Source organism: Microtus pennsylvanicus, chromosome 8 (assembly GCF_037038515.1).
Source record: "Microtus pennsylvanicus isolate mMicPen1 chromosome 8, mMicPen1.hap1, whole genome shotgun sequence".
Taxonomy (NCBI): Eukaryota; Metazoa; Chordata; class Mammalia; order Rodentia; family Cricetidae; genus Microtus; species Microtus pennsylvanicus.
In genome coordinates this window covers 107629639-107701727 of record NC_134586.1, presented here as the reverse complement: position 1 = coordinate 107701727, position 72089 = coordinate 107629639, and the positions used below count along the sequence as shown (strand labels likewise).

The window sequence follows — 72089 nt, the reverse complement described above, 5'->3', positions numbered from 1 at the left end:
TTACTGCCTTTCAGAGAGGCAGTTGCAATGAAGTACAAAGACAAGTCATTTCCTATAGAGAATCCCTATCTATCTTCATACACATCCACTCACTGCTCAAAAAAATAATAAAAACAGACTCATTTTGCTTTTCAAAAATGTATCATTCCCTGATTCCTCTATTCTTTGCAGTACATTTTCAGTTTCTTAGTAAAAGACTTGAGAAAATGTAACACTATCATCAAGGCAGTGATTTTATGAAAATGAAATAATCCTCTTGATATCTAATTCTTGATATATAATTCTGAACTAAATATAACACCTAAAGTGTCTGAAACTTGAGTGGCACAGTATGATTTCTACTATTAGATGCTTCAATGAGATGACTACTTGTCATCTTTTAGAGAAATTTATGTGATATTACACTATAAATTGAAGCCTGATGAACTTCATGTTGTGAACTTTTGTTCATTTTTCTACTTACTACATTCTCTTTTTATTCAAAAGCTAATTTATTTAATTAGTTATTGAATATTTTTGCTGTTTTTGACTTTTTTTCAATGTATCAATATATGTTACAGTGTTAAACTAAATGATAAAAATCTCATAGTTCAGAATTTTCATGTACTATTATTTTTATCTCACATTCTTTTCACATAGTGATATGATAAACATTGAAATATTCACCATGATAATCTGTTTAAACACAGGTGGTATTTTAGAGAATTTAAACAAGTTTTCTCTGAAACAATTATTTATTCATTTTACAAATACAAATTGTTTTCTAGTATATTTAGATCTGAATTTTAAGGAAACAAAAGTAAATTGTGGATTGGTCAATCTGTATATTCAAGCTATAAATACTCAGTTTTCACTTAGCCTCTGATTGAGGTTGTATTTTATTTTAAATCGAATTTATTATTAAAAATATAGCAAATATTTGATTAGGATTACATTCACAGTGATCCACAATAAAATTGCCCTTTCAAATTTGCCTCTTGCATCACTGCTTTTGTCATCCGATTAAAATTAGCATGGCAGAAAATGCCAAGATTCATCTTATTGATTTCATAAATATCATAAACACATCATTTATTTAGTTTTTGACCAGTTGTTGTCTTATAACTACCAATGTATTATTCTAAAACACTGGTTATAATGAGACTACATTGCACTATTTCAGATTCAAATAAAATCAATATTTAAATTAGAGGCAATTATTATATCACACTATAAGAATCTACATTAAAATGTTTATTTTTATTTTTTAACAAAAATTAAGAATTCTATCTAATTTAAACTTTATCATTTACAGAACATATGGGGAACTGCTCACATAAATCAAAAAAATTAAAAGACAGGATGAGCAGTTATGATATATATAGCTGTTAGACTTCATATGCCTCTCAAACTGGTCATCATTTGCCTTAATTCCAGAAGTATAACCACATGCAAAATATTTCTTTCCACATTACTATTGTTCAGATCTTGTTTATTCATCAATTTCTGGTACTATTTCATAGCAGATATTCTTGCTATACTGGTTTTATAAGCTATTTTACTACCTTTTCTATGACATTTCTAAGTCATAAATATAGAAAACGCAATGTAGATGTATCCTTGTGGGATGGTTTCCAGAGGACACATGTTCTCTCTCATCTGAAGTTCTTAGCACCAATCTTCAGATATGAGTGTACAATGTGAAGTAAATAAAAATCCCAGGAAGGTAGAAACAGATTGTGGGAGGAGATACTGAAAAAAAATAATAGGACACAGGTGATATAAAGAGGAAAATGGAAAAGCACAGAAGGGACTCCAGTGGGGGAAGTTGTGTAGAATTCAAGATGAAAGGAGATGAAGGAAAGAGAGACAAATAACACAAAAATTATTTGATAAAGCCTCAAGAAATCACATTGTTTTATAATAAAATTGTATAGAGCACACACACACACACACACACACACACATATATTTGTAAAACAAATACATACATATTTGGAAGTTATGTCATTAAAGCTGACAATGCTCCCTAAAAGAACCATTATTACAAAGCATTAGAAATCTCCTTTAGAACGTGTAGTAGAAGTAAGTCCAAAAACAATAGAGGCTAGGGGTTTTTTCCCTTGGTTGTCTCTTAGGTTGAAGTTAAATTGCCTTTGTTGAAGGTTCTGAACCCTTGGGTCATGTGACTGGAATTATTTGAGATGGATCTAGCCAGAAAGCTGTCTAGTTTCCATAGCATGAGAAAATATCATGTAATCATCCAAGCAGGGAAGCTATTAGTAGGCTTACTCTGTGGTGACATCAGTGAACCACAGTAATGTCCAGAATTGCAAGCAAACCATAATGATTTTGTAAATGATACTCACATGTTGATCATAACCAGAATTTTTCTAACTGGACTCAAAGACTCACTCAACAAGAGTGAAACCATGCATGACAGTAGAAATGTAGCCAACTTTCCAGTACTAGTAACATCAAGGATTTTAAAAAATAATATAATATTATGATTTTTCTAGACCAATACAATCCATAACAAAATTTTAAATGTTAGTGCCCTTCATTAAAGAACCTCCTCTTTATAGCAAATGAGCTAATGGAGACTGTCATAGAGCCATACTGTTTTGGGTGTATCTTGTTTTGTCAAAGCACAATTTTGTATCGATGGCCATTTGAGTTAAACAGCAAGCAGCCATGCAACTTATGATCATGGGTAAAGTAGTCAGCAGAAATGTGCCAGATGAGCTTTGAAGAGACAGACCCCGAAGAATATGTGTCTTAATGCTATTATTGAACATAGCTCTGCTTATTGCTTTCATAGTTACAGTCCCTCATCATCTACAAACTGTATGAAAACTTTCAGGGGACACCTAGGTCCTCCCTGGGCAGTATTACTGGTACTTACAATAATAATGATTGAATTTTTCCCAGCATTACTTCTGGAGGAGAGTAATGATTCAATCACCACCCTTAGAAAGAATTGTATGATTCAGATTATTAGTAAAGTTAGGTGAATATGTTTTTGTCAATGGCTTTGATGTAGACAATTTGGGGGAACAATTTAAATTTACAAAAGGCACAATTTGATAGTTGAGCAAGTGACCCTTTGAGATCAGGGACCAAAAACATTTGCAGGTTGACTATTGCTGGCTGACATACCTTTCTTACTAATATGGGTTAGTGATCAAAGGTTATGATTAATTCCCTATATACATTTCTGCCTTCAGTTTTCTGATATGACTTAATAAAAAACTGTTGATGCATTGATATGTATTCTGAGGCTAAAAGTAGAAACGATTGATTGCTTTTTATATATAAAATTTAGATTTGTGATTCTTTTAAGATTTTTATAACATTATCTTTTAAGATAAGTAATAATATGATTGATCATTTCTTTGTAACTATGTAAGCACCCTATAGGTAAAAAAAAAAATATGACTGAGAAAAATACTTTGCTAATCTGTAACAAGTTGCTTAGACATAAATGACTGTGGGTACTTGGGAAAAATTTGTTTCTCACCTGCAATAGGTAAAATGTTTAATCATTTAAGAGAATTGGGGAATATGGTATATTTTACTTATATCCATTGTAATTATTCAGTTGAAAAATAAAATATGACCACATTGTAATTTTATATTGTTTGAAATATTTTTCTGGGAAATAAGGAAAAATTGAAGGAAACATGAAAAAGGAAACATTAGGAAAAGAGGTAAGGGAACAACTAAAGATAGCTCCGGATGTGTTCAATATGTGTGTGTGTGTGTGTGTGTGTGTGTGTGTGTGTGTGTGTGTGTGTGTGTGTATTTGAATGTGTTTTTCTCTCCTTGGGTGACCCCAGGAAAAAAAAAAAGCTTTGTCCTATTCACTGACCTCAGAGAATAAGTTTTACTTCCACAGATAAAAATGTCAATTGTGTGATAAACCACCTACTCCACACCTCCCCCTCAGTTTTTGACATGTTGAGAACTGACCTTTCAGCAGCAATTTACCAACAAAATCTGGGTGTGAAACATTAAAATTCTCAATGTTTTCTTTATAAGAAAATAATGGCATTAATTAATGGAGTCCTATACAATGATTGTAAGCATTTAAAATCTATTATTTAACAAACTTCAAAGTATTCTTATAATTTAGACACCATTTGTATATTTGCCATCATATTCATACGCTAGAAACTGTGCCACAGAACACTAGGATGTCAGAACCAATTTTCTCACATGAAAATCTGACTCCCCACCTTCTTGTTTATATCAGAACTTCAAACCAAACTCAAATACAGCTTCTGTCTTGAAGTACTGGTTTCCATTTAATTCTTGTAATATGTTTTTATATTTCTTTATACTTTTTATATATTGCCTTTATACTCTTTCCTGTGTGGTTTCAGGCATGTAGAAGTTTGCTTTCATAATGCCAAAAATATTTAAATTCCTATTAATATCTGGATACCAAATACACTCATTAAAATTATTAAAATAATTTTCTTCACAATAGGAGTAAAAATGTAAATTGAAAAACAACATGAATATTTCAGTAACATTTTCTAAATCTTCTTTGTTAAAAAAAAAGGTGCTTCTAAACATATCTCCTGATTTTATGAATTCACACAGTCTTGGAAACAAATACCTTTGTTTTTTTTTTTAATTTATTTATTTATTAAGGATTTCTGCCTCCTCCCCGCCACCGCCTCCCATTTCACTCCCCCTCCCCCGATCAAGCCCCCCCCCCCATCAGCTCCAAGAGCAATCAGGGAAGCCCAAGGACCGCCAACCTCTATCCAGGTCTAGTAAGGTGAGCATCCAAACTGCCTAGTCTCCCATAAAGCCAGTACGTGCAGTAGGATCAAAAACCCACTGCCATTGTTCTTGAGTTCTCAGTAGTCCTCATTGTCCGCTATGTTCAGCAAGTCCGGTTTTATCCCATGCTTTTTCAGCCCCAGGCCAGCTGGCCTTGGTGAGTTCCCGATAGAACATCCCCATTGTCTCAGTGTGTGGGTGCACCCCTCGCAGTCCTGAGTTCCTTGCTCGTGCTCCCTCTCCTTCTACTCCTGATTTGGACCTTGAGATTTCTGTCCGGTGCTCCAATCTGGGTCTCTGTCTCTGTCTCATTTCATCGCCCGATGAAGCTAAATAGAAGGTGAATCCAAAGACAAACATATAGTCATCCTCCTGAATATTAACCTTCATCAGGCGATGAGATACCTCTGTTTTAAGGTCAGTCCTCTATAATGCTATGAAATTTATAGTAGTTTACTATGTGACCCTTGGAATATTGTGTACCATAAAATACAAACATCTCTAGAGAAAAAAAGAGAAATGGAGTATACTATAGTTCTTTTAATGTTCACACAAAATATGAATAAATGTGGAAAAAGACAGTGGTGACACATATTATTACTTGTAAAAATTATTCTTGTGTTTATATATGTTATAGACATATTTCAGGTGTGTTAGTACTACAATGTAACAATGTTTCAATTCAAATATGAGTGGTGGATGAGGCAATAATATTAAGATATCATTAATATATTTAATTCATGAATGCAAAATTCAATAAAATAACTTATAGAATAGCATAGCAAATAATATAAAAATTTTAGTTATATTATATGAAGCTATCATCAACAAATTGGTTGCTGATACAATGTGATGCCGTTGAGAAAGAATCAGTTTATCTATTTGGCTTTTTTAGAATGTTTGAGGAATGTTTTAAATTAAAAAGTCCTTTAAATAAAAACAAAATTTAGGAAAGTGAAAAACACATAGAATTAACTAGATCATTTAATGTAACATAAAAGATTGTTTTTAAAGTTATTTTTCCAGATATTTTGTTCTGTGAAAGATTTAGAACAATAAATTTTGCCATGGTAATTATGGACAGTTGTTAAATTTAGAGTCATATTTATATTGATCAAAATGATACTAGAATTATAATTCTGTTAGTTTCCCCTATTACTTAAATAGCTTTACATATAATGTTAATTCAGTTTAGAATTTTATCTGTGTCATTTATCACACTAGATTAATCAAATATCTCTCTTATTATTTCTCTCTGTCTCTTTCTTAATCTCATTAATCATCTAAGAACTGTTTATGAATTATCCATATATACTTCATATGCAGTGAATTCTAAGAGTAGGATAAATGGTTAATGGAATCCATATTTGGCTACCTTTAGTAGGAAACTTTCGATAATTCTGTAGCCATATGTTCACATTAGAAATTTCTCCTCAGTTTCTTGTTATAGCATTATTAGTTCATGTCAGAGGAATGTGATGAAAAAATCTCTGTGACTAAAAGTTTATAGGATTTCAACTTTAATTTTCACCTCAAAACTTAGATTTAGTCATCTTTTTTTTCTTTTTTTCTTTCTATTTTTTTAATTTCTTTATTTATTAAAGATTTCTGTCTCTTCCCCCCCACCGCCTCCCATTTCCCTCTCCCTCCCCCAATTAGGTCCCCTCCCCCCATCAGCCCGAAGAGCAATCAAGGTTCCCTGCCCTGTGGGAAGTCCAAGGAACCCCCACCTCCATCCAGGTCTAGTAAGTTGAGCATCCAAACTGCCTAGGCTCCCACAAAGCCAGTACATGCAGTAGGATCAGTAACCCATTGCCATTGTTCTTGATTTCTCAGTAGTCCTCATTGTCCACTATATTCAGAGAGTCCGGTTTTATCCCAGGCTTTTTCAGCCCCAGGCCAGCTGGCCTTGGTGAGTTCCCAATAGAGCATAAATGGGAGCTCCTGAGACTGAGAAGCTTCTGTAAAGCAAAGGACACTGTCGCTAAGACACAAAGGCAACCCACTGACTGGGAGAAGATCTTCACCAACCCCGCAACTGACAAAGGTCTGATCTCCAAAATATATAAAGATCTCAAGAAAATAATCATCTACTTTTAAGAGTGTCTAAATTCCAACTTCTGCACTTGGAAATGTGAAACTCAGGGTACTAACAATGGTAAAATCAGCATAGTTCACTCCATGTGTTTTCTGTTCATATTTTTGTTTATTTTCTAATTAACTATTTCTTAATATTTAAGAGTGATATAGAATAATAGAACACTCAAATTAGAAAGTGGAAGAAATGTACAAATAACTACAACACTAACAAATTATTAACACAACATATGCTTATATGAGTTTCATTTCCTCTCTTTTCCCATACTTGCTTTTTCAATGTTCCCAGATAAAATTAAGTCTTCTTACTTCACATATTCAGAAAATATGGCATATGTATTAAATGTATTCTCATACCAATGACAGTTGAAAATAGTGTCTTCTAATGAGGAGTAATAACAACAAATTTGTTGTGTTGCTACATATAGATGTTTAAGGGTTGAAATTGCACATAGTTTCTAGAAAAATCAATTTGAGGTGTTTTGAAAGTAGAACAGATGTCTTTATTATCAAGAACATAGAATGAAAAGTATTTTCTTTGCTAATGGCTCTGTAGTAGTTGCAGTTAAATTGAAAATAATATGGTAAGGGTCAATGTTGGTAGAAATTTCAAATATTCAGTAGTGGTAATGATCTGTAGATGGATTATCTGTCCTGAAAGTAAGCTACCAAATAACCACAGGGGGATTTCTTATTAATTATGAAAGCTTGGTTAATAGCTTATGTTTGTTTCTAACTAGCTCTTATAACTTAAATTAATCCATTTGTATTAACTTACTTTCTACCTCATGGAATTTTTACCTTTATTCTGTACTATCCATACTGTTTTTCTGCTTTCTTCTTGCCTGCCAGGTAACTCCATCTTCTTCCCAGCTTTCTGTTTGCCCCTAAAATCCTGCTTTTTATACAACTAAATCAAGTGACATATCTTAACATTGTGAATAAAAATTATTCCACAACTTTTCTCACTTATGTCTAAATAAAAAGGAAAGTTTTCAACTCTAGCATAGTAGAAATATATACAATGAAAGAAATTATCAAGCATTGTCCAAATGGAAAGAAAAGATATTAACTTTAACAAATACAACTGTATACAATAAGGACAATTATCAGGCAAGAATTCAAAGTGTTCAGTTCATCTGCATCTGGCATATCCTATGTTGATAAATTCAAAGTTTTGTACCTAATTTACTTTCTATCATAATTAAGGGACGCACTAACTATAATTATCTAGTCTTCCACTTCATCAAAGACCCCTGAAAGATATAATCTTACCTAAGATACCAAGGGTATAGTGCAAACCAGTTCTATACCTACAGAAAGGACAGACATCTGACTGTTCAGATACATGTCCAGCCTGGAAAGTTACCATAAGGTTTCTCTGTAATTTTGTGGCATCCATATTCTGCCTGGAGACCTAGAATATCTGCCAGAACTTTCTGTGAAGCAGGGAATTTTAAGGACCTACCCACTTTGGTTTGACAAAATTCAGCATCCACTTTCCTGTGTGATTTGATAAATATCAAGAAGAGCTTTCTATAAAGCAGGAATTTTGGACAATTTTCCCACTTTATGCAACACAAGTTATAATAGGAATTAATAATAAAAGGTCAGGGTCAGATATTGGGTAAAATGCTGACATAACAGAGAGGTAAAGGAACAAAACCACAGCTTCTTACTCCTCAACTTCCCAATCAAAAAGAGTGAGTTTCTATTCCTTCCCAACTTATCACTTCCTCTTTCCACCCAGTCATCATATTTTGTCTGTCTGTACAGACCTCCAGACTTCTATGGTTAGCTGCTGGCTAGCTCTGTTCTCTGATCTTCAAGGAAACTCTATTTGTACAAACAAGATATCAGACATTCCCCCTTTTTGTCTAAAGATTTTAAAAAGAAGATTATGACTAATATAAGAACAACTATATACAATAAGCACAATAACTGTAATCAATACATATGGACAATAAATGCATCAAAAAATCTAGTCCATTAGCAATTGAAAAGTTCAGAAAAAGTTACTTTATATTTATCCTGTCTTAGTGAGCCCAAAATTTGAACCTAATTTACTTTCATTATAATTTGCATTACCAAAACTATCTTTTTATGTCTCTAACTAGTACATACTTTACATTTCTTTAGTTAATTTCTTTTCTAAATCTGGTGACAAGGAAAAATATAAATATAAAGACTTCAACTCAATCAGAGATCCAATAAGGAAATAATATTACCTGAGTAAGAAGGTACTGCAAGCAGGTGATTTCCAAAAAATGTGGAAAATGAAAGGCACAGCTGTTTGCCTGGACAGTCACCCAAGGTCCCTTTACAATATTGGGATATCCATCTTTAGCATATAGGTGTAGCATAACTGACATACTACTCTGTGATATTTTGAAGGGCTGTATGAACTTATCTTGGCCATGTTCAGAAGTCTCCACTTTTGTGTTTTTCTTGTCCAGTTTTTACAGCATAATGTCAACAGTTGAAGCAAGAGTACTTTCTTACCTAGTGGCTAAGTACTGTCACAAAGTAAGCAAACTCCAGGTGGAGTTTCTTTGATTCCCATCATCTTTTCTGACATAGGTGGGTGCTTTCAAATACAGATATGACTCATTGTCAAAAAAAAATAGAAAAGAACCTATGTTATTAAAACATCTCTCATGTCATATTCTGTATATCTCTGAATTATTTGAAAACAATCTGTCTAAAATATGTTTCTGTTTAACCTTAAAAATATACCTAATATGACTACAAGTTTGATTATAAAAAGTGATTGACTGATAAGGTGAATTTTCTTGTCATCTTAAATTGATAGTAATAATGACTTTCATGCTAGAAAATTGTACTGCATTGTTAAAAAGCGTGCATTGGTACCATACCTTGAACAAGCTTAAAAATGTATGCAGTGTATGTTCTAAGAAAAATAATCTCAACTTTGCTTCATCATAAAATATCTAAGCCAATGTAAAATATTTAAAATTAGTAGTTTTTTGCTTTAAAAATAGATACAATAATTTAATCTACATTTTAATCTTTTTATACCGCCCTTATTTCTTTTCTACCCTTATATCCTATAATACCTATATTTTTTATTTTTTTCAAAGTAAGATTTGTGAATCTAATATTTTCTGTTCAACTTTCTTCCTATAAATAATAACAACTTGTAACCAACATCTACAAACAATGGCAAATATTTATAACCCAATGAACAACCAATAACCTCCCACCACAACTCTTAGGAATGTTGTTATCATATTCTTACATTTACTTACTGCTATCTGGGGCTGATGGCATTTTTAGGGGATCATGAAAACAAAGGTTTGGATTAATTATTAAGTCCTGGAAGAAGTAGTTGTATCATTTGTTGTGTCGTCCAGCCTTGATAATGGGGAAGTAAAAGACTTGTATCAAGTCCTGGCTAGAGTAGTCTGGCTAGCTGGATCATCTCAGCTATCACCATAAAATTGCCCTGAGCAGTTTGTATTCCAACGCCCATCTTTTGTGGTGTTTTTCAGCATAGTGGTGTTATTGTAGTCCTGGTGGAATCTGAGCTGTGAGGCCCCATCTTCCCTTAGGAGCCTCCAAATGTCACTGCTAGTTATGGTCTGGGTTCACTGAAGACAACTTGAACATTTTAAATGTCTTATGCAGTGGATCTTAAAGAATTTAAAAGAACATTACTTGTTATATACATCCAGAGTACAAAAACTTAATTCCTATTTATCTGATAGAGACTAAGACCAGAAAGTATGTACACAAAGCTAAATAAAGTCTATTTTCTAGAATTAGTACTCTATATGATCATTAATATCAATATTAAAACTTTAAAATGTATTTTTAAACTTACAAATATTTAGATAATGTTTATTCTCCAAGAAAAGCTCCTAAGACTCAAAATAGAACAAAGGGATTCTGATATTAGTGGGAATAAAGTAGTCCTTCAATTTTTGCTTTTCTGTTCATATCAGGTGGCTCTTCTAATGTGTGACAGACTTTGGACTTTAACAAGCATGTTTACACTCTTAAATCCAAAGTCAGTTATAATTTTTAATTGAACTGGGACTATAAATGGCCAATTGTATTATATGTCTGTAGAGAATAGCAGAAAACAAACATTATGAAATTATATTTTGTAGAAAAAGTAATATACCAATATGCCAAATTATTGCTTTTCTTTGGCTATTTTTTTCTTCAGATGTCTCATTTATCCAGTGGTCTTCAGATTCCTAGGCTGGATGCCTTTATTTTCCTTAAAGGAAAAAATTGAAACCATTCCCCAACCTTAAATTTTAGGATATTCCCATATGGCAAGTTATATCTAATCAAATGAAAACATTTTTTAGTTTAAAGTTAGTTTAGAATGAATGACCTTCCTGTTTAATTAAATATTATATCTTTTAATCAAGGGGTGTCTCTTATTTAATTCTAATCTTTATCAATGTTGATGGTACCCATAACTTTTCTTCTCCTGTGAAAACAAAAGCAAAACCTTTTCCACAGCATAAATATGTCCTGGTTTCCATTCTGAGATCAACATAACTTTAAAGTATACTTTCTGCTTTAATTCTGTAGTTTTTCTACTATGTAAGGTCATTCCACAGTTATTGTTTTCTTATGATTATCATTTAGAGAATCAAAAGTTAATAAAACAATATGCAGTCTATTGCTGGGGTTTTGATCATCCCTTTCTGCTTATTTAAAGTTAAAATGTACCTTTCAATCATATAAATATTTAGAAAAAGTTATGCCTCAAGAAAATATTCAAAGACTCAAAATATACTTTTACATTTCAATATGATCTCTCTATACTGACTTTGTACTTAGGATTGTGTGGTATACCTGTAATATGGTTAATATTATGGAAAGCCATATATATATATATATATATATATATATATATATATATATATATATATATATATATATATATGAGAGACAGAGACGGACAGAGACAGAGAGGGACTCTCCTCCTGTGAATTTCCCTTCCATGTGGTTAGTTTCGCAGTTTCTAGTTGGTGTTCTCTGCTTGCAAGCTTTGTGTTCCATGATACTCTGGCCACAAAAATACCTCTCTCCATGAACAGAATTGATTTAATTGTTCCTAGTTTGCAAGGCATATTTCTCAGTATTTAAGGAGGCACCAATGTGCAGCTGAGAGGGACTATTCAGGCCACCACCAGTCATCTCTCTGCCACATACCTGCACCTACAACACCTCATGGACAATAAAGATTATTATACTTACAACAGTTTACTAAAATCTCATATTGGAGGTAAATTCATTTTAATAATAAAATCAATAAGCTTGAAAGTTATATAATTGCAGACAATATCACTGCCCAGGAATTTAATAACCCTTTTGTTTATATTATAGATGATATCTTTCAAGGCTCAGGTGGTTTTTCTAATACATCCATTTACTTCTTATTGGGACTTAGATTTGACTTTTATATTATATCCTTAAAAATGGTTTGAAAAAAAAGCCAAGAAAGAGACACTTAGAGTCTTAATGGGCTAATAATGAATATTTAGCTATAAGATTTAAACCACAGAAATGAAAAGTTAACTGAAAAATTAATGCCATTGAAAGGATAATGTTTATTTGAAAGGCAAAATTTAATCCATGTCAAAGGTGCTGAGAAATTATCTGAAACAATTCAAAGTGTTGAATTTGTCAATGAAGATAATAAATTAGAAGATAGAGTTTCTCTCTAGGAAGAAAATTTTCATACCACCTAAATTATATCCAAGAATAAGAAGTTATCATTAATGGGAAAACTTTATACTTTAGAATCATATGTGCAGAATGTGGACCAGAAGTTATTTGAGTTGAGAAAATTATTAGGAATATTCACAGGTCAAGAGATTCAGGCTTTACAAATGACAGTGCTAGAAATATTTGAAATTATTGGAACTTATGTGCAGGGAGAGAAGGTACAATGACAAGATTTAGCATTGCCAGTACATGTCAGAGTCAGAGATGATTTACTAAGAATTTTACTACTTAACCCATAAATACATCTGACAAACATTAAAAAAGTACGTACACAAAATAATTTACAAAATGTAAAAGGAAACATGGGTATGAATGATCTAAAAGAAATTAATCAAGCAGTCATATCTTATGACTTGCATTTACCATTTTAAGGGAGATGGTAAAGACATGGGCTTTCATCAATAAGGCTACCCAACATGGCTTGCTTCAGTTTGTCTCAACAGTCCTTGAAGATGGGCCACAATTACTATAGAAATTATACTAGCAAGACAAAGCAAATTTTTTTGAACAATAGGAAAAAGCAAAAGTATTTGAGGCTTCCCAAGGTCAAATTCTTGGCAATGGCTTTATGTTGATCCATACAGGCAAGCTCTTTATGAAGAACACATGTTGTCATGTTGTCCCTATGCTAAATAGCAGCTGTAAATGCTTGGGACAGGATATAAGAAGTAGGAAAGAGAATTGAATCACATACTATGGTTAAAGGGGTTCAAAGAGAACACTTAGTGACTCTTTACAAAGATTAAGGCTGTACAAATAGGAATATGACAAGATGAGTACTTATCAAATCTTTGGTTTTGAAAATGCCAACTTAGAATGCAAAAGGATATTTGAACCTTTAAAGGTTAGACCAGCACCAATGGAAGAATGGATCCTGCATAAAATGAGCATTTATTCATTTGACTAAAATAATGTGTCTTGGGTAGGAGAAGCAATTTCCAAAGATATGAAGAGACATCAAAATGCCAAGTGTATTAACTGTGTAGAATAGGACATCTGAGAAAGGATTATTGAAAAGGCATTCCAAGAAATAATGTCTCCTCTTGTAATGACAAAAAGACAATGTCTAAATCTTCTGGATTATGTAAAAGATGTGGCAGAGGCAAAGACTGAATTAATAATTGTAGATAAAAAAAGACAGTCTAGGCAAACTGTTTCCTTAGGGAAGCTCCTTGGGGATCTCTTGTAGGACCACAGGTCAAATGTAGTCGAATCATTTTTAATCACTGCTGATACCATGTCTTACTAGGAAAAATAAAAAAAATACAGTGCCTACTATAAAATCCATGGTGCTCTGAATGATGGAATTAATATGGAGGATGAATCAAAAATTTCATTAGAAAATAGGGAACGTATATTTAGGCAGACTTTTATAAATGTCCTTAGTCTAAAGTTAAAGAATAATAACATCACAAGTGAAAGATTATAGGTCATGGATGAAGATGTAACTATCATTATTCCAGAATCTTGGCATTCAAATTGGCCTATTCAAGAGGTAGATGTTCAATTTCTAGGAATTTGAACCTATCCCAAATGAAAGAAAGCAAGAGATGGGTTGAACACATAGTACCAGAAGGACATAAAGAAAGGCTGAGGCCATATGTGGTTAATATTGCAGAGATTTATAAGGTCATTTCTTGCTGAAGCAATGGAATATCAAGATTAATATTCTTACAGTCCCAAAAACTCATGTTTCTTAGAAGGATATTATAAGGTATTATAAAAAAAAAAAAAGTTTGCCAGCCATTAAGGCTGTATAAGAACACTAAACAAGTAGCAAACCTTCAGAAGTACCAACAGCCCTAACTTTAAAATGGTTAACTGAGGAACCAATATGGGATAAACAGAAGAGAAACTGCAGGATTTAAAACAGTTGGTACAGAAGCAACTAGATGCTCACCATAATAAAGAATCAAACAGTCCTTTGAAATCTCCTGTATTTGTTATTTAAAAAAATCAGAAAAATAGAGAATGGTGACAAATTTAAAAGCTGGCAAGAAGGTAATTCAACCTATGGGTCCTCAACAATGTGAAATTCCTTTGCCTTTCTTATTGCCTAAATTGTGTCCTCTTATAATTATTGATTTAAAAGATTGTTTTTCTTTATACCTTTACAAGAAAACAGCAGTGCCTACTTATAATTCTCAGCCTACTAATAGACATCAATGGACAGTCGTCCTATAGGGAATGCTCAATAACCCGCCAGTGCCAATATATTCTAAGTCAGCCATTGCAAATAATATGCAAACAAATTGGTAAATCAATAAATTACCATTACATTGATGTCATTTTGCTACCTGATTCAAATGCAGATAATTTAGAAAGAATGTTTGAAGAAGTAAAGAAACTTTTGGGTAAATGGGGATTTCAAATTGCTCCTGAAAAAATACAAAGGATACCTAAGTTATAAAATAGGTTTACAAAAAATTAGGATATAAAAACTCAAATTCAGACAGAATGACTGCAGAAAGTTATTGACTTTCAAATATTGTTAGGAGATATCTCCACTCTATGACTAGCTATTGGGATAACATATGATATAATAATTAATTTAAACCAAAGCTTAGGTGGTGACTAAATCTTAAATAGTCCTATGAAATTAAGGGCTGAAGCTAAAAAAGAATTAACTTTGAAGAGAATTTACAATTAAAACACATGTGGATAGAGTGCATCCAAGCCTACAATGCATTAAAGTCTTATTACCCACAAAAATTGCCTCTACAGGAATTTTAAAGCAGAGGGAAGATATTATCTTAGACTAGATATCTTTACCACATAATCCAAGAAAAAGATTAAAAATGTATGTGGAAAAGGTCACTGAATTTATTATATAAGGAAATTTAGTCTTTATCAACTAGTAGGAAAGACAAAGTAAAAATTATAGTGCCTTCTACCAATGATAGAATTAAAAATTACAGGAAGATAGTGAACCCTAGCAAAGAGTTTGTGCTAATTTTTTTAGGAGAGATTAATATCAATTATCCCAAAAGTGATAGAATTAAACTTATTAAGAGAGCTACTTGGATCCTTCTCTGCATTGTATGTGACACACCAAGAACTAGAGCCTGTACATTCTATGTTGATGTAATTAAATCATGAAAGGCAGGTTACAGTCAGAAGATTTAAGTAAAGTAGAACAAAGCCCTAATAATTCTGTCCAAAAGACAGAATTCTCATGGTACTAAAGGAAATTAAGACCTTATCAATATGTTTCCTGATTTTCAATATGCAGAATGAGTTGTTTTACATTTTGAACCTGCTAAGTTTATACCAGATAATGCAGAATTGACTTCATTTTCATTCAGTTTCAAGACATAATTAAGAATAGAATTTTTCCCATAAACATAATACACATCTGGTTCCATATAGGTTTCTCAGGTTCTCTAGCACAAGAAATTGCAGAAATTGATTGATAATTGATTGGAATGTGCTGAAGACCTTAGAATATCATTAAAAATATTATGCTAATAGCAAAAGTTTAAAGAAAAAGTGATATTACATGACAACAAAATAAGGAAATTATAAGGTGATGTCCTACTTTCTCTTTCTATAATCAAACACCACTACCTGCAAGGAGTTACCCAAAGGGTTCTCAAAATTGGCAGATGGATATGATGTAGGATTTCAATCTGTATGCTGTGAATACCATTGGTTAATGAATAAAGAAAACTGTCTTGGCCTATGATAGGACAAAAGAGTAGAACTAAGTTGAAAAAACTAAACTGAATGCTGGGAGAAGAAAGGTGGAGTAAAGTGAGAAGCGATGGAGCCACCACCAGAGACAGACAGGCTGGAAACCTGCAAGTATGCCACAAACCTCATGGTAAAACATAAAATACTGGAAATGGGCTGATACTAGATGTAAGGGCTAGCTAGCAATACACTTAATTGATTGGACAAACAGTGATTTAAATAATATAATTATTTTGTTTCCATCATTACTGTCATCATATATATATATATATATATATATATATATGAAAAATTTTTAAGTTTTCCACAATGAACAATAATTTTTTCCTGCAGTGAACTTTGACAACAATAATTATACATGTCTGTTATGATGTCACAATGCTGCTAGTGCTAGTTCAAGATTGGTTTTGAGTAGCAGATGGTTTTAATTTGTTTAGCTGAAATACTGCAGCTTATTATGAATGCTTTGGTCAGAACTTTAAGAACTTTAGAAAAACCCCACAGAATACTGAGAGAATATTTACAGTTATCCCTAACAATAATTTTGAAACTTAACTATCATTTAATTTTACAAGGAATTCATAGAAATAACATTGCCCCCATGACAACTGGAATTAATTCTATAAAATGTAATTCCCTCACACAACAAAGTTTAACTTAAGGAATAAGGACATCAACAAGGTATCATTTATAACTGGTGTAAGATTGGTGTAGAGGTGGAAATTATGCAGGCTCAGGAATCTTTGAGAAAAGGGGGAAAATTGAATGAGATAATAGGGAGTTTAGTGTGAGCTTACTCACACTAATAATTTGTGTGGGACCATAGTTTGTATTCTGTCGATTATATTTTAAATAAATGCTGATTGGCCAGTAGCCATGCAAAAATTATAGGCAGGACAACCAGACAGAGTAGAGGCAGGTCAAGGAGAACAGGAGAATTCTGGGAAGAGGACACAGTCCTAGCCCAGACACAGAAGAAGCAAGATGTGGCTACCTCACTGAAAAAGGCACCGAGACATGTGGCTAATATATACTAGAATAACGGGCTAATATAAGTTATAAGAGTTAATAAGAAGCCTGAGCTAATGGGTTGGCCAGTTTATAGTTAATGTAGACCTCTGTGTGATTTCTTTGGGACTTAATGATTGCGGGAACTGGGTAGGACAGAAACCCTGACAATAAACAGTAATAATGAGTAGTAGAGTGAATACTTGTGAGCTATTTATAGAATAATTTACATTGGTATAGATTCTTGTATGTTGATAAAAATTCAAATCATATTTGTCATATTGAATAAGTTTCTATTTCTGTTTTCAATATTTGTACACAAATACAAAGTTATTCTGTCGTATTTTATGCATGCATGTTTCTACCTCTGCTTAATACACTGTGTGCACTGATTTGTTGAAATAGGAGCAGTGGGCTGCGTCCCCGGCACCCGGCCGCCCTCACGGCTAGCTTTACTCGAAATAATTACACAGAAACTGTGTTCTTTTAAACACTGCTTGGTCCCTTAGTTTCAGCCTCTTAACCCATTTCTATTAATCTATGTAGCACCATGAGGTGCGCTTACCAGGGAGATTCTAGCCTGCCTCTGTCTGGAGTGAGAGAATCATGGCGACTCCTTGACTCAGCTTCTTTCTCCCATCCTTCTGTTCTGTTTACTCCTCCCACCTAAGGGTTGGCCTATCAAGGGGCCTAGGCAGTTTCTTTATTCCTTAACCAATGAAATCAACAGATTGATATATGACACTCCCACATCACTGATTCAATTTTAGGATATGTTTATTTTATTACACTATACATTTCTACCTCTGATCAAGATACTTAAATATCTTATTTAAATAAATTGTTTACATTTTGAGTTTATTTTCCTCTTTTGTTGCACAGTTGTTTAAATATCGTTTAATATTCTAGTATGAGTTCTCACTCTTTAAGCTATATACATATCAAGAATTATAGGTTAGTAGTCATCCATTTTTGTTATACTTATAGTTAAACTAATTAGGTTATTTAGATATATAGAGATTCCATTCTGCACAGATAAATAATCTTCAACTACTTCAAAGAACTGTAGAATATGACACTTAAACAACTTAGGTTTTTGTTAATGTGAGACATGACTGCACCTGGCAACACTAATCTTTTCCCAAGAGAGTGTTTTGTATCAAAACACTCCACGTGGAGCTTGTTTTTTTTCTTGACAAAACCTGCCTTTGGGCAAAGACCTACGCATGCCTTGTCCACTGACAAAATGCATGGTGTCTGTACTGGACAAGCAGGATACAAGGAAAATATCTGTCAAAACTTGCCAATACAGGTTAAGATGGTTTTAAAATTTTTCCGGCCACTGAAAATGATCTGTCAGTTACTCAAGGCCTTAGCAAATGTTGGCTGCATAATGTTGCAAATGAGATTTTGGGTGATTTTCTATGTAGCCAATTGTCTCTCTCTTTAATGCATATTTTGGAAGTTGCTTGATTGCACTTCCTGTTTATTCAAGTAATATTGTTTCCCTTCTAAGGTCTTCAATGAGGTTGAAGACTAGAGAGTCATAGTTACTTTCCTCTCATAATTTATCCAAGCCATTTTGAATGTAAAACTTAAATTCCTTAGGATAGGATAATTATTGAAACATTTAGAATATGTTTTTTTTTCTTGATATTGTTTATGCTGGTTGCAATTCTAAATTTTATACATATTTAATCTTATTGTATATAGTTTTACAATTATTTACAAAATAAGAGAATTTGATAGTCTCTTATTTTGGCAAAAGTGGGAGGTCCTATGGGAACTCCTGTAGCCAATAGCCTTTAATACCAACCTTATTGGGCATGGTCTCCTGTTCTATAAATGCTGATGTAAAGCTTGTGTGGCCTCTTTTCACTCTAGAATCAGTTCCTGTTCCCTGTCTGGGCAGAGAACTGTTGATCTGTTAATTCACCCTTAAATAATGAACCCTTTACTTTATTCCATTCTGACCTAGTATGGGATTAATTCTTTATGTTTTTTTCTACACAGTGTCTTTCCATAGCTGTGGTTCCGTTCTCATTAGCATTTAGAGAATTGAAAGTTAATAAAGCATTATGCAATCTGTTTCTGGGGGTCTTTTCCATACCTTTCTGCTACTTAACATACATCCATTTGAATTCAATTTGATTATTCTATAATGGACTGCCCTGTAGTTGTTTGTGGTATACCTGTAATATGCTTTTTACTATGGAAAGCAAAATTGATTTCAGGTTTTAGAGACATATGGTAGAACATTGTCTGTCTTTATTTGTATAAATATATCCATAATGACTAAAAATTCTAGCAAATATGTGATTGCTGAATTAACCTTTACCAATATATATATATATATATATATATATATATATATATATATATATATATATATACATATATATATATATGTATATATATATATATATTGGTGTATATATATATATAATTTTAATAATAATATAATTTTCCAATTTATACAAAATGGAATAGTATCATATTTCATTCCATTTAGTACCCTTTGGGTTACTTACTTCTTGCAGGTACTTGTGCTTGGTTGTATAAATAACAAGTAAGACATTTCCTTATAATTTCTTTAGCTTGTATCCCAAGTGATGGAAAAGTTCTTTTTTAAACTTTTGCTATTGACATTTTTTTAAAATAAAAATCTGAGATCTTCAGTACATTTTCAATTTCTCTATTATCTTTTGCTAGAGGAACTGGTAGACTTGCATGGGCTTGGATATATGTTATTTATATGTAATGGTTCCTTTTTCTGATTATTTCTTATAACTGAATAAATAATAATGTCACTTTTGTACTATCTAGTAAAAATGAGTGATTTCAATATTAGCAAAGTTCAATAGTCTTTTTCCATTGTGTCCTGCTTGCCCACTTTGTACAGCATATTCTCAACAGTCAATACAGAAACAGTTTCTTGCCTGAATGCTAGTTTTGTTCCTTTGCAAACAAATTCCACCTGTTGTTTCTTTGGTGCCTATCATCTTCTTTGGAGTAAATTGGTGCTGCAAGGGACAGATATATCTCTTTGTTATGAAAAGCCTTATCTTATTATAACATTTTAATTGCCATATTTTTAAGTCATTGATGTATTTGAAGATCTATTTATATACCTAAAACATATATAAGACCTTGAAGATATATGTAACATGAATACAATTTTGAATGTTATATGTTACTAATTACTAGCATGTATTTCTTTAATATTCTAAATAGTTTATACTAGTAATGTTCAAAAATTAGAAATTGACATTACACTGTAAATGGGCTGTGTGGGTACAATACCTTAAACAAGAGTAGAAACATGTATACAGCATATTCTAATGAAAATAAACTTTAATTTATACCAATATACAAAATTTAATAACAATGGAACGTATTTGAGAATAGTTGTTTAAAAGTCGACTCAAAATTTACTCTTTTTTTTCTAATCCTTTCTATATTTCATCCCCCCTTTTCTTTCAGAAAGAGATCCATGGGTGTATTCTCCTTTGTTTAGGATTCTCCCTCAGCATGGCCAATAATATTTTGTAACTAACCCACTTAAACAATAATAAACATCTATAACCTGTTGAATGGCCAAAAACCATCAAACCCATCTCTTGGGAATATGAGCACTGTTTTGTCTAGACTAATTCTTTTTGTGTATGGGTGCTAGCTAGTGGTGCAAGGGTATTTCTGAGGACCCTGAGGAAATTAGACTAATGATCAAGTCCTGGCTAGAAGAGTCTGTGAGACGGGACCATCTCAACAATCAGCCTTGAAGGTCTTCTGCATACAGAACTTTGAGGAAAATGCAAGAGAGTCACTATAAATGGCTGATTTACCTGAGCTCTCTGTTTTCACTGATTTTTGATCCCTTAGCACTGTGAAATAATAAACTTTCAATGGTAGCATATATATCTGTATTAACACATATATGAACTGTGAATTGTGCAAAAACAAGTCAAAGATTATTGTTTTATGTTTATGTTATTGTTGGTAAAAAGTATGTTATCTGTTTTATAGTTTTTTGATTTTATAGTTTATGGATTTTCAGAGGGTCTCCTCTGATCAAAACTGATATTCTTTAATCTTGAATAAATACATAGCCTTTCATTTTCTGGGTAATCAAAGGCATAGCATCTTCCCCAACATAACATATTTTTGACTTCTATTTTTAAGTTATGACATTTTGAAAAATATATAGTTTTGTTTAGTTTACCAGTTTTTATAAGTCAATGTCTCTAATAACTGTCTTTTATTCATCAATAATCAAAAATTCAAAGATAATAAAAAAATACAGGATCCAGACTTCCTATGTATTTTACATCTCTATATGACTTATTCTTTTTTTATTACATTCTTCTTTATTTAAAAGTTTTACTTTATTGTCTTTAAACTATTTATTTATTTAATGGTTATCCACAATCTTTTTCTTTATCTTAAGCCTATGCACATTGTTAAGCACAGTGCAGCCTGTTTAGGGATTGTTTTTTCATCTGAACCTTATATATCTGTACCCTTTTCTGTCTGTATGATAAAAATATTAAACTGCTGCATGGCTTAGATCATGGCAAGCTGGTCCTTAAAACACGCAGGCTACACCTGTGAAACATGGCTCTGTACCATGGCCTGCATTAAAAAAAAACTGCATCTAACAAGTTATGTTTGATTGTGTTTTTGTTTGTTCAGAACTATTTTTTAACTTTCTTTATTGTTATATGAAAATATGTGTCCTGGATTATGGACTCAATTAATTATTAAAATTTAACTGATAGCTTAGGCTTGTTATTGAAGTCAAATTTATGATCTCTATAACTAACTCACACCTACACACACACACACATGTCTCACTAAATGTATTTCAATTGGGCAGACTCTCTCTACTCATTTGATGATTAAATGATTAATATCAAAGATATTTGTCAAACTATTCTAAAATACTTTTTGAACTTCACATAGTAATTCAACTACAATCCTACCCTGATAATCACATTATTAGAGAGTGTATAGCAAGTATTTCTTGAATGATTCTGTATAAAGGGTTAGGTTGTATTACTGTGGAATCCCATCATTGGCTCTGTGCTTACATATCTGTTAAATGGCATTGATATCTATGGTTCTGTCCTATAAAAAAGAGAGAGTTGGGGAGAATAAATAAAAGGAAAAAGGGAAAATTAGACATCATGAAGCTCTTTATTGATCCTTATAGTTTTATTTCACATAGCTGTGACAACATTGTTTAAAAAACCTTTTCTGGAAATTGCTACAATGTTTAATGTGTTTATAGGATAATATACCGTTATTAGTTTATTTTCTTAAATCTTTAGATTGTTTTCAGCAACGTACTCAAGAAATTTCTTGTACTCATTCTTAATTAAACCACCTCTGGATCTCTATTTCTAGTAACTAATAACTAAACAACTATGGTTGTGATGATCATATGAATTACTGAATTGCTATTTGCTACCCAATGAAATAAGAGAAGCAAATTTCATATGATTCAACTTTACATTATTTTTCTTCTTTTTATTATTCCTCACTTGACTATTCTTTTGGTATGTATCAGTGTAAAGAAAAACATGATTTTTTTTAAATCATATCTACTCATGATTCACATTTGTCTATTGTCTCCTTGACCCTGATGGGAAATGAAGCAGATTATAGGTTAGAAAGTGTAGAGGAAGGAACTTAATCACACGTCTAATCCAAGTTCTCCATTGTTTAGTTGTTGACTAAGATTTTCTGTCCCACTATGTCCCACATCCATTTAATCACAAATAAACACACAGAGGCCTACTTTAATAATATACTGATTGACCTATTAGCCCAGGCTTCTTATTAACTCTTATAACTTATGCTAGCCCATATTTCTTGCCTGCATTAGCCACATGGCTTGGTACCTTTTTTGACGAGTCAATCACCTCTTGTTTCCTCTGTGTCTAGGTGATGTTTGCTGACTGAATCTTTCTTCTTCCCAGGATTCTCCTGTTCTCATTTCCCTGCCTCTACTTCCAGCCTGGCTACTAGCCAACCAGTATTTATTTAAAATAAAAGTGACAGGGTACAAACCATTGTCCCAGAGAACTCCCCCCTTTTATTTAAACAAGAACTTTGATTTAAATCTCCATTGTTAAGGTTGTAACCAACATTCTAAACAAAAATACATATTTATAATCCATTTTTATTTTCTTTTGGTTTCCTTTCTAGTTTTTCTAGCTTTATCCATATTCACACACACACACACACACACACACACACACACACACACACACACACATGCATGCACACCACTACATACAATTATATGAATTACAAAATTTTTGATCTTTCTAAATTTGGAAGTGCCACACCAACTCCAGTGTCATCTGTGTGACATTGCATATGTCATTATGCCTGAAGGGTGCTACATGTCCCATGGGACTAGGCTACCTGGAGGTCAATGGCAGATGGCCCAGTATTGTCCGCCCTTGGGGCATAGACGGGTTTCTCGATTAGCTGGTTATGAGGGATATGGGCTTTGCACAATCTCTTTTTATAATAAAAATATTCTATATATCTACAAGACAAGGATTATCTCTTCAGGAACAGCTCTGGGATAGGGAAGCACAGTATGGGAATGTATAAGACTACAGCAGAACCTTTGTCATACACGGGGTATATGATGAGCAAGGGTTAATGTTGATGGACAAAGACTGTTATACTTTGAACTTTATGGATAGGCTTGCTAAATCCCAACCCTCATGGTGTCTGCTGCATAAGAAGGTACTAAAAAGTATATTTCAACAGGTGCAGAGAACTGATTAGGCATATTTGGTCACTAGATGAGATAAAGAAAGGGTTAGAAAGAGGAAAGGCCATAATAGTGATAATGAGACAGAAACTTTCTATTCTTAAGATGAAACCATTTGTCTGAGGTTTACATTCTCAAGGTCAAGATTTCCTTTTCTAAGGATGTTTTATGTTTAACACCTGCCCCTGATAATATTTTTTCTTAAATATTTCTGATGTCACTAAAAGAAGCTTTCATACTGTGCCAACCAATGATACATGGCCTTCTGATTTGTTGTTTGTTTGAATACTATATAATGAAATCATGAATTCAGTAAAATCACAGCAGATTCCAACCACTCTCTTGTGTGTTGTGTCTGTCTGTCATTCGCCGAACTTGTGCCTTCCTGTTACCAAGACCCTGCTTCTTCCAAGGTCTGAGTAGCTCCCATGAGCCAGTCCGTGGCAGGAAGTTTGGGTCAAATTGCTTTATATAACGCTTTTAAGATTTATTCATTATCCTGCAATGTATTGATTTAATTTTTCTTCATACTTGAATAAATTTATATCATTTATATGTACATGTGCTCATTATCCATTTGTCTCTCAGCAGATGAACACTTCAACCCATTCTATTGGCAGTAGTGCATGGACTTTCAAGTATCAACATTATAGAGTACAGAAACCCTGTGCATATACCCAACTGTGGTTTAGCTGCGTCATAAGGTAGTTTTTTAAAAAATATTTTCAGAACTTTCTGTATTAATTTCCACAAAAAACTCTAAATTTTGCACTCCCACTGGCACTGAATAAGAGTTGCTCTTTCTCTACATCTTTGGCAATACTTGTCAGACTTATGAATAACAGCCATTCTGAATATGGTGATGTGATATGTTTAATTTACTTTTCCCTGGTGATAATAAAATTTTAAAGTCATAATGATGCAACACAGACCTATTAACTACCTTCTAAATTAATTTTAATCTTTAATGAAAATGTTTTTTATAATTACCATTCTACTTTTTTCCAGCGAATCTATAATGCTATGAATATTCATTTGAGTTCTTCAATGAATATCAATTTTCATTTGTGAGGTTTCTCTGATGTACCATATAATAGGAAAAGCAGAGGCTCAGGTACAGATTTAAGCTTGAATAAGGGCATACTTTAAGAGCTCAAGACATGATCATTTCACTGTCCTCCCATATGATAGCACCTATTTTGTCAATACTACCCTTTGCTTCCTGAATGCATATACAAAGTTAGTATTCAACAATAAAGAGAAAATTTAGCAGTCAATACTATAAATAATTATTACACAGAGAATTTTATCACCAATTCAGTTCTTGTGTATACCTTTTTTTTTTTACTTCCAATCTTTATTTTTCAAATTATGCTACAGTTAGTATGTTAATGTTAAAAAAACAGTATAAAGCCATGTCCTATTACAATGAATACAAATCTCTAAACTTACTTGATTACATATTCAAGTGAATGATTAGGGCAAAAAATAAAAATTATCAAACAACAGCATGGTTACATTTGATTAAGCCTATATGTTTCTACTTTTAAGCTATAAATTTCATGTATAACTGAGCATATTCACATGCTACTCCCAAGGCTATTGACTCTCCATAACCTGATGACAGTAAAGCTCTATTGTTGTAGGGAGCACAGGACCCTTTTGTTCCATCCTGCCTAGCTAGTTTGACCCCCAAAATAACCACACAGAAATTGTATTAATTAAATTACTGCCTGGCCCATTATATCTAGTCTCTTCTTGGCCAACTCTCATATCTTGATCTAACCCATATCTATTAATCTGTGTATCACCACGAGGTCGGGGAAAGATTCAGCATGTCTGACCTGGCAGCTTCATGGCGGCTCAGCTCTATCTGCTGTTTTTTTCCTCCCAGAATACAGTTCTGTCTTCTCTACCTTTGTAAGTTCTGCCCTATCAGGCCAAGCAGTTTCTTTATTGATTAACCAATGAAAGCAACACAAATACTGAAAGACCTCCTAAACCAATCTATTGCTGAAGACAATGCATTTAGTCAAACATTGAAAAATTGAGCTGGTGTCTAACTGAAAGTTTTACACTACTGCCTAGTATTCATGGCACTAGGATGAGAAGAAAAGTAATCATCAGTATCACCCAGGCACAAATCCTGAGACTGATACTAGAGATCTGCCTAAAAACTACACAGTGATAATATTAAGACAACTGTTATGAGAGTAACCAATCACTTTTAAAATTTTAATTTAAGGCCCATTCTATGAAATAGAAACCACATTAAAACTATTAACAGGAATAGGAACTTTAGAATAGATAGGTCACAAGCATTGTATGTAGCACATACTATATTCTACTAAAGGGATATTAGGATATCAATGACTCTAAAGGACATATTTCTATGTACTCTGAGATATCTCCGTTGGTGTGGGAGGTCCTTCTTTCTGTGTGTTGCTTTCATTGGTTAATGAATAAGTAACTGCTTTGAGCTATGGGAGGGAAGAACAGAGCTAGGTGAGGAAAACTGGACTGAATGCTGGGAGGAGGCAGAGTCAGGGAGATGCTATGGAACCACCACTGGAGAAAGACATGCTGAAACTTTGTTGGTAGGCCACAAACTGTTCATGGTGATGCACACATTACTATAAATGGGTTAAATTAAGATGTAAGAGTTAGCCAATAAGAAAAGAGCTAATGGAACAAGCAGTGTTTTAATTAATATAATTTCTGTGTGATTATTTTGTGTCTAACCTAACAAGTGGCTTGTTCTTTGCAATAGTTCATTACTCAGCCTTTCTCATAGAAGCTATAGTAGTTAATACAGAGATCTACAAGTGAACAATGTATAGAGACTAAGAGAACGTGGAACACCCAGCCTTACATGCCTGCACATTTCAAGATGTCTTTATTTTTTAACTCTGAGTAGTACAATATTGAGTAAATGTATGAGATTTTCTTTATCCATTCTTCAGTTGAGGGACATCTAGGTTGTTTGTAGGTTCTGGCTGTTATGATTAATGCTTCTCTGAACATAGTTGAACACACATCCTTGGGGCATCCTTTAGCTATATATCCAAATATAGTATTTACTGAGTCTTGAAGTAGGTTGTTTACTAATTTTCTGAGAAATTGCCATATTGATTTTTAAAACTGATGTATATTTTGCACTCCTACCAACAACGGAGGAGTGTTCTCCTTACCCCACTCCTCTACAGCATAAGTTGTCAATAGTGTTTTTTGATATTGGTCAGTAGTACAGGTGCATGATGGAATCTCGGAGTTATTTTGATTTGCATTTCTCTGATGACTAAGGATATTGAACAGTTCCTTAAATGTCTTTCAGCCATTTGAGATTCATCTGCTGAAAGTTCTCTGATGTGGGAGTGTCATATATTTCATTGGCTCTAAGCAATAAAGAAACTGCTAGGCCCATTGGATAGGCCCACCCTTAGGTGGGTGGAGTAAACAGAACAGAATGCCGGGAGGAAGAGGAAGTGAGCTCAGACTCGACAGCTCTCCTCTCCAGAGCAGACGCCTCAGCAGAGACGCCATGCTACCTGCTCCAGGGAAGACGCACACCATGCCCCAGCTCCGACCCAGGATGGACTTAGGCTAGAATCTTCCCGGTAAGCGCACCTAGGGGCGCTACACAGATGATTAGAAATGGGCCAGAGCAGTGTTTAAAAGAATACAGTGTCCGTGTAATTATTTCGGGCCATAAGCTAGCCGGAGCCGGGCGGCTGGGGATTTGGGGACGCAACCCTGCCGCCGTCCTTATTACTACAAATGACGCCCAGACGTGTGGCTAACTAAACCCACTTAAAAAACCTGAGAAGGCTTAAAAATAAGGGAGAGAGAGTTTAACACAGATTTTTGCTGTTTGTTCGTGGCGTGCTGTAGAGAGATTTCCTGATTCAGCAACAGCAGCAGAAAAAAAGCTGCGTTATTTTAAAGTGTGGCTTCCCGGGGTTTTGCCGCCAGTGCAAACTCTGGCTTTAGGTTTGTGTTCCTGCTTGGGATCGGAAGGAGAGTGCTCTGAGACCTTGATGATGACTCAGAGCTCCCCGCCTGCTCCTGGGCTGAAGGCAGAATCAGGCTTAGGCAGGCGGAAGAGCATGGCGGATTCCTGCTGCCATACAGAGACGTGTTTTCAGACTGCACAGTGCTCTGCGTGTCAGATTTGGATGTTACTTGGATGAAAAGAATTTCTGTGCTGCACGCTCAGTCTCAGAATTAAAGTGCTGAGTGCCGCTCCTACCTGGTAGCCCCAAGAGGCTTCCTGACTCAGCTTCAGCTGCAAAACCCTGCAGCTCATTAAGAGGTCCTGCCACGAAACACTTAAACGGTGGTGACGAAAAGCTGAACGCATGCTTTTCGGTTTTTCAGCCGTAGCAGGAAAAAAGCTGCCCGTTTAAAAATGCCGGCTTTCTGGGCCATCCTGCCAGGGCAAACTCTGACTGTTTGAGGCAGGAGGGCCGGCTACCAAGAGAGGACTTGAGTGTTGTCTGTTGTAGCTCGCTGGCTGGCAGGGACCTTGAAATGCTATAAACATGGCTGCAGCCTGTATTTCCGCCATGAGGCTGGAAAGCTAAGGAATGGACTGGATCTAGCTGGCAAAGCCCACGCCTTTAGTCCTACTGATATTGCTTGGTAAATTAAAGACTCAGGTGGTCAGAAACAGAGAGATATACAGTAAAGAGAGATTCAAAGACAGAGAAAATTTCTGAATGGTTTAAAGTGTGTTAAAAATATATGCAGACTAAAAGTTAAAATTCTTAAAGTAAACGTCTGTGACTTCAAGGTGTGGTAGCACACGCCTTTAATCCCAGTGCTTAGAAGGCAGAGATAAACAGATCTCTGTGAGTTCAAGGTGTAGTAGCACACGCCTTTAATCCCAATGCCTGGGAGGCAGAGACGGCGGATCTCTGAGAGTTCAAAGACAGCCTGGTCTACAGGGTTATTCCAGGTCAAAGATATATGCTCAAAAAGCAAAAAGTTAACCTAGGAATGTCACAGCTTAGATTCTTAAGCGCCTAGTGATTTAAAGGCGCAAATCAAAAGTGCTCCTGGATGGTAAAAAATTGCAGATTCACAATAGGACAGATTCAGACCACTAAATGAGTCACACTGTTGGATGAATGTACGTAGGCTTGGGAGAGAGAAGAAAAAGAATATAGAGAATAAAGTTAATGGTTTAAAAAGAAAAAAGTAAAATTAAAGTCTTTAAAGAGACAGAGTACAGATAGTTATAGATATAAATAAAAATAAGCCGCGTAAAGATGGAAAATCCACAGAGAGTCTGGATTATGTACATTGTGTTTTCTTTAAAATTTTTGACTGCGAAGGAGCTAAGTACAGAGAGACATTTTATTATATGGGCTGCCAAGTGGAACCAGAACGGATATCATGAGGGTATGATTTCAGAATTTGGGTCTAAGGATATGATGCTTTGGAGAGAGTCTTCTTTTGTTTTCACAGAGGATGAGACCCTGTTCATTTCTTCAATTCCAATTTGGTATGATGGACCACGTCCTCCTGAAGGGTTGCTGTGAACATCTTCAGAAAATTGCCTTGCTCAACTGCCAACTGAGATAAACCTGGCACACAGGTTACACCCTAAAATCATTAACGACGCCCCCATTCAGCAGGAAGCAGTTTGGAGAGAAAAAACTGCGCCCATGTTCCCAAATATAGTTTATAAATGTTCTTTTACATTTAAAGGGGGATATGATATAGGTATGAATAATTTGCATTAGTATAGATTTTGCTTTATTTATAGAGATTTAAGGTCAATTTTGTTATATGTATAAATGTTTCTGATGTAACTTTTACTTGATAACTGTTTTGTTATATGTAATTTTGCTATGTTAAGGTTAAAGCCTTCCTTTTTTTTGTTTAAACAGAAAAAGGGGAAGTGATGTGGGAGTGTCATATATTTCATTGGCTCTAAGCAATAAAGAAACTGCTAGGCCCATTGGATAGGCCCACCCTTAGGTGGGTGGAGTAAACAGAACAGAATGCCGGGAGGAAGAGGAAGTGAGCTCAGACTCGACAGCTCTCCTCTCCAGAGCAGACGCCTCAGCAGAGACGCCATGCTACCTGCTCCAGGGAAGACGCACACCATGCCCCAGCTCCGACCCAGGATGGACTTAGGCTAGAATCTTCCCGGTAAGCGCACCTAGGGGCGCTACACAGATGATTAGAAATGGGCCAGAGCAGTGTTTAAAAGAATACAGTGTCCGTGTAATTATTTCGGGCCATAAGCTAGCCGGAGCCGGGCGGCTGGGGATTTGGGGACGCAACCCTGCCGCCGCCCCTATTACTACAGTTCTCTGTTTAGGACCATATCCCATCTCCATTTTTTTGAATTATTTGTTATTTTGTTGTCATTTTTCTTGAGTTCTTTGCATATTTTGGAATTGAGTCCTCTGTCAGGTCATGAAGAAATTTTCCCAGTCTGTAAGCTGCCATTTTATTTTGTTTATTCTACCCTTTGCTTTACAGAAGCTTCTCAGTTTCTTGAGGTGCCATTTACTAATTGTTGCTCTCAATGTCTTTGCTACTGGGATCATATTTAGGAAGTGGTCTCCAGTGACAATGCTTTCAAGTATACTCCCCAATTTCTTTTCTATGAAGTTCAGTGTGCTTTGTTTTATGTTGAGGTCTTTGATTCATTTGTACTTGAATTTTGTACATGGTAATAAATATGGATTTGTTTGCATTCTCTCTTATATTGATATATAATTTTATCTGCACCATTTGTTGAATATGCTTTCTTTTTTTTCTATTTTATCTTCTTAGTCAAAAATCAAGTGTTCATATGTATGTGGATTGATATCTGGGTTTTTGATTCAATTCCGTTGGTACTCCTGTCTGTTTTAATGTAAATATGAGGCTGTTTTTATTACTATAGCTTTATAGTAGAGTCTGAAGTCATGAAGGGTAATACCTCCAGAAGTTTCTTTATCATACAAGATTGTTTTTGCTATCCTGAGTACTTGATTTCCATATGAAGTTGAGTATTATTCTTTTGAGATTTGTGAAGAATTTTGCTGGGATTTTGATGGACATTGTATTGAATCTGTTTGGATGGGTGATTCTTAAGTTCATTGAGTCATAGCAACTGTTATTTCCCTTATTTTTCTGTTAAGTTTCTGTCTGGCAGTCCTGTCTAGTGATGAGAAAGGAGTGTTGAAGCCTCACACTATTAATGCATATGGCTTAATATGCAGCTTATGCTTTAGTAATTTTTCTTTGAGATCTGAAGGTGAATAGATGTTCAGAATTGAGATTTCTGCTTGAGAAGTTTCCCTGTGAAAAACATGAAATGTCCTTCTTTGTCTATTTTGTTTAACTTAATTTGAAGCCTATTTAGTTAGATAATAGGATAGCTACACTAGTTTTTTTTTCCTTATGCCCATTTGATTGAAAAAAAAATTTTTCTCAACCCTTTACTCTGAGATGATGTCTATCTTTGAAATTGAAGTGTGTTCCTGAATGTAGTGAAGGAATAGATTATGTTTTCATAACCAATATTTTAGCCTGTGTTTTTTCATAGGTGAGTTGAGTACATTTATATTGAGGAATATTAATGACCAATGATTGTTATTTCCTGTAATTGTAGTTTTTGTTTTTGGTGATATAATTGTGTATGCTTTTCCCTTCTATAGGATTTGCTGTTGTGAGGTTATCTTTTTTATGTATTTGTTGGTGTCGCTTAATTTCTTGGATTGGAATTTTCCTTCTATTCCTTTGTATAGGGCTGGATTTGTGACTAGGTGTTGTTTTAACCTGGTTTTATTTAGAAATATCTTGTTTTTTCTGTCTATGTTGATTGAAAATTTTGCTGGGTGTAGTTTTCTTGGCTGGCATCCATGGTTTCTTAATGTCTATACAATGCTTGACCAGGACCTCCTGGTTTTCATTGTTTCCATTGAGAAGTCAAGTGTAATTCTGATATGTCTGCCTTTATATGTTATTTGGACTTTTTTTCTTTTCAGCTCTTAATATTCTTTCTTTATTCAGTATGTTTAGTTTTTTTTTAATTATATAGTGAGGGGACTCATTTTTCTTTTCTAGTCTATTTAGTGTTCTGTAACCTCCTTCTACTTTCATAGACATGTCCTTCTTTAGGTTGGGGAAGTTTTCTTTTATGATTATGTTGAATATTTTTTCTGTACCTTTCAGTTGAACTTCTCCTCCTTCTATGCCTGTTTTTCTTAGGTTTGCTCTTTTTATAGTGCCCCATATTTCCTGGATATTTTGTGTTAAACTATTCTTAGACTTAACATTTTGTTTGACATATGATTGATTCTATTTCCTCTTTTGTATCTCCAATACCTCACAATCTTTCTTCAATCTCTTGTATTCTATTGTTTATGCTTGCTTTTGTCATTCCTGATCATTTACCCACATTTTCCATTTCCAGAATTACCTTGTTTTGTATTTTCTGTTTTGTTATTTCTTGCTTTTCTTTTTTTTTCTTTTTTTTTCTTTTTTTTTGATTATTTTTTTTTTATTGATAAAAGAATAAAGGAAAAAAAAAACAAATTTCCACCTCCTCCCAGCCTCCCCTTTCCCTCCCCCCCTCCCACTCTTCTCCCCCTCCTCCCACTCTTCTCCCCCTCCTCCCACCCCTCTCCCCTTCCCCCCACTCCTCTCCCCCTCCCTCTCACTTACCACAGGGCAGGGAACCCTGACTGCTCTTGCTTTTCTTTAAGGGTATTATCGATTTCTTCCTATTTTTTGTCTTTCCCTCTACTTCTTTGAGATTTTACATTTCCTCTCTAAGGACCTCAAACATTTTTCTAATGTTATTTTAAGGTCATTTTCTCCTGCTTCATCTGTGTTGGGATGTTCAAGTCTTGCTGTTGTAGAACCAGTAGTTTTTAGTAGTCCCTTGTTGCTCTTTGTGTTGTTGAATGTATTCTTCTCTTGTTGTCTACCCATCTTTTCCTCTAATTTTACAGTTGGGGATGTCTTTCTAGTGATCACTCTTCCAGGTGGGAGGCTCACATGGTTGCTCCTCAAGGTGGATTCCTGACAATGATTTCAGTCACATAGGTTGTTTGGTACTCCCTGAGTTTGCTTGAGCCTTCCTTCCTGCTCCTGGAGGTCACTTGGACCTTGTTTGTCTGTTCTCCGATGAAGTTGTTCATCACACCTGGAGGTTGATCAGGCACTCAAGTATGTTGCTTGGTCCTTCCTGCATGCTGGTGGAGGTTGCTCAGGCCTTGCTTCCCTGCTCCCATTGGTTACTCACTGCTTCTGGATTATACTTGGTCATTTGCCTGTTCACTGAGGTCACACAAGCATTACTGGACTGCCCCTTTAGGATCACTCAGACCTGCTCCTGGAGGTCACTGGGGCTTTGCATGCCTTCTCCCAGGTGTTGCTCAGGCCTTGCTTGCCTACTTCTCATGATCATTTGGGCATTGCTTGCCTGCTCCTTAAGGACACTCCCAGAGCTAGCCTTTTTTAAAGGAACAGGTTACCATCTGCTTCTGACACTATGATTGAACACTAACATTTCTCACTTCTGATTTTATTAAAAAGATATGGCAGCTTTAAAGAATTTAGTGCCAAGTTCTCAAGACTTCATCCTGCTGATTTGATGCATAGGATCACCTGAGACAGCTGGAGTGCTGCCATATCCTGGGGCTGCTGTTTTTCACTGTTATCCAGGCTCTGTGGAATTGTCTGGTGTCTCTTGGACCTGACAAGGTGCTGGCAGTACAGAGCATAAGGTTAAGTTTAGGGAAAAAAAATCTTTAGTTCCTGGTGACTGAAGAGGAGGGTATCAGGGCCAGGAAAATATGGGAAGAGGTGGGCTGCTTAGGGCTTGGTAATTGAGGGATGGGTACATCTGACATGTTTGAGGTGAATTCTCCAAGTTGGCTACCTGGAACTTATAAAAATTGTTTGAGATTGTGACAATATAAATTTTAAACATGTTAGCATTTTTATTCTTCATAATCTGTACTAAAATTTTTTTGTGAAATGGCAGTATATGCATGTCAGAAATGATGGTGACAATTGTATTCTGTACAGTGAAAAGCATCTTTTAGTTATATAGCTAGAAAACAACCAAAGAGAATTTAAAATCTTGTCTTGCAGCTACGGTAGTTGTAGTACTCTGCCAATGCTAGATAGCTTGTCAAAATTTTATTAATTAATGTTAAGAATATGAACTACAGGCAAACCTGCGTGTGGCGCAGGCAAGGACTCTGAAAATAAACAGCCACTGCTTTGCGAGTCGTCTTCCAGGGCCTGCATCTGAGTCTCCACCACTGTGGGCAGCTCAGACGCCAAAGCTCTAACTGCAGCTATGAGTAGCAACGAATGCTTCAAGTGTGGAAGATCTGGCCACTGGGCCAGGGAGTGCCCTACTGGTGGAGGTTGGGGTCATGGAATGAGAAGCTGTGGCAGAGGTGGTTTTACCTCGGACAGAGGGTTCCAGTTTGTTTCCTCATCTCTTCCTGATATCTGTTACCACTGTGGTGAGTCTGGTCATCTTGCCAAGGATTGTGATCTTCAGGAGGATGCCTGCTATAACTGCGGTAGAGGTGGCCACATTGCCTAGGGCTGCAAGGACCCCAAGAGAGAGCGAGAGCAATACTGCTATAACTGTGGCAAGCCAGGCCATCTGGCCCGTGACTGTGACCACGCGGATGAGCAGAAGTGCTACACTTGTGGTGAATTTGGACATATTCAAAAAGACTGCACCAAGGTGAAGTGCTATAGGTGTGATGAAACTGGTCATGTAGCCATCAATTGCAGCAAGACAAGTGAAGTCAACTGTTACCGCTGCGGCGAGTCAAGGCATCTTGCACGGAATGCACAATTGAGGCTACAGCCTAATTATTTTCCTTTGTCACCCCTCCTTTTTCTGATTGATGGTTGTATTATTTTCTCTGAATCCTCTTCACTGGCCAAAGGTTGGCAGATAGAGGCTGTTCCTAGGCCAGTGAGCTTTGACTTGCAGTGTAAAAGGAGGAAAAAAGGTGGAAAAAAACCGAATTTCTGCATTCAACTACAAAAAAAAGTTTATGTTTAGTTTGGTAGAGGTGTTATGTATAATGCTTTGTTAAAGAACCCCCTTTCCGTGCCACTAGTCAATAGGGATTAATGAATGGGAAGAGTTCAGTCAGAACCACCTGTGTCTTATCAGATGACTATGGATTAAAGTTAGAATTCAACAACAATGCTACCCCCAGAAAGCCTACAAATTCATGGAAACTGAACATTCAACTACTGAACCACACCTGGATCAAGGAAGATATAAAGAAAAAAATTAAAGTCTTCCTTGAATTCAATGAAAATAAAGAAACAACATACTCAAACTTATGGGACACTATGAAAGCAGTCCTGAGAGGAAAGTTCATAGCACTAAGTGCCCACTTAACAAAAACAGAGAAAGCTCACATTGGAGACTTAACAGCCCACCTGAAAGCTCTTGAAAAAAAAAAGAAGCAGACTCACCTAGGAGGAGTAGAAGACTGGAAATAATCAAACTGAGGGCTGAATTCAACAAAATAGAAACACAGAAAACAATCCAAAGAATCAATGAAACAAAAAGCTGGTTCCTGGAGAAAATCAACAAGATTGAAAAACCCCTATCCAAACTAATCAAACGGCAGAGAGAATATGCAAATTAATAAGATCAGAAATGAAAAGGGGGACATAACCACAGACACAGAGGAAATTCAGAGAATCATTAGATCTTACTACAAAAGCCTATATGCCACAAAACTGGAAAATGTAAAAGAAATGGACACGTTTTTAGATAAATACCATATACCAAAGTTAAACCAGGACCAGGTGAACAATCTAAATAGACCTGTTAGTCGCGAAGAATTAGAAGCTGTTGTCAAAAACCACCCTACCACCTACCAAAAAATGCACAGGACCAGATGGTTTCGATGTGGAATTCTACCAGAACTTCCAAGAAGACCTAATACCTATACTCCTTAATGTATTTCACAAGATAGAAACAGAAGAGTCATTGCCAAATTCTTTTTATGAAGCTAGAGTTACTGTGATACCAAAATCACACAAAGACTCAACCAAGAAAGAGAATTACAGGCCAATCTCACTCATGAACATCGATGCAAAAATCCTCAACAAAATACTGGCAAACCGAATCCAAGAACACATTAGAAAAATTATCCATTATGATCAAGTAGGCTTCATCCCAGAGATGCAGGGCTGCTTCAACATATGAAAATCTATCAATGTAATCCATCATATAAATAAAATGAAAGAAAAAAAAAACATATGATCGTTTCATTAGATGCTGAAAAAACATTTGACAAAATTCAACATCCCTTTATGATAAAAGTCTTGGAGAGATTAGGGATACACGGGTCATACCTAAATATAATAAAATCTATTTACAGCACGCTGACAGCTAACATCAAATTAAACGGAGAGAAACTCAAAGCCATCCCACTAAACTCAGGAACACGACAAGGCTGTCCACTCTCTCCATACCTCTTCAATATAGTGCTTGCGGTTCTAGCAATAGCAATAAGACAACATAAGGGGAACAAGAGGATTCGAATTGGAAAGGAAGAAGTTAAACTTTCGTTATTTACAGATGATATGATAGTGTACATAAGCGACCCCAAAAACTTCACCAAAGAACTTTTACAGCTGATAAACACCTTTAGTAAAGTAGCAGGATACAAGATCAACTTCAAAAAATCAGTCGCCCTCTTATACACAAAGGATATGGAAGCAGAGAGGGAAATCAGAGAAGCATCACCTTTCATGATAGCTACAAACAGCATAAAATATCTTGGGGTAACTCTGACCAAGGAAGTGACAGATCTATTTGACAAGAACTTTAAGTCTTTGAAGAAAGAAATTAAAGAGGATACCAAAAAATGGATGGACATCCCTTGCTCTTGGATTGGGAGGATCAATATAGTAAAAATGGCAATTCTACCAAAGGCAATTTATAGATTCAATGCAATCCCCATCAAGGTCCCATCAAAATTCTTCACAGATCTTGAGAGGACAATAATCAACTTTATATGGAAAAACAAAAAAAAAAAACCCAGGATAGGCAAAACAATCTTATACAATAAAGGATCTTCAGGAGGCGTTACCATCCCTGACTTCAAACTCTATTACAGAGCTGCAGTATTGAAAACAGTGTGGTACTGGCATAAAAACAGAGAAATTGACCAATGGAATCGTATAGAAGACCCGGATTTGAACCCACGAACCTATGAACACCTCATTTATGATAAAGGAGCTAAAAGTATACAATGGAAGAAAAAAACCATCTTCAACAAATGGTGCTGGCACAACTGGATGTCAACCTGTAGAAGAATGAAAATAGACCCATGTCTATCACCATGTACAAAACTCAAGTCCAAATGGATCAAAGACCTCAATATCAGTCGGAACACACTGAACCTGATAGAAGAGAAAGTGGGACGTACCCTGCAACAGATTTGCACGAGAGATTGCTTCCTATGTATAACCTCGGCAGCACAGACATTAAGGGCAACATTGAATAAATGGGACCTACTAAAACTGAGAAGCTTCTGTAAAGCAAAGGATACTGTCACTAAGACAAAACGGCGACCTACTGACTGGGACAAGATCTTCACCAACACTGCAACTGACAAAGGTCTGATCTCCAAAATACACAGAGAACTCAAGAAACTACACTTTAAAATGCTAATTAACCCAATTAAAAAATGGGGCACTGAACTGAACAGAGAATTCTCAACAGAAGAACTTCAAATGGCCAAAAGACTCTTAAGGTCATACTCAACCTCCTTAGCGATCAGGGAAATGCAAATCAAAACAACTTTGAGATATCATTCTACACCTGTCAGAATGGCTAAAATAAAAAAACACCAATGAAAGCCTTTCCTGGAGAGGTTGTGGAGGAACGGGTACCCTCAACCATTGCTGGTGGGAATGCAATCTTGTGCAACCACTTTGGAAATCAGTGTGGAGGTTTCTCAGGAAATTCAGGATCAACCTACCCCTGTACCCAGCAATACCACTCTTGGGAATATACCCAAGAAATGCCCTATCCTATGACAAAAGCATTCATTCAACTATGTTCATAGCAGTATTATTTGTAATAGCCAGAACCTGGAAACAACCTAGATGCCCTTCAATGGAAGAATGGATGAAGAAAGTGTGGAATATATACACACTAGAGTACTATGCTGCGGTAAAAAACAATGACTTCTCAAATTTTGCATGCAAATGGATGGAAATAGAAAACACTATCCTGAGTGAAGTAACCCAGACCCAAAAAGATGAACATGGGATGTACTCACTCATAACTGGTTTCTAGCCATAAATAAGGGTCACAGAGTCTACAATTGCTGAACCTAAAGAAGCTAAATAAGAAGGTGAACCCAAGGAAAAACATATAGTTATCCTCTTGGCTATGGGGAGTAGACAAAATTGCCGGGGAGAAAATTGGGATCTTTGGGGTGGGGTGGGATGGTGGTTAGGGGAGATGGGGAGAGAAAAGTGAGAAGGGGAGGATGGGGGAACTTAGGGAAACAGGATGATTGGGATAAAGAAGGTTGGATAGGAGAGCAGGGAAGCACAATTCTTAGTTAAAGGAGCCACCTTAGGGTTGGCAAGAGACTTGAACCTAGAGTGGCTCCCAGGAGCCCAAAGCGATGTCCCCAGTTCTAAAGAAGAAGAAGAAGAAGAAGAAGAAGAAGAAGAAGAAGAAGAAGAAGAAGAAGAAGAAGAAGAAGAAGAAGAAGAAGAAGAAGAAGAAGAAGAAGAAGAAGAAGAAAAAGAAGGAAGACCAGGACCAGATTCTTTTAGTGCAGAATTTTATCAGAACTTCCATGAAGAGCTGATACCTATACTCCTTAATGTGTTTCATATAATAGAAACAGAAGTATCATTGCTGAACTCTTTTTATGAAGCTACAGTCACCCTGATTCCAAAACCACACAAAGACCCAACCAAGAAAGAGAATTACAGACCAATCTCACTCACAAACATCAATGAAAAAATTCTCAATAAAATTCTTGCAAACAGAATCCAAGAACACATCAAAAAATATCCATTACAATCAAGTAGGCTTCATCCCAGAGATTCAGGGCTGCTTCAACATATGAAAATCTATCAATGTAATCCATCATATAAATAAACTAAAAGAAAAAAAAACATATGATAATTTCATTATATGCTGAAAAAGCATTTGACAAAATTACATTGAAAATCTATCAATGTAATCCATCATATAAATAAACTAAAAGAAAAAACATATGATCATTTCATTATATGCAGAAAAAGCATTTGACAAAATTCAACACTCCTTTATGATAAAGGTTTTGGAGAGGTTAGGGATATAAGGATCATACCTAAATATAATAAAAGCAATATATATAGCAAGCAAACAGCTAATATCAAATTAAATGGAGAGAAACTCAAAGCTATTCCACTAAAATCAGGTACAAAAAAGGTTGTCCACTCTCACCATTTCCCTTCATCATAGTGCTTGAAGTTCTAGCAATAGCAGTAAGACAACATAAAGAGATCAAGGGGGATTCAAATCAGAAAGAAAAAGTCAAACTTTTGTTATTTGCAGATGATATGATAGTGTACACTAGTGACCCCAAAAACTCTACCAAAGAACTCCAACAGCTGATAAATACCTTCAGTAAGGTGGCAGGTTACAAGATCAACTCAAAAAAAAAAAAAATCAGTTGCCCTCCTATACACAAAGGATAGAGAAGCAGAGAGGGAAATCAGAGAAACATCACCTTTTATGATAGCCACAAATAACATAAAGTATCTTGGGGTAAATTTTCCATCCCTGACTCTCATGTGTCACATGTCACATGTCACACAGACATGTAGGTCTTTGGAGCAAAGAAATAAAGTGGAGAATCCTAGCCATCAGTGAAAATCAGATTTGTTATAGGTGTGAGAGAGCTGTTATAGATAGATAGAATCTTTGCATGGAGGTAGATTGTGGTTCTACTTAGTTAGGTGTAGAACTGCATGAGTTTGTGGCTCTTCCCAGTCCAAACCTGGGGCAAAGTTTGTGGCTCCTCCCAGTCCAAACCTGGGGCAGAGTGTTGCAGAGGCAGCTGATCATATGATCGCCCATAGCAAAGATGGAGTTTAGACCATCTGATCTGTATCTTTGTCCTTAGTAAAGATGGCATATGTAACATAGTCACCCACAGCAAAGATGACAGTGACGTCATCTGACCTGCCCTTAGCAAAGATGGTACCTAACCATATGTTGCAAGTCACTGAGAATCGATGTGTCTCACAGAGCATTTATACAGCTGGCATACAGGATGTGTAAAACACATATTTAGAATAGAATCATATCCACGTAGCCACACAATTTACACATTCTTTCATACACCAAATAGACAGAAAAATACATTTTGTGTATGGAAGGGAAGATAAAAGGGGAGAAGAATAGAGGGAGAAGGGGGATGAGGAGAAAGAGGCAGAGAGAGAGAGAGAAAAACAGAAAAGAGAGAAGGGGAGGGAGGGAAAGAGGGGGAAGAAAGAGAGAGGAGGGGAAGGGGAGAAAGAAAGATCTGCTTGCCTCAGCAAAGGAAGGTGGAGTGGGGTTGGGGGGGTTGAGGAAGTGTGCAGGGCTTTCTCTTAAAGGGATAGGACAGACCATTACAGACTGGAGCCTGAACACCTGAACACACACACACACACACACACACACACACACACACACACACACACACACAGTTGAAAAGCAAATCCAAATCTTCACTCATGGAAGCCTGGGCAGAGTTGGAAGAGTGGCCTACCATTAGCAAGTGTGTGAAATTTCAGCAGACAGAAAGGGCATTGGAATGTGAGCTGTTGTTCCACCTTCAGGATCTCTGTGTGACTCAAGCCTACTGCCACTGGGCAGGAGGGAAGAGGGAGAGAGCCTGGTCAAGTCATGCAAGGTACCCTTGTAAGATAGGCCAGGAGAAAGATGGGCCCAAACCTCAGCAAGTTCAAAGTAAGCCATACAGAGACAAATTGAGCATGTAGTTTTGTTTAGAAAGAGAGTATTGGGAGAAGAGAGGGAGGGTAGGCGAGACAGAGACACAGAGAGAAAGAAACAGGGAGGAAAAAGATAGAGAGGGAAAGAAAGAGACTGAGAACCACTTGCCTGGGGAAAAAGAAAGATCAAGAGTGGCTAGAACTTGCCTACTAAAGAAACAGGGTAAAATCCGCTCATGAGTAATGTGTGGAGTGTGCCTGAACACTTGCAGGAAGTATATGTTCAAAAAACATTGCCTTAGAATTGTTTTCAATAAAGTTTTTAAAGATGCAAGTTTCATGAACAACTGGGCATTTACCTTTCTTTTCTTTTTGAGACACTGTCTAATTGTGTAGTCTTGTTTGGCTTGGAACACTCAAGATTCCTCCTCTCTTCGCCTCCAGAGCTAGAGAACTTAAGGTATACAACACTTTATGTATATAGATGAGTATTTTCTTTATCTGTTATACAAACAGAAAATACTGCACCTCTTACAATGTTTAAATGTTTAATAAGTCTGTAGGCATAAAAATTATACTGAGATCAAGATCCAGCATTCCAGTGATGTCATTGTTATAATATGTTATGGAAAAATTGTCAGATGGAATGTTGCTGACAAGAAATCATCACCAGAAGTGATCCTATGATTCAGAAATATGTGTAAAATTCTCTTAAATGCATTGCAACTTTTAGTTTCCTAGGCACCATGAATAAAAGTTCCACAAATTACTGCCTACTGTGCAAAATAAGTGGTTACACTCCAGAGCTACAAAACCACTACTTTCAATTCCAGGAGAAACTTAAAACCACTACTTTCAATTCCAGGAGAAAGTTAACTCTTATAGGTTTTATAAAAATAAATAATGTAAAATACAACAGCGGTTCACCATCATTCATATATTTCAGTCCTAATGTACATTGAAAGTTGAAATAAATCTTTTAATCTTATGAAGAAACTTAGTTTCAAATATTCAATAGTATTTTATGTCAGGAAACAATGACATTTATCTTCTAACAAAATATTACAAACTAGTTTTAATGTATGTGTTTTGCATTTGTTTAAAATGTATCAACTAATGCAATTAATAAAATTTGCATATTATTCAGGAAAGAGAAACAACAAAACCCAAAAATAATAGTTAGTTAAAGTAAAACAAATGTAATTTATATAATCTCCCAGTAGATAAGCAGCATGTAAGTATATACACTTCTAAGTAGTATATAGATATATAATATATAAAGAATGGATGAATTTAGAGAAAGTGACAACTGTAGATTAATGAAGACAAGTTATTTAATTTCAAATAAAGTAGAATAGTTTTACATAGAATAAAGGCAGATATCCTATTTCTTGATTAGCAAGTAGGTCTTCATATCACAAGTAAGTTTAGTAATTTGGATTTTGGCTCACCGGATCATTAGCTACAAGAGTGGTTCATCTGATGAAGAGACCATGTGTTGGGGAATCAGGGAGGAGTGCTTTGAATGAAAATATACAAATTGGATACAGAGAAGAAGCAGAGACGACAGGAGGAACTAAGCTAAGAGAGAATAAAGGAGGAAAATCCATAGAAGGTGTGAAGATTCAGGAGACCAGTTTAAGTATTTAGTCACTAATTGACAGAAAAAGCAAATACAATCTGTGAATGTCAGTAAGAAGCCATAGCCTGGTCTGGCATTTATTTGCAAAGGCTCATTCCAGTTCTAACATAGAGAATAGATTATAAAATGCAGAGAAATATATTCTAGATAACAAAAATCAGTTAAGAATTTACAAGGATTATGGAAATACTTTAAGATATTTTTGGTGTTTAGTAATAGCTTGGAGCAAAATTAGATTATCATTTCATTGAAATGATACTAAAGTCTTCTAGAGTATGACTTAATAATCAAAACTGGATTTTTGTAAATGTAATTGAATTTGCTAATGTGATATTTGTGATATTAGAGAAGTTGAATTCTATATCTATTTCTCAATTTCCAAAATTGATATTTTACATTATGAATATGCCTTTTCAGTCTTTGATCTTTGTGATCTAGGTCAATAGTTCTAAATGTCATGGCTTCTCACAATTGTTCTATTTCACAATTTGAAGTTAATGCGTAATTTTGTAAAGAAACGTATATTAAAAAAAAGACTATAGATAAAATATTTTAGTAAGCAAAATTGAAATAGTTTCTTTTGGCTTTTTAGATAGTTTTTTTATTACAATATTTTTTCCTTTCCTTTTATCCTTTTAATCCCTCCCATTTATCCCTCTTCTTCAAATGTATGGCCTTTAAAATCTAATTTTATTTCTTATATATTTGCATAATAATATATATTTCAAAATAAAACCTGTAATTCCATTTATTGTTACTTTTGTGTATGTTTTCAGGGTTGACCCTTAGTAGTGGACGACCAATAGATATACACTTCCCTGGGGATCTTCATCTTTCTTATTCCCAGCTTTTCTCAGTTGCCTATAGTTCTTTTTGTAGCATGGAGGTCCTGTAGATTTTTCCACATGCACTTTGGCAGGGTCATTCTTATTCAGTTTATGTTTATCAACTTTATGGGATCTGAAATTACTCAGGGAATTAGTCACTAGGCATGCCAATGAGGGATTACTTTGCCACTTAACACAATTACACTGATTAGGGGAATTAAAGTAGGAAGACTAACATTAAAAGTAAATATTCCTATGTGTTGGGCCTGGTCATTATACTATGTAAAAAGTAGGAAAATGAGCTGAACACAGTCATTCACTGTTTCCTGTTTCTTGACATTTGATACCACATGATAAGATGCTTTAAGCTTTTGCCACCAACTTCCCCACCATGGTGCTCTGTATGTTGAACAAGGAACTAAAGTACATCATATCTCCTTTAAGTTACCTATTTTCAGTGATTTTTTTACCACTGCAGCAGGAATAAAATGAAGATAAATACTCAGAAATAAAGTTACTATTGAAGAAATTCAATACGTAGCATAGAATTTTCCCATAAATATTCAAGATGCATCTGTGTATGTGTGATAGGTAGTTTAAAAAACTCTCACTAAATATGCAAAGTTTATATATTATCTTGTTACTAAAATGAATGGAGACAAAGAATGTTTTTCACTGTTGAATTAGTTAAATCATTATTTGCATGTTTTTTTAATTAGTCTTTGTTTTTAATCTGACCAATCCTAATCTCATGTAGAACAGTTCAACTGCTGATGGAGGAAGGGCATTGGCTAATAAAGGAACTGCCCTGGCCCATCTCATTGGTTAGGAGATAGGTGGGAGGAGTAAACAGAACAAAATGCTGGGAGGAAGAGGAAGTGAGCTCAGACTCCACAGCTCCACTCTCCGGAGCAGACGCAGGAGAGACGCCATGCTACCTGCTCCAGGGAAGACGCACACCATGCCCCAGCTCCGACCCAGGATGGACTTAGGCTAGAATCTTCCCGGTAAGCGCACCTAGGGGCGCTACATAGATTATTAGAAATGGGCCAGAGCAGTGTTTAAAAGAATACAGTTTCCGTGTAATTATTTGGGGCATAAGCTAGCCGAGCCGGGCAGGCGGCTGGGGTGTTTGGGGACGCAACCCCGCCGCTCCATATTACTACAAATGACGCCCAGACGTGTGGCTAACTGAGTCCACAGAAAGCCTGAGAAAGCTTGGGAAAGAGTAAAGCATGTTTTCTTGATTGTGACAATTTCTCTGGTCTACTCTGCTTTCTAGAGGCAAGCAAGCGCTCTCATCTAAGAGAGGCTTCCTGACTCAGCTTCAGCTGCAAAGCCTGCAGCTCATTAAGAGGTCCTGCCACGAAACACTTAAATGGTGTTGACGAAAAGCTGAACACATGCTTTTCGGTTTTCAGCCGTAGCAGGAAAAAAGCTGCGCTGTTTAAAAATGCCAGCTTTCTGGGCCATCCTGCCAGGGCAAACTCTGACTGTTTGAGGCAGGAGGGCTGGCTATCAAGAGAGGACTTGAGTGTTGTCTGTTGTAGCTCGCTGGCTGGCAGGGACCTTGAAAGGCCATGAGGCTGGAAAGTTAAGGAATGGACTGGATCTAGCTGGCAAAGCCACGCCTTCAGTCCTACTGATATTGCTTGGTAAATTAAAGGCTCTTGTGGTCAGAAAAACAGAGAGAGATACAGTAAAGAGATTCAAAGACAAAGAAAAATTTTAAATGATTTACAGTGTTAAAAATATATACAGACTAAAAGTTAAAATTCTTAAAGTAAACCTCTGTGACTTCAAGGTGTGGTAGCACACGCCTTTAATCCCAGTGCCTAGAAGGCAGAGACGAACAGATCTCTGTGAGTTCAAGGTGTGGTAGCACACGCCTTTAATCCCAATGCCTGGGAGGCAGAGACAGGCGGATCTCTGAGAGTTCAAAGAGAGCCTGGTCTACAGGGTTATTCCAGGTCAAAGATATATGCTCAAAAAGCAAAAAGTTAACCTAGGAATGTCACAGCTTAGATTCTTAAGCGCCTAGTGATTTAAAGGTGCAAATCAAAAGTGCTCCTGGATAGTAAAAAATTGCAGATGCACAATAGGACAGATTCAGACCACTAAAGGAGTCACACTGTTGGATGAATGTACGTAGGCTTGGGAGAGAGAAGAAAAAGAATAAAGAAAATAAAGTTAATGCTTAAAAAAAAAAAAGGTAAAGTCTTTAAAGAGACAGAATAAAGTAAAGTGATAGAGTAAAAATAAGCCGCGTAAAGATGAAAAATTCACAGAGAGTCTGGATTCTTTGTATTATTGTGTTTTCTTTAAAATTTTTGACTGTGAAGGAGCTAAGTACAGAGAGACATTTCATTACATGGGCTGCCAAGCTAAACCAGAATGGATATAAGGGTATTACGATTTCAGAATTTGGATCTAAGGATATGATACTTTGGAAAAGAGATTCTTCTTTTGTTTTCACAGAGGATGAGACTCTATGGATTTCTTCTATCCCGATTTGGTATGATGGACCATGTCCTCCTGAAGGGTTGCTGTGAACATCTTCAGAAAATTGCTTTGCTCAACTGCCAACTGAGATGAAACTAGCACACAGGTTATACCATGAAAGACCTAATTAACGACGCCCCCATTCAGCAGGAAGCAGTTTGGAGAGAAAAAAACTGCGTCCCTGTTCCCAAATATGGTTTATAAATGTTCTTTTACATTTAAAGGGGGATATGATATAGATATGAATAATTTGCATTAGTATACATTTTGCTTTATTTATAGAGATTTACGGTCAATTTTGTTATATGTATAAATGTTTCTGATGTAACTTTTACTTGATAACTGTTTTGTTATATGTAATTTTGCTATGTTAAAGTTAAAGCTTTTTTTTTTTTGTTTAAACCGAAAAAGGGGAAATGATGGAGGAAGTGCATTGGCTAATAAAGGAACTGCCCTGGCCCATCTCATTGGTTAGGAGATAGGTGGGAGGAGTAAACAGAACAAAACGCTGGGAGGAAGAGGAAGTGAGCTCAGACTCCACAGCTCCACTCTCCGGAGCAGACCCAGGAGAGACGCCATGCTACCTGCTCCAGGGAAGACGCACACCATGCCCCAGCTCCGACCCAGGATGGACTTAGGCTAGAATCTTCCCGGTAAGCGCACCTAGGGGCGCTACATAGATTATTAGAAATGGGCCAGAGCAGTGTTTAAAAGAATACAGTTTCCGTGTAATTATTTGGGGCATAAGCTAGCCGAGCCGGGCAGGCGGCTGGGGTGTTTGGGGACGCAACCCCGCCGCTGCCCCTATTACTACAAACTGCTGCTTTATTTTTAAGCTAGCTTCAGCTAGTGGCAAATTTACATGTAAATTTACATCATTATATTGTAAGTTATTAATTGAAATACACTTAAATTTACCATTCTTAGTAAGTAAATATTTTCTACATACTGCTCCCCCTACATAAAATACTAAACAATGCATAGTGTTTTCTGTTCATCATTTGATTCTGCTTCCCTTCTTTTATTTCAGTCACTGAGCAGGTCAAATAGTTAATGAGCAAAGAATTATTCGTAATTGTTATCATTTGTCAATGTTAAATTTTTCAAATTTTCTATGAGTACTGACAGGTTATTGAATTTAATAAGAACATGAGTGAGTAATCAGTTATTGTACAAGCAATAACCACACACTGTAATATAGAGACATATAATTTAGCAAAAAAATATTAAAAGAAATTTTTATGTGTTATGATTCATGTAAAATGATTTTCAATGAGATAACTTGTAGACAATTAATTATGCCATTAGCATTATAGCATCAAGATGAATCATGTTAATTCCAATAATCAAGTATTGCCAGTCTTCTGGTTTTTCTAAAACCTTGTGTGTGTGTGCAAATGGGGAAGAAAATTTATGTGTGCTGTATGAGTCCATATACAGAAATGTGCATACCTGTGTGCACATATGTGCAGAGATTAGAGGAGTATGTCAAATATTCTCCTCTAGCACTTCCTATCTTTTCACTAAACCTAAAGCTAGACTAGGGATAACCAATAGCTACAGTGATACTCCTGACTCTGCCTCTCAAAAATCTTCTAGAATGCTGGGGTTACAAGTGAAAGGATGACCATGCATAAATCTTTTACATGTGGATGCTGGAGATTTTTAACTCAGGGACTTGTGCTTTCTCAGCAAGAACTTTTACCCATGGAGCCATCTCCCTAGCTTCTATGAGTATTCTAATGTATAGGTAGTCATTATGTCTATCTAAAAAAAATAACTGCACATAGGTAGTGTCTTAGGTAACTTTCCTGTTGGCATAAAAAAAACAGGTTAAAGGAAACTTATAAAAGAAAGTATTTAATTGGGTTTACAGTTTTAAGTGTTTGAGTCCATGAGGAGGGATGAATCGAATTTCAACAAGAACAGATGAAAGCTCACATCTTTTTTCTTGTTTTTGTTCTCTTTCTTTATTCTTCTCTCATACAATAATCCCAAGTACAGTTTCCTGTCCCTTCTCTCCTCCAAGTCTCAGCTCCATATCTCTTCTCCCCAGAACTGCTGCTCTTTCTATTCCCTTCAGAAAAGAGCAGGCCTCCCAGAGATATTAACCAAACACAGCATAAAAAGATCCAATTAAGCAGGGTACACAACCTCATATGAAGGCTGGAGGAGGCAATCCAGTAGGAGGAATATTATGCCAAGAGCAGTTAGGAATCCCACTGTTGGGAATCTCACAAAAATCACAAGTTTAAAAACCACAGCATGCATACAGAGTGCCTAGCACTGATACATACAGGCTCAGTGATTGCTGCTTCAATTTCTATGAGGCCCTATGAGCCTTGCTTAGTTGATTTTGAGGTCCATGTTCCTTTGTTGTCCTCAAGTTCTCTGGCTCCAACAATACCCCCCATTTTACAAGTTCGTGAAGCTCTGCCTAATGTTTGGGTGTGTGTCTCTGCATCTCCTCTCATCAGTTGCTAAAGTAAGCCTCTCTAATTATGATTGAGCTAGACACCTATCTAAGAGTATTTTTTAAAATATCTTTAGAAATTATTTAATTGGCTTTTGTTTTCTCAGTGATGTTTAGTTCTATCCTATCTCTGAAACATCAGTTTCCAATACATGGCCATTCAAGCAGTGATGGGCTTTCTTTCATGGCTTGGGTAACAACTTAGACCAGCCATTGTTTGGCCAGTCCCACAAACTCTGAGCCCTCATTGCCCCAGTGCATATTTAGGCAAGGCAGGATATGGGATGGAGGTTTTGTGACAGGATTGCTGTCCCAGACCCTCCACTGGGAGATTAGCCTGGTTATAGAATATGATCAATTCAGGCTCTATATCTTCTATTATTAGGGATACTCTCTGGGGTCATCCTCATAGGATCGAGGAAGTTGCCAATATACTAGGTTTTCACATTCACCCATAAATGCATACCTACTTCAGTCATCTCTCCCTATACTCTCTTCCTTCCCAGGCTGATCCCTTATTTTCCTACCACACACATCCCAAATCTACTCATAAAATCTACTCTATCTCCCATTCCCAAGAAGGTCCATGTGTCCTCCTTGAACCCTACATATTACTTAGCCTTCTTGGGAAGGTGGATTGTAACATTATTATTCTTTATACAACAACTAATATCCACTTGCAAGTGAGCACATTTCTTGTTTGTGTTTCTATGTCTGGGTTTCCTTGCTCAGGATGATTTTTTCTTAGTTCTATCCATTTGCCTGTGAATTTCATGGTGTAATTATCTAAAGATGTGGGTAATATCTCACTTTGTAATTGTATCACATATTCTTTAGTCGTTTTTCTGTAGAGGAATATCTATTTTTAAGTTCCTGGCTATTAGGAATAAGATACTGTTATAAGAAGGCCATTTGTTTGTTTCCTGTCCACCTGACAGATCAGACCAGAAATAACCACAGACACCGTATTAATTAAATCACTGCATAGCTCATTAGTTCTAGCTTCTTATTGGCTAACTCTTACATCTTAATTTAACCCAACTTTATCAATCTGTGTATTACAACAAGGCCGTGGCTTACTAGGTAAATTTCTGGCATGTGTCTATGGTTGGGCTACATGGCTTTTCCCTGACTCAGCCTCTTTTCTCCCAGCAATCAGTTTAGCTTTCTCCAGCTAACTAAGTTCTGTTCTTTCAACAGGCCAAGGTAGTTTTTTTATTCACCAATGATATTCACAGCATACAGAGGGGAATCCCACATCAAGGTGCTATAAATTTAGTTGGACAAGTGTCCTTATGCTGTGACAGAGAGTCTTTTGGGTATATGCCTAGGAGTCTTATAACAGGGTCTTGAGGCAGATCCATTCTCATTTTTCTGAGGAACCATATTGATTACCGTGGTGACTGTAAAACTTTGTACTCCCATCAGCAATGGAGGAGTACGTCCTTTGAACGTCATCCTCACCAGAATGAGCTTTTTTTTTTATGTTACTGATTTTAGTCATTCTGACTATTATAAGATGGAATCTCAAAACAGTTTTGATTTGATTTTTTTTAATAGCTAAGGATGTTGAACATTGCTTTAAATGCTTCTCAGCCATTTGAAATTCAGCTATTGAGAATTCTCTGTTTAGCTCTAGCCCCATTTTGTAATTGAATTATTTGGTTTGTTGATGTCTAGTTTCTTGCATTTTTAAATATATTTTGGATATTAGTCCTCTATCAGATAGCCAATATATGAAAATCTTTTACCATTTTGTAGACTGCCAATTTATCCTATTGATAGTGTCTTCTTATTGAAGAATTACAGTTTCCTGTTTTCCCATTATTTTTTCAAACTTATTGTCTTCACTATTGGTGTTTTGGTTAAGATATTTTCCATGTTTATGAATAAAAGGCTATATATATATGTGTGTGTGTATATATACATATATATACATATACATACACATATATATATCTACATATATAGCTCTGTGTGTGTGTGTGTGTGTGTGTGTAATCAGGTTCAGTGTATCTTGTATTATGTTGAGGACTTTGATCCACTGGGATTTGGGTTTTGTTCCACATGATAAATATGCATCTAACAAGACATATGTTTAGAAGAGCACCATTTGTTGAATATGCTTTCTATTGTGTATTTTTCACCTCTTTACCAAAAATTGGGTGTTCATAAATGTGTAAATTTATGGTTTTCAATTCCATTAATCAACATGTATATTTTTTGCAAGAAATGTGTTTTTTTATTACTTTAGCTCTGTAGTACAGTTTGAAATCAAGAAGAGATATACCTTTGGAGTTTCTTTTATTGTTCAGCATTGTTTAAGTTATCCGAGGATTTTTGTTTGTTTCTTTTTCCATATGAGATTGAGTATTGTTCATTCAAGATCTGAAAAGGATTGTGTTTTATTTTGATGAGAATTTCACTGAATATGTAGATTGATTTTATCAAGATGGCCATTTGTTATTGTTAATTTTTCTTATTAATGAACATGAGAGATCTTTCCATCTTCAGCTATTCCTTTCAATTTTCTAAAACACTTAGAGTATTTTTTCTACAAATGTTCACTTGCTTGGTTAAGGTTAATCCAAGATATTTTACATTGTTTGTGGCTATTGTGAAGCATGATGTTTCTTGGGATTCTTTCTCATATTACTTCTCATTTGTATACAGGAGTGTTACAGATTTTTTTGAGTTAATATTCTATCCAGCCAAAATTGTGCATAAAACAAGCTCGTTACTCTACACATATATCATATCTACTATTTAAGTATGGAATCATTATATAAATTGAATATGTAAAATAGTAATCAGAAAGGCTTACTTTTAAAAGATTTCATATGTTTTTATGAGGATTATTTTGGCTAAATTCTTGAATAACTGTAGTCTTAGTGAAAATTGAGGTTTGTTCGGATTCTATACATGTGTAAGAATTGAGTAAATAAATTTACAGGCATATACAATAGAACTGTGATGAGTTCAACTTAGAAAGATCTATAACTAAAATATAAGAATAAAAGCTACTTGAATTAATTTGAGGTATGTCCAGTAGTGGATAAAGAAACCCATCTCTAGAGAAAAATGACAGTGATTTTGAAGGGCAAGCGGCAGGATCAGGATTGCTAGGACTGCACATCAGGAGAGTATGGTGGATTCCTGCAGCCAAACACAGAGATAGTTCCAGTCTGCACAGTGCTCTGCGTGGTAGATTTAGCTATTACTCAGATAAAAAGAATTTGTGTGCTGCACACTCATTCTCAGAGTTAAAATGCCGAGTTCGGCTCATACATGGCAGCCCCAGAGCTAGCAGTAATGGTACCTCCACCAGTTTAAAAGTGGAGAGAGGCAGAGCCAGCATCCAGAGCAGCTGCAACCAAGCTGCTTACCATTTTAAAAGCTCTTAAATACTGTAAGGAAATACAGATAACTCAATAAGGACAGAATCAGACAAATCCAGATAAAAGATAACTCCAAATGAGTCACAGTTTTGGAAAAATGTATGTAGGCTTTGGTGAGAAAAGAAAAAAACCCACACAAAGATGGTATGTACACAGAGAGTGTGGATTATGTATGTATATTATTATGATTTCTTTGAATTTTTTGACTATAAAGGTGCTAAGTACAGAGAGACATTTCATTGTGTGGGCTGATAAGCTAAACCAGCATGTATATTATAAAGGTTTCAGGACTTCCAAATTTGGGTCTAAGGATTTGTTGCTTTGGAAAAGAGGTTCTACTTTTGTTTTCACAGAGGATGAGAACTTGTGGATTGCTTCCAGACTGGTGTGGTTTGATGAAACACAACCCTTTGAAAGGTTGCCTTAAACATTTCTCAAAAAATTACTTCACTCAATAAATAGCAGGAAGAAGTTTGGGACAGAACTGTGCCCATATTCCCAAATATTGTTTATAAATGTTTCTTCACATTTAAAGGATGATATGCTATAGAGATTTGTGGTATACATCTTGGTTTATTGATACAAATTTAAAGTCAATCTTGTTATATGTATATTTCTGCTCTTGATTAAGGTATTGTGATTATGTAGTTCATTTAAGAATGTAATGTATAATTAAGAAATATAGGTTGATAAATAACCATCTATAATAGTCAAGCTTGTAGTCATGTTAGTTAAATTTTCTAGATCTATACAGATATATTTCAGTTAGATAGGTATTCTTCAAATATGTCAGAGACCTTCAGAATGTGGCATTTAGAATGTTTAATAACTTAAGACTTTTCATGACAGTGAGACACATCTGCTCCTGGCAGCACCAAGCTACTTCAAGAGGACTATGGGCATTGGAGAAGCTCCTTATCAAGTTGGTTGACAATTTGGCAAGAAATTGCTTTTTCCTGGACTGTTTGATAAACTGGACATGCCGGAAAATGCTTCTCCTAACCAAGATTTAGTAATATAGACAAATGTCTCATTTTTCATTGTATGCAGGATCTGTTGATCCTTAAGTGGTGATCTAACTTTTAGAGACCCAAGTATGTTTTTGCATTCTAAGTTGACATTTTCAAAGCCAGAAAATCAATAAGTACTCATCTAGAATCTGAGTCTGTTATTCCTATTTGTACAACCTTAATTAATCTTTGTAAAAAGTCACTAAAGGGTTCTTTATGGCCCTGTTTAACCATGGTATATGATTCAAATTGTTTTCTTAGTTCTTGAATTCTGTCCTGGGCATTTAAGACTGCTTTGTGAAATATTGACAATTTTTTTTTCTGTGTTAGGTGCTTGACGCTGTGGGTCAACATAAGTGCCCTCACCAATAATTTGATCTTGGAAAGTATCAAGTCCTTTTGCTTTTCACTGTTGTTTTAAATTTTAACTTCTTCCTTGAAATAACATCTAAATATCAACTGGGGTGATCATCCAGCTCTGCTAAACCTAACTGAATCCAGTCATGTGGTGTCACCTTAATGCCAGAAGCCTGTGTCTTTATCATCTCCCTAACAAATGCAGAATGCAAGCCACTTGTTACAACAGCTTGCTTAATTTCTTTTAGATTATTCATTTCTATAGCTATTCGTCTACCTTCTTTGGATCCTTTTGGGCTTTTAGAACTTGATGCTTTGTCAGAGTAGAAAGCTAAAACCCTGGGTAAATTATCTCTGACAGATACTGATATTGTTGAGTCATGTTCATATGCTTTCTTTCCCTCTTCATCAGCTCCAATAATTTCCTCAATCATTTCAAATCCTTTTACTATTGTCTTTTGCAAATCCTGAATCTCCTGGACTTTATTTTTTCTAGGGATTTCATTGAGGCGCCTAGCCTCGGGTCCTCATTCTGCACATGTGATTCCAAGGTCTGAAGTTTCTTCTTTAAAGATAACATCTTATACTTAGACATTATTTGGATAGTGTGCAGATTGACATCTTGGAGAGATACTCTATCTGTTAACCTATCATAACTTTTTAACTTTTTTTGTCAAATTAAACAGTATGAATTCTTTCAGATAATTTTTCAGTATCCTTAGACATAGATTCAATTTTGTCTGTCAAATTAATGTTATCTTTTATAATAGTATTATTTTTTCAGGTAACTTTTGATTTTCATTAGTATTAATCCTGTAAAGTAGTTGTTTATTATTAGTCTCTAAGACTGTATCATTTCTAAAAGTACCACTTTCTTTCTTAATGGTATAATATGAAGAAAAAAACTGAGTCCAAATACCCAATAAATGGCCGGGCGGTGGTGGCGTACACCTTTAATCCCAGCACTCGGGAGGCAGAGGCAGGCGGATCTCTGGGAGTTTGAGGCCTGCCCGGTCTACAAGAGCTAGTTCCAGGACAGGCACCAAAGCTACAGAGAAACCCTGTCTCGAAAAACCAAAGTAAACAAATAAATAAACAAACAAACAAACAAATACCCAATAAATGGTTGTATCATCATAACCATATAAGCCTTATAGAATATAATACATATTATTAGCAAAAAAAAGTTACTCAAAGTTTCAATATCAATGTATTAATTACCTGTTATGAGATCTAGCAAATAATATTACATTTGATAATCTTTATTGTTCACAGCAGGTGTCGTGGTTGCATATTTGTGATACTACCAGTGGTGACACAAATGGCCGAAATATGCTTTTCTTGACAAAATAAAATGAATTAACAATTCAGAATTAGAGAGACACGATGGAGCTACTGCCAGAGATGTGCTGAAACTTTGCTGGTTGGCTACTATCCCGTGATGACATACAGATTAATAGAAATGGGTTAAATTAATATAAGAGTTAGCCAATAATGAGTTAGAATAAATGCACCAGTGATTTAATTATTACAGTTTCCGTGTGACTATTTTGGGTCTCAGATAGCCAGGTGGCCAGGAATCAACAAGGAGCCTCTTAATACAACACAAAAATAATGTTATGGGAGATACTTGAATCTATTTTTACATCATATACTTAAATATTTTATGTTAGTATAAAAATATAAAATCAAATAGTAGAACATTGATATCTTTTAAATGAAGTAAATACACTTTTCCTGGAGTGTAAGAGATGGGTACATTGTTCAGAGTGTATAGTGCTCTGTCAGTGGACCTGCAATTGAATTTCAGCTCTTTGTTTTCTTGTTCATCATAGTCAATTGTAACTTCAGATCCATGAGAACAATGCATTATACTGTCTTCCCTGGACATACACTTATGTTTACAACTAACACAGAGATGGAATTACACATATAATTATAAATTTAACAAAACGTAAAAACTGTATGTTTGCACGCTCAGGATGTTTTAATGATACTAATTTGTATGTCACACATATTAATTCTACTTGTAGAATACTAAAGGAAACAGTTTGAACAACTTAATTACAGGAAAAATGTAAATAATTAGATCTATGCAAATGCCTAATGATTTCTTATTGTCCTTTTTGTTTAGACTTATAGGTCATTAGTTTGTCAATTACATGTGGTATCTTTGTTTTCATCAAAATAAATAAAGTGTGGTTAAATAAAGTGTTACTGCCGAGACTAGAGAGTATCACATTATTAATTATTCTGGAATAATAGCCAAACTGAAACCACAAAATTTATTTACATGAGCAGAAATATCAATAAATAGTGGCATTAATATGTCCCACAAATAACTGACAAGGTGTCTTTAATAATGTTGTCTAACTCTCTTGGTAGGCAATTAGAAGCAATGTTGATAGCCTGGATTGATTTGGTGACTTTTGAATTGTCCTTGACCAACAATTAATAGGGTTAACCTCATCCATGTAACTTTATGATTTTTATTTAAAATGGTGTTTTGTTTTATTTGATTTTGTAAACAGAAATATAGCTTTTAATGAAAAGAGTGGAAATTACATTTCAATTTACTGAATGTGTACCAGTTTCTACTGGTTTTACACGTGTATTTTTCAGTTTTTTAAAGAAAAAATATGTATATAACATTTAAATCATTACAAAGCAAGAACATAAAAGTCAAAATAAACAAATAAATAAAATTAGATAGAGCAAAAGGGTTCTATTTAAACCACATTAAAAGGAAATGAAGAGCCGTGAACGGTGGTATATACCTGTAATACCAGCACAATTGAAGCAGAGGCAAATAAATGACATTTCTAAGAAAACCTGTTAAAGGAGCTATCTCTTTGTATAATGTAAGCCTTTAGCATATTTGTCAATAATACAACAAGGAATTATCATATTGTTTTAATTATGGACCTTCTATTCTGTTACAGTAATTAATATGCTATAATTTTGTACTAGTATTATGTAATTTTTGCTTCTGTATCCTGCAGTATATATTACATTCAGGCATGTTATCAGCCATACTAGTAATTTTTTAAGATTCACTTGACTATTTGAGGTTTTTTGTATTTCCATATGAATTTTAAAATTCTTTATATGATCTCTTTATATAATGTTATTGGAATTATAATTTGAATTTTGTTTAATTTGTAGAATGCCTTTGGTAAGATGGCCATTTTCATAATAGTAATTCTGATAACCCATGGAGAAAAAGAAGTTTTTTTTTTTTTTTTACCTTCCAGTGTTTTCTTCAATATCTTTGTTCAGCAACTTAAAACTTTACAGAAGCTTTAAATTCTTTAGGTAGTATATTACAAAGGATTTTTATTTTTTATTAAGCAATTGTGAATGTTTTTTTTGATCAATTTTTAGAATATTGCCTTTTTGTACACAAGAAGACAACTAGTTTGAATGTTAATTTTTTCTTGTCTAATTATTAAAAGTGTTTATTAGAACTATATTTTCCAGTGGAGTGTTTAGGTTATGAAATCTATAGGATTATATCATCTCTAACTAAACTTTACATTAATCTTTTCTTCTTTTAAACCTTTATCTCTATCTCTTGTTTAAATATTTTAAGATCTGATACATTACATTGACTATGAGGATATAAGGCAGATAATTTTGTTCCATTTCTAACTTAATTCAAATTGCTTAATTTTCCCCCATTTATTGTGTTCATTTCAACTTTGTCACAGATAGACTTTATTCAGTTTTTTTCACTTTGTGTGTGTGTATGTATAAAATTCTTCAGAGATATCAACCTATAGCAAAAGCCCCCTTTTTGTTTCCCTGATGTCAGCGCAAAACTTCTGTTTTTGCATACATTTATATGATGTACTATATATATTGATTTATATATTTGGAACTATTCTTTATCTCCAAACAAAGCCACCTTGATCACGATTAATGATATTTTTGAAGTGTTGAATTTGGTTTGTTGGTGTTTTATTGAGGAGTTCTGCTACCATGTTCACCAAGGAGATTAGACTATAACTTTGTATTGTTTTGTCTTTATCTGCTCTTAGTATTGAAGGACTGGCACCTTTATAAAGTGAACTTAGAAGCATGTGCGTCTTTTTATATATTATATTATTGATTAAGGAACATTGCAATGCAGTTTTCTTTAATGGTTTTATATAGAACTTCATATAGACCCTCCAGACTTTGGGTATTGTTGTTGTTGGGGGCTTTGAATTACAGTTTTGATGCAACTGATGCTTATAGATATGTTTCATTTGTTTATGTCCTCTTGACTTCAATTTTATAGACCATGTAAGTGTATTATTTTTTTAAAAAGTTTTTCATTGAATTTACATGTAAGGACTCAGCCTCAGAGATCCTCTAAATTTTTATTTCTGTCTATTTTTGTATTTCCTGTTTCACATTTAACTTTATTTGGATTTGTTTCTTTTTTAAATTTAGCTAAAGATTTATCATCAATTGTATCTATCTTGAGCCAACTCTGTTGAATTTTTTCTATTTATTTTCCTTTTTCATTCACTATTCTTTTACTTTTTTTTGCTTCTAATGAGAGTTTTTCTGTATTCAGATTTTTAAATTGTTCTCCAGCTTTTCAAATATTTAAAAAGTGTATAATCAACTTCTTTGGTTGAAATCTCCCAGGAATTTCAATAATAGCATTGTAGATATAAATTCTTAGGATTGTATTTATTTTGTCCAATATTTTATAGCATATTGCATTTCATTCAGTTTTAAAAACAATTAGTCTTGTAATATTTAACCACTAGGAAAGATTTTAATTAATATTTGGTCATTTAAGAAAGATTGCACTCTATTTTTAAAAACATGAATTACCCTCCTCATTCATGATATATCTAAAGCTTCCTACTTTCACATATTTAAGTACAAACTGCATTCATTACGTACAAGGAAAATACAAAGATACAATCCCACCCCTACACTCTCACACACATCCCTCCTTATTTGTGGCATTTCCCTTTTTCTTGTGGTTAGTTGATCACCAAACCCTGAGGGCAAAGGGAGCATAGATTTTGCACAAGGCAGGGCTTGGCCAACTGTGTGTACAATGAAAACGACCTTCCAGGAGTTAGCTTCAGTGAGACAGCTCAACTTAATTCCAGACTAAAGTAAATATACAACATGGGGACAGAGGCTGAAATATCACCTAATAGGTGATATGATTTATTTTTATTTGACAGCATAGTCCCATGTACAAATAGGAGCACAATATTTAACTATTATATGTGCAATGAGGTGAGAGCATTTACAGGAATCTGCTTGAAAAAACACACTTGAGAAATGTCAGGCCTTGGTCCTGCCTCAAAGGGATGTATTAGACTTTGTTGACTCCACATTAGAAGCTTTACCTTCTGTGAGGAATGAATGGGCACATCCACACATACATCCATTCACCTACAACTACAAAGAGAGAGACAGAGACAGAGAGACAGAGAAGCAGACAGAAAGAATCCTGAAATATTATCATATCTAAAAAGAACTGTAAAACATTTACAGCTTTTATTAATACCCTTTGAATTGTTGTCTAGTTGCCTTTTTTGATATTTTAAATTATCAGTTATCACCTTACCACTATGCCACATTTATAAGTAAAGACAATTTTCATAGTTTCCATCTCTCTTGGTGACAGAAGATATTTCTTTATTTTGTAGCCCAGAACTTTATAGGTCTTGGTGAGGTGAAATAACAAAGTCTAATAACACTGTAGTGATTACATTCTTCCTGCCATTTGTGGTACCCACTTCACAGTATTATCTTTCTATCAAAGATGCATGTAAGATATTTCCTCACTCCTCCTTGATTTACTGATGTCAAAATGTTTCTGGAACACAGTGGTGCTCAGGAATATATTTGTGCATTATTATTGATACCATTATACATGCTAGATTATTTCGTTATTTTATACTATTCTTTCCTTTAATATAGTTTTATCTTTTCTCCATTTCAATTGCTTACTATAAACACTCACCACATCTCATCTGAGAAGGGAAATTAACCCACAAACCTATGAACACCTGATTTTCGATAAAGGGGCTAAAAGTAAACAATAGAAAAAAGAGAGCATCTTTAACAATTGTGCTGGCAAAACTAGATGTCAATCTGTAGAAGAGAGAAATTGGATCCGTATCTATCACCATGCACGAAATGCAAGTCCAAATGGATTAAAGACCTCAATATCAGTCTGAACACACTGAACCTGATAGAAGAGAAAGTGGGAAGTACTCTACAACACATGGGGACAGGAGATCGCTTCCTAGGTATAACCCCAGCAGCACAGACATTAACAGCAACATTGAATAAATGGGACCTACTAAAACTGAGAAGCTTCTGTAAAGCAAAGGACACTGTCACTAAGACAAAAAAGCAACCTACTGACTGGGAGAAGATCTTCACAAACCCCACAACAGACAAAGGTCTGATTTCCAAAATATATAGAGAACTCAAAAAACTAGACTTTAAAATGCTAATTAACCCAATTAAAAAATGGGGCACTGAACTGAACAGAGAATTCTCAACAGAAGAACTTCAAATGGCCAAAAGACACTTAAGGTCATGCTCAACCTCCTTAGCAATCAGGGGAATGCAAATCAAAACAACTTTGAGATATCATCTTACACCTGTCAGAATGGCTAAAATCAAAAACACCAAGGATAGCCTTTGCTGGAGAGGCTGTGGAGGAAGGGGTACCCTCATCCATTGCTGGTGGGAATGCAATCTTGTGCAACCACTTTGGAAATCAGTGTGGAGGTTTCTCAGGAAATTCGGGATCAACCTACCCCTGTACCCAGCAATACCACTCTTGGGAATATACCCAAGAGATGCCCTATCATATGACAAAAGCATTTGTTCAACTATGTTCATAGCAGTATTATTTGTAATAGCCAGAACCTGGAAACAACCTAGATGCCCTTCAATGGAAGAATGGATGAAGAAAGTGTGGAATATATACACATTAGAGTAGTACTCAGCAGTAAAAAACAATGACTTCTCGAATTTTGCATGCAAATGGATGGAAATAGAAAACACTATCCTGAGTGAGGTAACCCAGACCCAAAAAGATGAACATGGGATGTACTCACTCATAATTGGTTTCTAGCCATAAATAAGGGTCACAGAGTCTACAATTGCTGAACCTAAAAAGCTAAATAAGAAAGTGAACCCAAGGAAAAACATATAGTTATCCTCTTGGCTATGGGAAGTAGACACAATTGCCGGGGGAAAAATTGGGATCTTGGGCGTGGGGTGGGATGGTGGTTAGGGGAGATGGGGAGAGAAAAGTGAGAAGGGGAGGATGGGGGAACTTAGGGAAACAGGATGATTGGGATAAAGGAAGGTTGGATAGGAGAGCAGGGAAGCACAATTCTTAGTTAAGGGAATCACCTTAGGGTTAGCAAGACATTTGAACCCAGAGTGGCTCCCAGGAGCCCAAGGCGATGTCCCCAGTTAGTTTCTTGGGCAGCTGAGGATAGGGAACCTGAAATGACCCTATCCTATAGCAATACTGATGATTATCTTGCATATCACCATAGAACCTTCATCTGGTGATGGATGGAGATAGAGCTAGAGACCCACACTGGAGCACTGGGCTGAGCTCCCCAGGTCCCAATGAGGAGTGGAAGGAGGGAGAAGATGAGCAAGGAAGTCAAGATCATGAGGGGTGCACCCACCCGCTGAGATTACTGGGAGCTCACCATGGCCAGCAGGTCTGTGAATGAAAAAGCATGGGATAAAACTGGACTCTCTGAGCATCGCGAACAATGAGGGCTGATGAGAAGCCAAGGACAATGGCTCGGGGTTTTGATCCTACTACATGTTCTGGTTTTGTGGGAGCCTAGCCAGTTTGGATGTTCACCTTCCTAGACATGGATGGAGGGTGGAGGACCTTGGACTTTCCACAGGGCAGGGAACTCTGACTGCTCTTTGGACTGGAGAGGGAGCGGCAGAGAAGTGGTGGGAGGGAGAGAAGGGTGGGAGGACAGGGAGGGAAATGGGAGGCTGGGGGGAGGCAGAAACTTTTTTTCTTTTTTTCTTTCCTTTTCTCAATAAATAAAAGGGTATGTGAATAATGGGAGAAGTACTGTTAACAAAGACACATGTCCTTTATAACCTATTTCCTTGGTGTGAAAAGAAATAATGTCCACTGTTTTTCAGTAATTTTCTAAACCATTAGAAAATACACCTCTTTACCAGATAAAACATGGCTGCATTCCCCACACAAGAAATCTGTGCTAATGTAACTTTTAGCTTTCTAGTTCTGATATTCCATTCATTTTTTTATTATTTTTAATTGAGCTATATATTTTTCCTGGTCCCCTCCCTTCTTTCCACTCACCTTCTACCCTCTCCCATGATTCCCATGTTCTCAATTTGCTTAGGAGATCTTGTCTTTTTCTACTTTCCATATAGGTTAGATCCATGAATATCTGTTTTAGTTTTCTCTTGTTGTCTAGGTTTTCTGGGATTATAAATTATAGACTTTTTTCCTTTGATTTATGTTTAAAGCCACTTATGAGTACATACTATATTTATATTTCTGGGTCTGGGTTACCTCACTCAATATGATGTTTTCTAGATCCATCCATTTGCCTACAAATTTTAAGATGCAGACCTAAACAGAGAACTTTTAACGGATGAATCCAAAATGGCTGACAGACACTTAAGGAAATGTTCACAATCCTTAACTATCAGAACACTGCAAATCAAAACACCTCTGAGATTCCATCTTACACCTGTAAGAATGGCCAAGATCAAAAACACTGCTGCCAGCTTATACTGGAAAGGATGTGGGGTAAAGGGAACACTTCTCCTGTGCTGGTGGGAGTGCTTTGGAAATCAGTATTGTGACTTCTCAGAAAATTAGGAAACAATCTACATCAAGATCCAGCAATACCACTTTTGGTTCTATACCCAAAAGATTCTCAATAATACTGCAAGGACATGTGCTCAACTATGTTTATAGTACCATTATTTGTCATAGCTAGAACTTGGAAACAACCAGAATGCCCCTTAATTGAAGAATGGATAAAGAAGATGTGGTACATTTACACAATGGAGAACTAAACAGCAGAAAGAAATAATGACCACACATTTTTCCTTACTTGCAGTATTATGGCTACATAAAATGATTACACTTTTCTCTCTACCTCTCAGTATCTGATTTCATGAATACATATGTCTGAAGTTATTTCTTTGTTTCTACTCCTTTATTTTATTTAGAATGATAAGATGATACTTGAGAATCTTTTAAAATTATTATTATAATAGGAAATTACTTAGATTCTCAAATATATGTTTTGATATTTCCAAATTGGGTAATTTATAGTGGACTTCTTAGATGCTTAAAGAATATTTTAAGGCTGTATTGGTTCTTCAATTAAACCAACAAGTTCTTATTTCTAGATGTTCCATTAGAGTAGAATATTCAGATACAGATAGTTATCAATTGAAAATATTGGCATTCTTACTAAAATTCTGATTTTCACTCTATGTCTATGATTCTCCACCATAAATATATTCATAGATTCCCTCTAATACCTGATATATTATCTACACAGAAAAGGTGCTGAGTTTGGTACTGTATAACAAGAATGTTCCCAAAGTTGAAGAATGGAATAAGATTATACCACAGAAAGCAATTTCTGCACTACATGGGAAAAAAAGGTAAAAATTAAAAGATAAGTGAGTGCAATTATTTTGAAATGGAGTCTTAATAGCATCATAATTATCTAAAGAATGTATTTAATAGCAAGTTTGAGTTGCTAACCAATGCTTAAAGCATAAAGTACCAATATATCCAGTAAAGGAAAAGTCTTCAACTTAGATAAATTAACTTTTCTCATTGTATTAAAAATGCCTTCATTGAGGTATGAGTTGAAAGTATTTATTTTTATTTATGTTAGCATATAGAGCAGTTCTTAAATAACTGAAAATTGATCAATCAAGCCAACACATAACCTATTAGATAGTCAATAGTTTTCTTTATAAATGCTTCATTTGTCCCCAGAAAATGGAGGAAATGTCAGCATCCTTAATGGAAAATGTTCAAAAAATATATCTTTTATTTTCACTTGAAAATAAATGATGAAGTATCAAATGTGTTCACATGGCCCTTTTTGGTGAATGTATTAAGTGTTATTCTTTTTTTCCTTAAATATTTTATTAGGAACATATAGCTTATATAGAAAGTGAATCTGAAAAGAGAACTAGATAAGGAAATTATATGGACATCTTTTTCACTCACTGTATCAAACATAATAATCTAGGCAGCAGCAACTGAACTTACCACAGAGCAATTGCATATTGCCCAGTAAACAGCTCAAAATCCAGTTGTCTGTTATCTACAGAAACTTGCCATGATTCAAAGCACTGTAAGACTAGTCAATCTAGTTGAATTGGCAACAGTTCAGACTGGCAACATTATGTGTTCAATGCATTGACAAGAGGGGTTGAGAAACATATATTTTCATCTTTGAATTAGTTGTGTGCTTGGGCATTACTTTAAATGAGAGAATAATCTTGGCAAGGGAAAGAGGATGTAGTAAGAAAGCTTATCTATTTAATATAAATATAAAACATATTTCTAGATGATATATGTTTTGCTTCCAACACATTAATACATGAAAGTCATGATCATGGAACTAACAAAACTATGTTTCCCATGATCTCAGGTTTTTAATTTCACAAACAACTCTTATCTTTATGTTCCTTTTAAATGATTCAGCTTGAAAAAGCCTATATTTTCTCTTACCTTTCCTGTGCCATGTCTGAAAATTCTACCTCAATGTGTTATGTGGGAGTGTCATATATCAATCTGTTGATTTCATTTGTTAAGCAATAAAGAAACTGCTTGGCCCTGATAGGTTAAAACATAGGTGGGAGGAGTAAACAGAACAGAATGCTGGGAGGAAGAGGAAGTGAGTTCAGAGATGCCATGCTCCCCTCTCCCGGACAGAGGCGATAGCTCTGCTCTCTGAGGCACACGCGATGAAGCTCCAACCTAGGATGGACGTAGGCTAGAATATTTCCTGGTAAGCCTGATGCTACACAGATTATTAGAAATGGGCTAGTCCAGGTGCAAGAGTTAGCTGAGAAGAGGATAGATATAATGGGCCAAGCAGTGTTTAAATAAATACAATTTGTGTGTTGTTATTTCGGGGCATAAGCTAGCCAGGTGGCCGGGGTGCTGGGGACACAGCCCTGCCGCTCCAATTACTACAATTGTTCTCAGTTAAAATTTAGTGCATTTATTTCTTTAAGTTGTATAATTTTACCCATTGTTTCCTCTGCCTTTTCACTGAGCTAATAAAATACATCTCTTAATGGGCTCATGTTCTAATTTTTTTTTTCAGTGACTGCAATTTTTCCTTAAGCTCCCTATCTTAATATTTAGTTTTTTAATACATTCTAACAATGGCCTATATTTCATTATTGTTTATTTCATATGGACTTGTCCTGAGACTTTCACTTTTATTGTGGGCTCTTGTCTATTTTCACTTTTGTTTCTCCCTTCCCGGCCACCTTGTATGATAAAGTGATTAAAATTTCAGGGACTACATGTGATGTGAGTGAATATTTGTGATAACACATAAATACTGTTATTACATTTTAATTGCTTCTATTACAACATGAGTATATATGTATATGTGTATGCATATGAGCATGTGTACAGAAGTACATGGAGGAATTCAAAGATTCTTGAATCATTCTCTAATTTATTTTCATAGAGGGTGTCTTATTACATTAGGGGTTTGTGAGCTACCTAGACTGGCTGGCCAGCTAGCCTCAGGTATCCTTCCTCTTGTCTCTGCTTATTTAGTGTTAGAATTGCAGGCTATGCCCCATAACAGCCTTTTTCTGGGTGATGACTATCTAAACCAATGTACCACCAGAATTTCACCAAGTGAACTGAGTCAGATAAGTACTTGGCTTTGAAACTTTAGTTAGAAATTTGTTGGTAGATATACATAGGGAGGACAAGTAAAAGAGAAACACAGAGTAGGGAGTTGCAACTATGTTAGCATTTTTAATACGTCAACAGAACATTCCACTTTAATGAATGAATCTGAAAATCTCCTTTGTGAATTTATTTCTGAAGTATCAGTTTCTTATGCTACTTTGGAGATTGTATATATGACTAAGGGCTCACCTGGGTATATCATGCCTTTCTTTGGTCCAGGCCCTACTTTGTGGTTCTGGTTTTTTGTGAAATGAGGAATCTATACCCTATGCAGCTGTAACTGTGAACTCCACAATGGTTATACTGCCAAGGCTCTGGCAGATCTCTGAAATGATATACCAAAATATAACTAATATGTCTTGAGCTGAAAGCAGCTCAATGTTCAAAGGTGTTCCATGTCTATGTGCTTAATGTGGGTAAGAAGATTTGCTTTTTAGACTACAAAACAGTAGATATTACTGTCTACTATCAAATTATCATTTTCCAATGCCATATAAAATTGTGATTAATTTATTATTCTTTAGATAGTAGCTAAATAAATTAATTAGTGGATATATTACAATAACTTTTATTTAGTTGTATTTAGAATAGCTTATTTGCATCTTTAGTTATTTCTGTTACATAATTAATTTTCTGTTGAAGGATAAAATGATGACTCTTTGAAGAATAAATAGAATATTTTAACCCTAATTATAAAGTCCTCTGAAACTAAATTATTTTCTAGGCTCTTCTATTAAGTCTATTAGAAGTATTAACCTTAAATTAACCTGTACATCACAGCCCTCTTAGGATCTTTCTTGAGTAGGAAGAAGGATGGAGCATATATACAAAGGGCTGGTTATTTAAATCTAAGAATAGAAAAGAAATCATAAGGTTTTACATGAGTACTTGCCCCAACGTTAATAAATCAGCATTAATCTTCATCTTATTGAGCAGATGGCAAGGACTAGAGATCTGACACATCTTGGAAAATAACCAGATCTCATCAAGTCAAGTCATTTAGGAAAACTTGCTAGAGATTCTTGGCTGAATTAAGGAGGAAAAGTTCATTATAATGGTCTTCTGCTAGTTACTTTCCTATTCCACTGGATCACAGAAATATCTGCTAGCAAAATGTTTCATTATGTGCTATAGCAACAAATAAACTACTGTAATCTCTGGCTAGAAGTCAATAGTAGCTAGTACTTTCATCTTTGAATCACACCAGTGAATTGGAACCATCCTTTCTCCCTTTAAAGTGATCAACATGCATAACACAGAAGGTGCAAGGAATTCCAAACCAGCAGAAAAATGTAAAGGGAAGACATAAGGTCTATTTTTACATGAAGCCAAGTAGTGTGTCCTCAGCCAACAACAATGACACGATTAATTGCCCCCTCCACAGAAGGTAGAAAGTTTTTAACACAAAATGAAAGAAAAACAAACAAATAAATAAAAATAGCTTGACACAATGATTTTACAATGTTACACAACCTGGTTACTTCAAAAAAAATATTTATACAAATTAAAGTAACAAGAGGGTCCTGTAAACAATGTAGATTACTCTTGTGGGTGGAGTAACTTGTCAGAGGAAGGCAAGGTTATAAGAGAGGAGAGTGGTGAAGAGGATAAATGAAAAAAAAAAAAAGTATGTCTAAGCAGAATGGTGCACACATTTAAACCCAGAATTTTGGAGGTAAAGGCAGGTAGATTTCAGTGAGTTAGAGTACAGCCAGGGATATATAGTATGACTCTTGCTAAAAACAAAAAAAAAAAATAGAAAAAAGAATAAGGATGTATGACTATGTCATTATAAAACTTATTGTTTCAAATGGTATCTTGAATTCAATAAAAAATGCATAGGTCAGAAAATCCAGAGGCCCAATTTTTTTCATAATTCTTTAAATGCCTAGTAACTGGTGCAAAGTGACAAAGATAGGAAAAAAATTTTAAAAACAATTTTAACTAAATATAATATACGAAGAGAATCAATGCTGTATTTTTCATCAAGTGAGAGATAAGGACAGACCATTTTGTTTTAGAGAGAGCCTATTATTTATTCAATTATATAAAATGTTGATAAATATTCCTGTATACATATTTCTTTAAAAGTGTGAGGTGTGGTAGTTTCTTCCATGTAATTAATTACTTAGTTAATTAATTAGTTATAACTATATGGGTGCTTTGTTTACATTATACATCTCATATCACATGTATAATTGTTATACTTACAGCCCACAGTGGGAAATGGATTCTCTGGGACTGAAGTTATAGACATACAGATAGCTGTGAGTCAACATGAGGGTTCTGGATATTCACCCACAGTCCTCTGGTAGAGAAGCTAGCACTGATTTAAAATAAGCCATCTCTCTAGTCCCTAGATATATAGTTTTTAATTTTTATTTTATGTGTATTTAAATACAGGATTATATTTAGTAAGAGGACAGCTGTCAGGAGTGTGTTCTTTCTTTCCATCTTGTGTTCCTATGGGGATTAGGCTTAATTCTTCAAGCTTTATGGCAAGGAACTTTACCTGCCAAGTCATCTCAACAGTAACCATTTTAAAGATGTAGTATGCTAGTCTGTATTCTGTTAACTGTAGTAAGTAGGTGAAAAATAAAATAAACTCTTAAATTTTTGAACTGCTTATTTTCTATTGAAATCACATGTATTGAACACTAACTCTAATAATATTAAAGACCAGAGTGGTGATGATAGCTTTATTTCCAGAACTTGGGAAGCAGATGCTGGCAATCTGAGGCCTTCATTGAGGGCAACCACAGCTGTACAGTCAGATTCTGTCCCAAAATAATAGATGTGAATAATGATGATGATGATGACGATAGTGAAGCAGTATTAGATGATCCTTACTGTGCAGAAAATTATCATAGTGATGAAGGAATGCATATTGAAAGATAGAAAGTGATTTTAAGCTTATGTAGGTTGGTGGATAGAGAGTGACTTTTAAGTCTGAATCCAAAAGAGTTGTAAGAGAACTAGAGAGAAAGGAATGTAGTTGAACTGATATGTGAAACTATGCTGAGCATTATTTGAGTTTTAACGTAGAACACAGTGGCCCTGGAGCCAGGAAAGGTAGGATAGAAGGAAGATACAAATGGCACTAGAGGGCTGGATGATGTAGGAAACAGTGAAAGTGAGAGCTTTTAAAGTTTTGAGGAAAGAAATGACATAATTTGTGTCATATTTCATGAGAGGACTTCAAATTAATGACAGTGAAAATAGATTGATGTGAACAGAAGTTGAGGTATGAAGGCTACTGGAAAGACCAAGGCTCTAGATATAAATTTGTGTAGTCATAAAAAATGTGAACATTTAGAACACTTGATTTATTATTTTATCTTGTTTTAGTTTATTTTCAGCTAAAGAACATTGAGATGTATTATATAAAACTTTAAAAATATATAAAATAAACTTAAAAATCTCACAGAATATCATGGAAATGTGAAGAATGTGGTTCTATTGCATAACTTCAATTTTGCAATTGGATAATTTTGTTTACTCTCAATTTTAAAAAATGAGGGAAAATTGTAATAAATCATTATACCTCAGGCATAGTTATAAAATGGAAACTGCTGGAAACAGAATGATCCACGTGAAACACAGTGATTCACATAAATTTAAAAGTTCCAGTGATGTAGCTTTGCTTCATAGTAAGTTAATAGTAAAAGAATGGTCATAGAAAACCAAAGAATAGTGATATTAATACTTAAATGTGTTTATTGTTTCAAACATATTTTCGCTCTATTTCCTTAATGAGATGGTAACTCCTCAACATAAGACAGGTCCTTCTTGACTATATTTGTAGCATTTTAAGATCAATGGAAATAGGAGTTTGTTTTGCTCATTCTTGTGTCTGTGGCATCCCTGGCATACCGCTTTGTTTTGTGAAAGTGCTTTCACATTTTGAGTGAATTCAGTATTATGCAGTTTTATGCTTACCCACAGGTCAGTTGAAAATTCAAAGCAGACACAAGAATGGACAAAATGACATAAAGTCCAAAAGTAATTAGTAGAAAAATATATTAGCAGAAATATCTACCTACTTTATTATTGAAAGTTTTTTTTAGAAAGGTTTTTAATTTGGGGATAATTCTACATGAAATCAGCAAGTAAAGTCTATTACTACATAAACTCTTAGGTATCATTTTCTATTAAAAGTGTAGTTGCAGAGGATCTTAGTTGTACATACACAAAAACATGCAACTACACATAAATAAACATAGAATAAGTCTTTTAAAACTATTCCAAATAAAAGATGTTAACACAAAAGAATGAATGATATTTCAGTGTATTTATGCAAAATTTTTTTTGCAGGTTAATTAATCAAATACTGAAAGAAATTAGATCATTTGTTGTATCATACATTAGAGAGGAGATTAATTATAAAAAAGAAATATTTTCTTTAGCCATTCGTGTATCAAACTTGTCAAATGTTATACCTAAATGGTGACATTTTAGTTAATCTAGACTGTACAATGAGAAATCCACTTAAAATTAAATAAAATCAGTTCTACAGTAGAAAATATTCAATCAGTGTTTTACCTTAGACATCCCTTACACACTATTACTGACCCTTTTATACATTATGACCCAGATAATTTGTGGTAGCTACTTACTATGGTTTGAGCTTAATTAAATCACATTAAAATATAGTTTCCAGTCGAGTGATATTGAGAGATGTGTAGTTCAGAGTTTGTTGTTTCAGTTCTTTCTGAAATAGATTGGTTCTCACAAGGGTGAAAGTTATGATGAGTTTAGACCCCTTGTTTTCCCCTCCTTTTGTTTTTTTCATGTTTATTCTTTGAATGTACCTCTTCGTCGTTCTGTTTTTCTGCCATGAGTGGAGAAGGATGAAACTCTTAAAAGCTGAGAAAATGCAGGTTTTATGATCATTGGTTTTCAGAACTATTAAAACAATCAAACCTCTTTATTTTGTAAATTAGAATGAGATGATTTATATTGTATGATAACACTGTTTCTTTTTACCATCTAGTTATTGGAGACTATGAGTATTTTCCTTAATTTGCCAAATGTAAATAGACTAAATATTATAACTATAATTTTTGCTTGATAACTATTTTGTTGTAAGTAATCTTACTATATTAAAGATAAAATATGTCCTTTTATTTGTATAGAAAAGGGGAAATGGTGAGGGATGTCCTTTTGTATACATGTTTTATTTTATTGGTTAATGAATAAAGTTACTGAGGCCTATGGAAGGTCAGAGTAGTGTACAGTAGGAATTCCAAGAAGATAGAGGAGGAAAGAAGGCAGAGTTAGGGAGATGCCATGTAGCCGCTGAAGGAGATAGATACCTGTGAACTTTACCAGTAAACCACTTGCCTCATGGTAAAATATGAAATAATACAAATGGCCTAATTTAAGATGTAAGAGTTAGCTAGAAAGATGTGGAAGCTATTGGCTCAGCAGCGTTTCAATTAATATAATTCCTGTGTAATTATTTTGGATTTGGGTGACCAGGAACAAACAAACAGCCTCCATCTACACATACATATTTAACTGTATGATTTCTAGAGTTGTCTAAGAAATTCTGTTAATGTTGTCCAACTTATCCTTGATGGGGATAACTGTAATTCAATCATGTCACATGTGGCTCTTGAACATGTATAGGTTTGTCAAATGTATCTGCATGACAATATCATGACAAAAAAGTACGTCTAGGAGTAGGTACACATATTTATCAATTCAATTTATTTATTCATCTAGATAGCTAGTTAGTTAGGTACTTAGTTAGTTATAGGTGTAATCTCTTTACACAGTCCTAATTGTCTTATTGTCCTGGAACTCATGTTAGAAATAGGCTGGCTTCTGACTGATAAAGATTCACCTTATTCCCCCTCTTGAGTGATGGAATTGAGGTATATGCCACAATTCCAAGCTCTCAAGGTTTTTATATGTGATATGCTAAAAACTTGTCAGAGCAAACAATACAGTAAAATTCAATACTCAAAAACAAGGACAAAGATTGCATCTCTTCAAAACAGTAGTAGATCTTGATAAATTGTATATATGGATTGAGATGATAATTTTAAGGTATTATTTCAGTTAATCAAGCAATTAAATTCATATTCATCATGCATTAAACTTACTCTTGTTTCATGAGGAAAGGAAAGACACTCACTTCAGTTTATAACAGTGGTTTTCAACATGTGTGTTGCTATTCTTTGTGTTGTGTATCAGATATCCTACATAACAGATATTTACAATATGATTACAATTTGTTATGAAGTAGAAACAAAATAATCTTACGGTTTGCAATAGGGTTTCACAAGTAAAATAGGAATTATATTAAAGGTTCACAGCATTAAGAATTTAAGAATCACTGGTCATATAATTTCTCTCCACTCGAGTACTCTTGTGCAGTGCATCTTCATGGAGAGATCTTCAATTGTTCTTTTATCAATTAATGTCTTCACACATTTGTGTTCCATGTTAATTTTTCAACATTTATAAATTGATTTTCCTCTTCTATTCAATTCTACTTATTTTGGACCTGCTTTTGATATCTATTCCAATCACTCTTCACTGCTGAATCAGAATGTTATCAGGCAACAAACATACAAAGATGCCTTTAATAGAAAGATATTCTATAGTATGTCAGAGGAAGCATAAAATATGTTTATAACTTCTGTTTTTTTCTCTGATTTTAGAAATCCTTACAGAAATTCTATTTTTATTAATTTAATTTAGAAACAGCCTCTCCAATCAAGGGCAGGAATCTTATGGTGCTTGTACAGACTTGAGTAGTTTTTACTTTCATCTCTCCTTGATTTCCCAAGGTGCTACT

At 34.9% G+C, this 72089-nt stretch overlaps 1 pseudogene; it reads left to right on the top strand.

Moving 5' to 3' along the window:
- Positions 1 to 34329: 34329 nt before the first annotated feature.
- On the top strand, positions 34330 to 35272 carry LOC142855661 (CCHC-type zinc finger nucleic acid binding protein pseudogene; annotated as a pseudogene).
- Positions 35273 to 72089: the final 36817 nt, after the last annotated feature.